Raw genomic sequence first — 71,827 nt, forward strand, 5'->3', positions numbered from 1 at the left:
TTGCACAAGAATTCAGGCACAAAAAAAGGTTCTAGGCCGACTCCTTCACCAGAGTGCATTTGTGGCAAGAGAAATCACAAGGGGATGATTCACTGTGGGTCAAGTAGTAGAGCAAACTAGAGGGCAACTTATGAGCAAAACCCTTTTACCTCTTCTCTTGGATATGATCTTGCAACATATCTGTGAAGCTGAGATTGTGTTTATATGTGATGAGAGACCGAATTATTACTCAGAAAAAACAGCGGAAAACAAGCATGGTAAGATTAAATTGTCTCTTATGCGGATGAGAAAAATGCTTTTTATGTTTTTAAATACACTGAAACCGAAACTGAACCAACACTCATTTCATTCCACTGGGTACTCTAGCAAGAAGCTCACCTCAAAGTGACTTTGTGAGGACTGTGCAGGTTTTGAAAGTCTGTAAATCATGACCCAAACCATCATCTTTTCTTTAACAAGTAATTTTGCTACATAAAGTGAAAAACAATGAGTAAAAGCAAAACAACTATAGCAATACTGATTTCAGCCTCCAATTTTCCGAATAATCCCGTGTGCTGGTTCATAAAGTGCATGTGGGATAAGGCAAACTAAGGATAAGGTATGTTGTGGTTATGCTGTATGTAGCACAGGTTTATAGAAATGTCAGACAGAAACACTTTACTTTAACAACTACATTGGGCAGCCTTAAGGCACAGTGTGGCACAGCTTATTTTTCCCAGCAACAGCTTTTTTTCCCCCAGTATTTTAATGTTGGAGGCTACATTTAAAAAAATATCTTTTCATTATCAGTGGATGCTCAGCATTGTAGGAAGATGGGGTTAAAAAAGGTTTTTTAAAGAAGAACCAAGATTCAAGATGCATCATCGTGCTGTGTCATAAACTGTAGCCCAACATCACTGATCTGATATGTGGCACATTGGTAGCCTGTCCTGACGTGACACCGCATGATATTTCCAACGCTAAAAGCTCCAAAGTAGAACATTTTTCAGATCAACCAGATTCAAGAGGATGATACAATACATTAACAAAGACAGATATGTGACATCAGTATGTGTTGATAAACTGTGTTTCCACAGCAATCTGTTTGATGAATACACTCATCCAACAAAAGAGCTAAATTCAGTTCATGGTCTGAAGGAGTCATAAAACACTCAGTCTCCAGATTATCTTTCTCTGCTATTTAGATTACCAGCACACCCCACATTACACCCCATGAATAAAAGCATGCTTGTGGTTCACAATAGAGCTCTGGCTGCACTCTGAGAAGGGGGAAGGGCAATGCATTCCTCCACTGACCTCCTGTTTGCAACAGATATTAAACAATAACTGCTGCACTCTGTGTGCTTTCACCAATAATAGCTGGTGATCAGAAAGACAAGATGGAGCTCAACAGTCCTCAGTGCAATGGCTGGATTGGAAGTAGATGTGCTGCTTTGTGTGTGATTTTGTCTAAAGCGGTGAATAACTGATGAAGACGGGCTTTTCATCTCATCTGGGAAGAACAATGTGATCATTCAATCAGAGGGCTTGCTATTGGCGACTGATGCTGACTGGGTGCCTACAATATTTAATCTCTGTGACCACACGTGTTTCATTTAAGTCATCTCTAGGAAAACTGCAACATCTGCAAGCTTGAAATTCATCTCTTCGAGGAAGTGTCGCTTTTGATCGAATTCAGGGCTAAAACCATCGCACAGATGGTAAACATTTTCACCCAAGAATAAATCTAGAGTAGGACCAAAGTCTTGGCTTAAAAATAGAGCTGAAACTCCCTTGCTCTTGTGGATATTGTTCAGTGCAGAATGTAGGTTCAAAGAGTGTTAAAGGAGGGGCTCAGGAAACCCATGAGCTGCTTTCACTAAGGAAAGTGTGACAATACATGGAGGGACTTGGCAACAACTTCCGAACATCTGCATCAGCAGGAAGAGGGGCAGCCTTTATCAGTTTGTGGAACCTCACATGGCCCCAAAACAAACGTTGGAAGATCAGTCTGCTGCTTTTTTTTTTTTTTTATCTTCTGATGCGTCAGTCAAAGCAATTTGGGTCATGTGCAACGTATTTTCAGCTTGTAATATGCAGCACCTTCAGTGGAAATGAATAATTGGGAGCAAAACAAGTGCTGGCATACATACAGTATTAAGCACACTTATTTTCCTGCAGTCATTGTTTTCTGAGTGCTTCTCCCAGCAATGATGAGTCCTCTCAGCCTCTGGAATTAATAGCCGTCTGAGCGACCAATGAAACATTGCGCCACGGAGACTACTTGCTGGCAGTTTCTCGTCTGCGCAGACAGGGGGTGGGGTGCGAGGCTGAAACTGGGAGGAGAGAAGCGAGGGATTTGGGAATATTCTTTGTCCTTACTCAACAGTTCAACTAACACAACTGGAGACAGACGCCGTCTCCTCGTAGGGAATGAAAACTGGATTACTTGATATTTGAGCCGGAGAGCTTTCTTTAAAAAAAAAAGAGAGAGAAGAAAAACTCTTGAATTAGACGACCGTTTTCAGGAGACAGAGGACCTACGGTCACAATTGAAGGTAAAATGCTCCACAAACAAAGCGTGGCGACGCAGGGACGCGGCATCACCTTTTTTTTTTTTTAGCTCTGGCGAACATAAAGCGCTTTAAAGTTTCCCCCCGCGTGCACCGGAAGGTTGTATTAAGGTAGCTTTAATTGCTACGAACCCCTATGTGGAAACGTCGATTGTTTAAAGGTATTGTGCAAACGCCAGTTTAAGTTTACGCACACAGGCTGGCTGGAGGCAGCGCCAATTTAAAGCACGGTCATTTTTTCGCAATATCTGGCGCGCTCTCGTGTTGCGGGTTTGTTCGTGTTAAAATGGGTCGTCATTGGGGGCACGTGTAGAGCAATTTTTCCCTGGCACGCATGATATTTAGCTTATTTTTCATGCAATGGGGGGAATCCGCAGGGATGGCTTTTCCGACTCCCCGTTCTCTTTCCTCCAGTCTTGATATTAATAATATTTTAAGCGCAAAGGTTTTTTTCTTTTTTTTTTTTTTAAGCACAATTTTGTCACAAGTATATTGACTATCCCCTGGCTGGACTCATTATCAATGTTACGTTAGCTAGTGAATCAGCGCTGTGACGTCGTGTCCCGTTTGCCACGAGGAGGCATTTTATTCCCGTATACTTATAAAATAGGATCGGATTAGCATCGGATTTTTCATTTCAGTTCATGTAGCTAAACTAATTGGACCATAGCATGATTTAATATAGCCCCCATATTATTTAATACTTGGTGTAGTCTCAGAACACCAGAGAAATACTTTGGGCTTCTCATGGTGTTCTGGTGAATGATGGGCGGGTAGAATCATCTTTTCCAGCAGTCACTCCACAGTTTCTGTCATTATTTGGTTATTTTTTGGGGGTTTTTCCTCTCCTCGGGATAAGGCCCTCTCAGCCTAAGGCTTTGGACTGCACAAGGGTTAACTATAACCAGTCTCCCAGATGTGAGAGCCACAAAAGCCTCTCTGTTCTGCATGCTTCTGGTGGCAGTGAAACCCCTGCTTGGAAGCAGACTGCCAAGTGTCAAGTGCCACATTTAGACCCATACTGAAGACCAATTCACACGATTTAGTTTGAAAAAACAAGTAAGCTGCAACAGATCTACATGCAGAATTGGAAAAATCTTACATCTGACCTTTTTCATCCTGTTATCTTGACTTAAGGTCTCAGTCCATGCATAGCCAAATTGGTATTAAATCTCTAAGATCTATTCCTTACTGTGCTGAAGAGACTAATTCTTCTGAATGCAATGCACAGTAAGCCCTACTTTAGTCTTAATTTAACTTTGTAAAAAAAAAAGAATCTCACTACAGTAAAATCTGTGTGTTGTGCATATACATGATTGAATGTTCATCAGTTTGCACAATAATAATGGGATGGCAACAATTTGGTCTTGAACTTAACAGAAATCCCAACTCAAGTTTAAATAATAAAACAGCAGCAATTTGGAAAGTTAGCACAGCTGTTTTCAGCAACTATTCAGGTTGGCACCAGGATTCTGATAGATGAGTGCAGCCCACTTTAAAGGTAGCATACAGTTGGACTGAAGCTGCCATGGTGTAATGCTGACATCGCAATAGAAAAGGCGATGTTCAGGAGAACACTCGCAGCGCTCTCACCACAAGTTTTGAGCCCATAAAGAATAGTCGACATGCCTCATGTAGAGATTGGATTGAGATTCCTCTACAATGGGGCATTGTAAGACAGCACCTGTTAAAATGATAGTGGGTTAGTATGAACTTCAAGTTGCTTTACCAGGTGCGATGAGGATAATGGAGATGGTAAAGTATCTTAAACCAGTTGACAGAGATGTAAAGTAAAAAGTTAAGCTAACAGATTTTTGGGACCTTAAAACAATAACTGATTCAAGTGATCCTAATCCTTACCATGTAAATGTTTGTTTTAGATCCCGTCTCGGTGTATAATAGACTGTACCTACTGGAACTACTAGAATCTGATTTGCCTGTTTCAGTTTACATGATAGCAAAGCAGACATTTCCACTCTTTGTTGCCCTCTAGTGCTTAAAACTAATTGAAAAAGTTGTGACATATGCTAGTCGAATATATTTTGTCCATTACTTCTGTTGTTGGGGAGAAAAAAAACTGTTAAACTGCAGCTAATGTTGAACAACGGTCAGCAGAAAAGGTAGTATGTTGCCACTTAGAGATGTTACGCTGAAGACGTGATGAACCACAGGCCCATTCAGGTGCAACGCTCGAATTTGACAAGCACTAAATAACATTTTCTCTCGTTGATTTCCCCCTTGTAGCTTGACAGTTGATCACAGACTTACACGTGGGTACTTGGCATTCCTTGGATATTGATGTCAGCTCTGACCATTACTTAGGGCAACTAAACTAGATTACAAACAGCCACAATGAGTAGAGGTCAAAGACACACTCAGCTAAGACAGAGTAAAGCCTAATATCAGAGCTTTGTAGTCGCCCCTAAACTTATATTTTCCTTATTATGGTCATGATAAACAGTTTTGCAAATGCCTTTGCAAAATTCATGTCATTCTTGAGTGGCAGCTAAGGCAGCATATTGTCTTTATGGTACTGCTTTTTGCATGCAAGAACATGCAGGTAGTGCTGCAGAAAACCACAGATGAAGGATAAAGATGTTAGTCAGGTTACCAGTAAAAAAAAAAAACGTTTTTTTTTTTCTGCTTGAAATTCTGCAGTAGAAACTAACATACGCCATGTGCTTGACTGCATCCAGAGGTAGTTTTGGCTGAACTGGGTGTCATGTTTCACAATCTCATCCACACCTGGGAGCTGCCTTGCCTTAGGGTCTCTGCTGGAGCACTGAGGCATGTAATGTCTTTAAGACTTGTCAGTGGTGTTTGGGGTTTTGTGAGATTTTTAAGAGCAGTACACTGTCACACTTGTCTTTTTGGCTTATATTTTTTTTAGTTGATGATGGTTGATTGGTGATGTACCTGTGTGCATCTAATTAGTGATCATTTGACTCGGTTTTAGTTTATTTATTTTTTTTAATTTTGTTTTGGTATTCTGTTTCTAAAGTTGTTAAAAGAATACATTTTTCTATGAAAGACTGAAAGGGAACATGAAGCATTATAAAGCTGAGCTACAGGTATGCAGATTTAATAGAAGCTCCTTTTTAATGTACTGACAGAACTCTTGTTGTATACCTGCCTGGCCTGAAGCACAGAGGTGTGGTTCTATAACAGGAAATCATGACTGAAGTTGCTTATGAGGTTTCTCACGCATGGCGCAAAGCCGTGGGAGCTCTTCAATTGGTTTTATGGTGTTAAAATCATTCAATCTCAACAAGCAGCATCTGTATGTGACCCTGGTTAATCTGGTAAATGTTCAGGATGGACTAGATGGAGCAGGTGAGGGCAAAACAGCTTTAAGCTGCATAGGAGGGCTAGTCATTCATCTCTCAGGTCTTTTATAGTTAAAACGATGAATGTGGTAATTGAGTATAGTTTGGGTCATGACAGAATAGAAAAATGGATATTGTCTATAATGTTGACACTTTGCTACTTAGCATTCCATACCACTGGTTGTGAGTCTGGTTGTGAATGGACGGTATTGAGGCCCACGTCAGAGCAGGATGTTTGCTTTGTAATGGTGTAGCTCCATCTTGTGGCCACCTGATCTAAGAACGGTCAAGAGAAGGACATTTTGAAAGGTGATTATGCACCAAAACAAATGAATACATTTGATTTGAGCTATGGGTGATTTTACTCTGCTTTGCAGTAGATGCATTAATCCTGGGCAGGCTCTTCCAACCATATCAATCTAATATATTCATACAATGCATTTTACAATCACTCAAGGGTTCTAGGGGGGCAGGAGTTATCTGAATTTCTGCATTGTTTAGTTTTAGTATCATTAACTTTCTTTAAGAAAGTAAAAAAAAAAAACTAAATCCACTTTTCTGTTTATGTTTACAGGACTGATAACTTCTCTATACCAAAGGCAAAATGAGCTGGAGCTTTCTCACGCGGCTGCTGGATGAAATTTCCAATCACTCCACCTTTGTGGGCAAAATCTGGCTCACGCTCCTCATAGTCTTTCGGATCGTGCTGACTGCCGTCGGGGGTGAATCGATCTACTATGATGAACAGAGTAAATTTGTATGCAACACTGGTCAACCTGGTTGTGAGAATGTGTGCTACGATGCATTTGCTCCGCTTTCGCACATTCGCTTCTGGGTGTTTCAAGTGATCATGATCACGACGCCCACCATCATGTACCTCGGTTTTGCCATGCACAAGATCGCCCGCATGGACGATGATGACTACAGGCCCCGGGGTAGAAAGAAGATGCCCATAGTGAGCCGCGGTGCCAACAGGGACTATGAAGAAGCGGAGGATAATGGAGAGGAGGATCCCATGATCTTGGAGGAGATTGAGCCAGAAAAGGAGAAGGAAGTTGCAGAAAAGCCCAGTAAAAAACACGATGGACGCCGTCGCATCAAGAGAGATGGCCTAATGAAGGTCTATATTTTTCAGTTGCTATCCCGTGCCATCTTTGAGGCCTCGTTCCTGTTTGGGCAGTACGTCCTTTATGGTGTGGAAGTCTCACCATCGTACGTATGCACACGCTCGCCTTGCCCGCACACAGTAGATTGCTTCATCTCCCGCCCCACTGAGAAAACAATCTTCCTGCTCATCATGTATGCCGTCAGTGCTTTGTGTCTGCTCTTTACCGTGTTGGAGATCCTTCACCTTGGCTTCAGTAGTATACGCGACTGCCTTTGCACACCGAGACCTCGGCCTCCTGCTCCTCGTCACTCTGCTCCAGCCAGCCAGAGGTCCTCCATCTGCCGCCAGCCCTCGGCACCCCCAGGTTACCATACGGCTCTGAAGAAGGACCCATCAGGAAAAATTGGCTTCAGGGATAACCTGGGAGACTCTGGACGAGAATCTTTCGGGGACGAGGCGTCATCGCGGGAGCTGGAGAGGCTCCGCAGACACTTAAAGCTGGCCCAGCAGCATCTGGATTTGGCATACCAGAACGAAGAGAGCAGCCCATCACGCAGCAGCAGCCCGGAGTCGAATGGAACCGCAGTGGAGCAGAACAGACTCAACTTTGCTCAGGAGAAGCAGAGCAGCACCTGCGATAAAGGCAAGTACCTTCTCTTTTCATCCATATGTAACAATGCTTATAGCTTTATATTGTAGCTACGTTCAAAGCGAGAAACTTAACTGACAAAAATCTGTTCACAGGTCTCCGTGCATAGTTTCTCATCAGTTGGTCAATTCATGAGAGGAGCAGTGGGGACCGAGGGGAGCATGTGTGCATGCGTAACTGTGACATTTTGACTTTGCTTGAGGTGGATGAAGACAGCCCAAGCCTTCCAGTGTTATGACCAACTGGTCGAGCATCAAGTTGCACGGAAACGGTTGTCTCGACTCGGCAGTCCTTGTGACACCAGTCTGTCTGAAGATCCAAAGGGCTTACAAACTGCCTTCGTGGTTAAGGTGAACAAGTGCATCTCCCTCAGGGCAGCTACTTTTTTTTAATTTTTTTTTTTTTATATATAAATATTTTCATTATGAGACGTTTTTATGTTGTTGGAAGTTCCATGTGTGAATCTCAAGTTTGCCTTAGACTTAAACCGGAACTCTGTTTTTGTTTTTTGATAAGGTAAGGCTAAGCCAGTCATGTCAGGAAAGTAAATTTAAACTGTAAGAGATTTTCTACTTTGTAAGGATGTGAGTGGATGATTGTAGATGAAAACATAAGAATCCTGAACAAGGCACCTCTTATCAGACAAAGGTACTGGGGGACATTGTCTTTCTTGTGAAGACCTGAGGTGTTAACCATTACACAAGGCCCTCTTTTTTTTTATTTTTTTATTTTGCCTGTTTTTTGTCAATGTTGGCACTGCGCCAGTCAGCATTCCCAAATCTGGTACCTGGGGCCTGGACTATGAAGCACTATGTGTGGATTAGTGAGCTAACTTGGGAAATTATTATTATATGTTTTTTTTTTTTTTTTTTTCTAAAAGCATTCCACTAAAAAAACTTCCTTGGTGGCTGCCATTGTGTCACGTTCAGCCAGGATTGCATATCTATATTCTTCATAAAGACATCTTCTTCATATATGTTTGGATTTTTTTTCTTCCATGAAAGGAATATGCTGCTCCAGAGCCATATTTGTTATTGATCACGTGGTTCCAACACCGCTCTTTTTAGAGTGCTCGTATCCACAATTGGGGAAACCTAGGTTGGCTTACTGAGTGAACGACCAATAGTGTTGCACTGCTTAGCGTGAGCTCAATAGTCTGTGTGTTCACCAGTAGATGCTCTGGGTATTTTGAACCTGCTTTGCAGTACAGCCAATGGAAACTGGAACACACTTGAGGTGCCTTTTGTCCAAAGGAATAAACAAACCTGGGTAATGCTTGAAAAACATTTAACTTGTGATATTGTCATGTATTTTTATTTTTTTTTTTTAAATATATTGTTCTTTATTTTTGCATTTTAAGTATTGTTGTAGGCTCTTGTCCCCGTGGCAAACAATTTTATTTGAAAGATATGACTTTCACTACTGTCTCTGCTCCCCGAGAACTGATTCTTTCAGTGGACTGGTGCATTTTCAAAGGGTTTGGTACAATTTAAGTTAAGTTTTTTTTTTTTTTTTTTTCAATTCAATAATTGGAACTTGTTGCCTCTTTTATTAGGTACATGTTATTGACCATGAAATGTTTACTTTTTTAGCACAGACCTTTTCAACTCTCTGTAGATTGAATAATGGTAAAATACAATGTTCAACATCTGATTGTGCTGGTTTTTGGTGATTGCAGTTCCAGAATCTATATGACAAATGTAAATGAATCATTTCAATGTGAATTCACTGCCTTGAGTGCAGTCTTAAAATGCCATCTTTTTGTATTCAGTCATATCCACAGTGCCATTTGTACCAATTCAAATATTGTCATCTCAATTATTTTTGACCAATGCTTTTTGTACTTTTTTCTACATTTTGTATTGATAGTACTTTGGTTAGTCCTTTTTAAAATAAATTTTTTACTACCAATTCCAATTTTCTAAGTAGTCTGAGTCTGGTTTATCTTTTTTGACATTTTTATGTTGTAAAAAAAAAAAAAAATTCAAAGTGAAAATCTTAACTTGTATGAGGAGGGTCAGGTTTGTTATATTGTGTGCATTCTTTGGAAATCTTTGAAATTGAACAGGTTCTTGTTTAGTCCTGCCTAAGCTCGATCCAACTCATACTGCACTTTTTTTTTTTTTTTTTTACAAGTGAAACTATGAGGATGACTTTTATTATGTTTAGAAAGGCAGATATTGAGGGATTTTTATTAGTGGTTAACATTGTATGATACAGAATGTTAGTCTTATCTATGGAAGAAGATGTGTTAAAATTACACTCTTAGAAGCTGCTGTTGGGTATCTGTGGCAGACTTCTATTACACCTCGGTGTGTTTGCAGTTAATATTTACAGTTAACTTTACCACAACTTTACCAAGCGTGTTCTCTTTACAGAGAACCAAATGGAAAAGCATATTACTCCAAGCACTGCAACAATCAACAGAGCAAATGTGGTGTTAAGCCCAGTCTCAGCGTCACTGGTAGAGAGCTCCATACCCAGGAACCTAACAGAGTTGTCTGTGATTGGCGCACTGGTTCCTGCAGAAAAAGACAGAGGCCCCATAGAAGTTTTATTTATTTTGAACAGGTTTCTAACAGTAGAAATTAATCTAATCTGTATTTTTTCATATTTCTTAGTTATATTGAAAAAGGAATATTACATTTTGCTTATTACCGGTAGATATAAACCTTTAGCTCAACATAGCTTGCTTAGCTTAACACAAACACTGGCTATATCAAAATGAAAAAAAAAAAAAAAAGATTTACCAGGGTCACACAAATACAAGAAGGCACTGCCCTTACCAAGAAATACTTTATGGGTTATCACCCATAAAGGTGCAACTAGTTTTTATCCACACAAAAATAACATTACTGAATAAGCCTGATATTTACTCATTGCCAGAAGTTTTTTTGCCTAACAGTAAGCAGTAGAAAACGACTATGTGAACAACACTGAATAAGTTTACCTTCAGGTTCAGGCTTCAAGCACTCATGGGGTCCTAATGCAGGGTCAGGGAATCCATTGCAGTTGATGATGATGGAGTAGAATGACACAGAATTCCTGGCCACTCGAGGCAGATTCGGGTCAGAATGATTGACATAAAAAAGGCCAAATCTTTCTGAAAAGCCAATGGCCCACTCCAAGTTGTCCATCAGTGACCAAGCTGTGTAGCCACGCATGTCCACACCATCTAGCAAGTAAGCTGGAAAAACAAAATAACTCTTTTAGAAATGAAAATATACTGAATCAATAATTGTTTTTGTTTGTTTCTTGTCCCTTTCTCAAATGTCCTGGGGTCCGTTTCACAAAGCAGGTTCAACAAACTCTGAGTCTAATCCTGAACTCTGAGTTGATCTACTCTGAGATAGAAAACTCTGAGTTTCTGGTTCCAGAAACGCTGATTTGAGTGAGTTTAGTCAACTCAGAGTAGTTTCACCTTGAGTTTAGCGCGTGCACCACAACTATAAAAAGCCAGCATTAATGGAGCCCCGATTCGACGAGTCACCATGGCAACGGGGAAGAGGAGGGGCTACGTTTTTCACCAACCTCGAATTGGAAATCTTAATGCGCCCTTAAAGCGAGTTTCAACACGTTTTTAGAAAGAAGTGCAACACCGCTGCAGCTGCAAAATCGTAAGTTTAAATGTAGTCCTTTGCAATCACAATAATATTACAGGGGAAAACTGCTTGAATGGTAGCCTATTCATTTATTTAATTTAGGTGCAATCCCATGGGGGAGAAGCGCACTTGGCAGCAGTTTAAGATGAAATATAAAAACATTGTTCAGACAGGTAAGACACTTTGGCATGGAGGTACCTCATTTTGATCGTGTTTTATACTGTAAAGTAAATATTAAATGGCTATTTGACTGTGCAGTTGTTTTATCCCCAACATTATGCTGTTTTCACACACATAAATGTCTTCTCATCTATGTCATGTTCTGTTAAATAATTAAGCCTATTTAAACTAACACAGACTCCTACTCAGCCAACAGAAAGATGGCAGATGCCCGTAAAACGGGTGGTGGCACAGCAACGCCACCTCTAACAGAGGCAGAGGAGCTGGCCCTAAACCAGAATATTGGAAGGCCAGTGGCTGAGGGAATCCCTGGAGGGAGTCCCACCCAGGACACAAATGCCTTCATAAAATGTAATAGGCCGATAGATATCTTTTTAAGCCTGTTTTAAGCCTATATAAAAGACAAATATGTATTTGTCTTTTATGTCTTTTTTTCTTTTGTCCCAACAGATTCTGATGGTGTCTGATAACCATCTCCCAACAAATATTTAATTCTCTGCGCAATAATGCTGCACCTTCATCCACGGGATCATTGTCAAAAGGACATCCCATGTTCGTGAAAAAAGTCACCTCCTACTGTGCCTAATGGACTTCTAGAACTAGAAGAACTAGGCTACGCCAAAACTTGCTCTGCTGACTGACTGAATGAGGAAATCAAATGGCGTGTGTGGCTGAAAGAGGACAGAGTAAAACATGGTCCCGACCAGGTTAGGTTCATAGAGTCTGTTACTACGGTAACTGACAGAGAGCTTAAGTTACCTCTCTTTGTGAAACAGGCTAGAGTTACCCCTCTTTCTCTGGTTTGAGTTACCTCTCTTTGTGAAACAGAAAACTCAAAGTTTCCCTCATTACAGGGTTAATAAACTCAAAGTTTCCCTCATTTCAGGGTTAATTAACTCAGTTTTCACTAAACCTGCTTTGTGAAACGGACCTCAAATGCTTTATATTTAATCAAATTGCTTTAATACCTTTCAACACCTGGTTGATATAGTTTTTATAGAAGTAAATTCTGTGAGTGTCATTCAGATCAACAGGCCCCCGTTCTGAGACACCATTCTCAGTGATGATGATTGGGGGATTTCCATACTCTTCCTTAATGAAGTTCAGTATTTTGCGGAATCCAAAAGGTGTGACTTTCAGCCAGCCAGAACCAGAATCTAGCCAGGTGCGGTCAACAATTGTCCCTGCACCCCTGTTATGGTCAAATAATTAAGGTTTTAGGTTAAAATGATATACACCACCAAGAATGAAAATGTATTCAATAAATACCATGGAATTCAAAATATAATGGGATATTTTGTTGATTCTCTACTAAGATAAGGAAAATATCCCCTTCTTCTATGATTGTGCTTATTTACCTATCTGCATCATAGTGCTGAAGATTTCCGTAGTTCGAAGGGAATGCCAGGACAGTGGTGTAATGGTTGAACCCAAAATAATCATATGTTCCCTTTATTCTCCTAATCTCCTCCGGAGTAAACTCAGGGAGTCTGCAGAATTTAAACGTTGTTTAAGAAGACATAAAATACAAAGCAGGACTGGCTATAACCAGTTGGTTTTAAAGGGAATTACACACTGAAGACATACACAGACAATCAAAAGCCATTGTTAACTTTTAATATTACTTTTTAAGGTTTTTATGTTGGTTTTTGTAATACCTGGATTTTGGCAAACCAGCAGCAAAACTGCGTTCCCGAATGGTTGTCTTCATCACATCATTGTAGTCACCATTAAATATGGGATGGGCAAACCAGCCAATGTAGAACTGCACGGAGTGAGCAGTGGTTAGTGAAAACAGTGGAACAGGTTTTATGTTAAAGATGAGAGGATTTGGCATACCTGCACCACACGTCGTGCAGCATCAATGTCCTCCTGCTTATGCGGGTTTCTGGGTTCTGACCAGTCAGAATTGATAGTGATTGAGATTTTTCCTTTCTGCTCGGCCCGGTACTTATCGTTGTAGAGGTGCCAGGCCTCAGCATGTGCTTTAATAAGGTTGTGACCGACAATGTAGGGTAAAGTGCCTGGCCGTAAACTGATCCCTGGAAACAAACATAGTGTAAAAGTGAGCATTACACGGTATGCTTTTTAATGAAGTGCTTTCTAAACAAAATTGACAAAAATGATAAATTCCGGTTCTAAGTACTTAAAGGAACACTTTCAGCAGTTCCCTTGATGAAGTTCTTTTCCTCTTCAGTGAATGAAGGGAGTCTTGAGTTTGACTGACCTTGAAGTTCACATTTTTGATGAACTTGCCATTTCATTGCATCAGGGTAGTCGCCGTTCTTGAAAATAGGGTGTGCAAACCAAACCAGTTGGAACTGCAGTGCACGGTCTGCAGCCACAATGTCACGGGGAACACTGACATCTTTAGGTTCAGCCCAGTCAGCATTGAGAGCAATGGATACTAGACCACCTTGGGAGTTGCGATACTTGTCATCATAAGTATGGTAGGCCTTGGCGTGAGCTTTAATTAGGTTGTGTGCAACTTTGTAAGGCGCAGTTCCTGGATCCCTAACATTTGGCGGGATCTGTCCAAGTCCATATCCTAACCATGCAATTGTTTGTGGCTGATTGAAAGTAATCCAGAATTTTACTCTGTTGCCAAATGTGGCAAAACAGAAATCACAAAAGTCATTAAAGATGTCAATCATGTCTACATTGTCCCAGCCACCGAAGTCTTGTAAAGCTTGAGGAAGGTCCCAGTGATAAAGTGTCACCATGGGGGTGATATTATGTGCCAAGAGGCCATCAATAAGTTTGTTATAATAGTCAACACCTTTCTGGTTCAGGGAGGTACGCCTACCATCAGGAAAGATTCTGGACCAAGACAAAGAGAATCTATATGACTTTACCCTCAGCGCTCGCAACATGTAGAAGTCTTCCTCAAGTCTGTTGTAACTGTCACAAGCTACATTTCCAGTAGCATTTTCAGGAATATTGCCAGGTTTCTGAGTGAATGTATCCCAGACACTAGGTCCCTTTCCATCAGCATTCCAGCCACCTTCAATCTGGTAAGACGAGGATGAAACTCCCCAGCTGAAGTCTTGTGGAAAAGTACCATAGTGATACATTTGTCTCTGAAATTTCGACTGACGAGAGAATTTATCCCAGATAACCTTTGATTTAGATGGAACCTCTGAGGGTGGTAGAGTGATGGAATGGCGAGTAAATGCTATTTCTAAGCCTTTAAAACCAGTATCTTTGCTTGATCCAAAACCATTTTGCTTGATAACCTGAGAAAGGAAGTATGCAGATTGCTTTGGGGTTCTCGGTCTGCCTCCATCTTCAAAGTTAACGTGATGAAGACCAAATCTTTGACTGTAGCCTTGTTTTCCTTCAAATCCATCCATGAGTGACTGCACCGTGAATCGCCGCACATCCACTCCGTCCATAGTTCGAGCATGAACGAGCTGCCAAATAAAACACGACAGAAGCAACTTTTCGCAACGAAATTTGACATGGATTACCAATACAGAAGGATCTGATAACATTTGACCACAGCTTGCTGTGGCTGGCTGGGGTGGCCTATGGGGAGGAGTTGAGCCCATGGTAGTGGCACTTTGAAGTGGGTCACCCCTATACTATGGAGATGCTCAAAGTACTGTTTCGAACCAGGAGGTATGGGACGACTGCAGTCAAAGGCATTTCAAGTTCATGTTTAGTTCTTAGTTTTGCCCATGTTTTAGTTTTCTCATGTCTTAGTTTTCCTAGTCTTCAAGTCCAGGTCCAGTTTTTAGTTTTGGCCATGTTTTGGATTGTGTCACATCTTAGTTTTAAGTTTTAGGTCCAGATCCGGTATTTAGTTTAGCCATGTTTTCCCCACAGTTTCTGTGGCTCATCCATCACCTTCATTCACTTCATCTGTAGTTTTCTCCTCAGCTGCTGACCTGTCACCCAGTCAGTATTTAGTTTCCAGGTTTCCCCATGCAACTGGTCAGATCCTTTCACCGTCTTCATGCCAAGCCAAAGTTAAGTATTTTCAAGTAATGCAAAGTCATGTTCTTTGTTTTGTCTTAGTCATGTTTTGTTTTCCACAGTCTAGTTTTGGTATCCGGCTCAGCCGCGCTTTGTTTTGTTTGCTTTTTGAAGTCTGCATCCGTGTCCTTTCCACGCATCTCACCACCCTGACAGCACCATAACATCAAGCCATTCTAATTTATGTTGATCAGTTTATCTGCTGGCAAGATAATGACTTACAGCTTTTATTTTATACAGTTTTTTAAAATTATTTTAAAATGTATTAGTGTCAGCTCATAACTCTTTACCACACGTCAAAGGTCATGATGAAACAGATTATCATCATCTAATACTGGGAAAAGATAAGGTCCTCTCATATTCTAATGTCAGTGTAAAGGAGTAAAATAATAACTGCATTAAATTAGTGCAAATGGAAAACAATCCTAAGGGGTAAACACCAGTAAAAACCTGAACATCTGTGACACTCAACTACTCAAAACATTGGCAAACAAAAGTAATTATTTGATTAAAATGAGTTGAACTTATGAAGTTCAAGATGTAAAACATGCAGGCGAAAGCAGATAAATATATCTGTTTACCACCTGTCTACTTATCCAGTGCCTGGACTTGTCTACTAATTTCAATCATATTAAGCATCAGAGTAAAGAAGAAAAAAATCTATATTAAATCATATAATAAAGTTTTTTTTGTTTTTTATTCATTCTAATTTCTTTCTTTTTTGGCAGTGCTTGATTCACAGCATCAGCTCTTAAATTCTACAGATATCTTTGTTTACTAGCTGTGTAGTCATTAAGGAAATGCTTTGATGATGCTTTCATAACTCCTTACCATATGTCAAACGTCCTGATGAGGAAGATTATCCGAATGATCTAATGCCGGGTAACGATAAGGAAAATAAAACAAAAAAATATCTCCAGTTAAAATACAGCTCACAAATATGATCATACAGAGGATGCTGCATGTTTATATGTCCATATACTTATCCAATATACAGGCTTGTCTACTATTTTTATCATATTGAGCATTATCAATTAAAGAATTCACATGTATATATTACATAATGCAAAGAGTATGCCTGTTATTTTTTACATTAAAATTGAAAGTTACAAAGTAGTTTTGAAAAAATTAGATTAAGAATGTATTGCGTACTCTTTCATTTAAAAAAAAACTTTCCAGTTAACTGTGTACTTATTATGTTGCAATCAAAATCAAGACATGCTAATATTTTCCATAAAACAAAAAAAAAAATCAAATTTTAATCATTTGATGTGTTATAAGTTCTGTTGTGAATAAAAAATTGGCTTATGAGATTTGCAACATTGCATCTAGTTTTTACAGACATTTTACACAGTGTCTCAACTATTTTGTGTGGGTTGTTTGACCGCTCCTTCAAACAGATGCCATTCAAACTACCAGGCTGTAGCTAAACGAGATATCACTAATAAATCATCTTTTCATCCATGGAAAAAAACAGGCCCCACACTTAAATGGCCTCACACAGTTTTCTTCTGTTCAAACAATTGTAGACTTGGCACAGTATATTGAGACAGGGTGAATCAAACACTAACATTTTAACTGTCAAAATGTAATCCTTATTCAGTGCTGTTTATTGATATTTTCTCAACATTCAACCAATGAAAACACAATTGATTTTCAAATCTAGAGATGAGCCTCTCACTGCAGCTGCTCCTCTGTCCTGTCAGGATGCTGTGGAGAGGATGTTTATTATTCTCCATCTCAGAATCTAACTTCCTCCTCATCCGTTTCTCCACCACAGCACTGAGAGGGTCCAGCCTTCTGCTTACAACAGAACCAGCCTTTTTCACAAGTTTGTCCAGGCGCCTACAGTTTCTGTCTGTAGTGCAACTCCCCCAGCAGACAGCAGCATAGAACAGTGCACTCTCAATGATAGTGTGATAAAACATGCACATCATATCACCGCAGACATTGAAGGACCCGAGCCGTCTCAGGAAAAAGAGACGGCTCTGGCCCCTCCTGTACACTGCATCCATGTTGGCAGACCACTCCAGTTTATTATCCAGCACCACCCCCAGGTATTTGCAGGTCTGAACAGTCTCTATCTCCCTCCATCAATGCAGACTGATTGGTATGGGGTTTTAGATCTCCTGAAGTCCACCACCAGCTCTTTGGTTTTGGTGGTGTTCAGGAGAAAACAGTTATTTTTGCTCCAGTCAGTAAAGGCCTCCACAAGGCCCCTGTACTCCTTCTCCTGTCCACCGCGCACACATGCCACAACAGCCGTATCATCAGAATACTTCTGAATGTGGCAGGACTCTGAGTTGTACCTGAAGTCTGATGTGTACAGGGTGAAAAGAAAAGGAGGCAAAACAGTACCCTGCGGAGCCCCAGTACTGCATTCCAGTGTTCCAGAAACACATTTCCCCATCCTGACATACTGTGGTCTGGCAGACAAATAGTCTATAATCCATGATGTCAGGGAGGGGGCCACACCCATACCGAGCAGCTTGTCTTTCAGTATGGGAGGCCGTATGGTGTTGAAGGCACTGGAGAAGTCATAGAACATGACTCTCACATATGAACCAGGCACATCCAGATAAGCATATACCCAGTGCAACATGTACAGAATCGCGTCTTCCACTCCTATGTGTTTCTGGTAGGCAAACTGGAGGGGATCAAGAGCCTCAGCAACCTGCAATCTCATGCGACAAACAAGAAGTCTCTCCAAGGTCTTCATGACATGAGATGTCAAAGCCACCGGTCTGTAGTCATTCAGCTCCACCGGTTGCCCTAATTTGGGCACTGGTATGAGACAAGAAGTTTTCCACAGCACCGGGACTTTTTCCATCTGAATGCTCATATTAAAGAGCCTCTGAAGAGGGACTGCTAGTTGACCAGCACAGTCCCTCAGAAGCCTTGGACAGACTCCATCTGGGCCTGAAGCACTCCCTGGCTTGAGTCTCCTGAGCTCAGCTCCAACCTCCTCTATAGTTAGACACAGAGGTTGTAGCGGAGGGATGGCGACAGGAGTGATGTTGCTATCAACCATAGAGATGGGGGTGGGGGTGCAGCTGGACAGAGGAGGGCTATTGGTGGGAGTTGCTGCAGAGGTGGAGGAGCAGCTGGACCGAGGAGGCCAGGCGGTGGAAGCTGCCGCAGAGGTGGATGTGCAGCTGGGCTCTGGATGCCTGGCAGTGGAAGCTGCCGCAGAGGTGGATGTGAAGCTGGGTTCAGAAGGCCTGGCAGTGGAAGCTGCCGCAGAGGTGGATGTGCAGCTGGGCTCTGGATGCCTGGTGGTGGGAGCTGCCACAGAGGTGGAGGTGCAGCTGGGCTGATGAGGCCAGACGGTGTTGAGCTGCCGCACAGATGGAGGTGTGGCTTGGCTCAGGAGACCAGGCGGTGGAAGTTGCTGCAGAGGTGGAGGTACAACTGGACAGAAGAAGCTTGTTGGTGACAGCAGAGGTAGAGGTGCAGTCAGGCGGAGGAGGAGGCTTGGCGATGAAGGTTGCCATTGAGGTGGAAGTACAGCAGCGCAGTGGAAGCAGTATAGAGGAAGCAGTAGTGGTGGGGGTGGAGGGAGCAGCAGCAGAGGAGGGAAAAGCCACACTGTCAAACCTGTTGTAATATTGGTTGAAAGTATTGGCTCTGTCCACATCACCTTCTACAGACTGAGAGTTCTTCAGTCTGTATCCAGTGATGGTCCTCATGCCCCTCCACACCTCCTTGGTGTTATTGTTCTCCAGCTGTCTCTCCACCTTTTTCTTGTACTCCACCTTAGCTCGACATAATGTCTTTATAAGCTCCTGTTGTACACCCCTCCGCATTTCTCTATCCCCATTCTGGAACGCCCTCTTTTTCTGGAGGTCTTTGATGTCACTGGTGATCCATGGTTTGTTATTTGGATAGCACCTTACAGTCCTGACTGGAATCACAGTGTCCCTACAGAAGTTAATGTAGTCTGTGATGGTGCTGACCCTCCTGTCCATATCAATGTCCATTTCATCTTCCTCCAGCAGTACAGCCCAGTCTGTGACATCAAAGCAGTCTCTCAATGCATCACTCGCCTCTGGTGACCACTTCCTGAAAGATCTGGTAGTAACAGGAAGTCTTTGTATTGATACAAAGACTTCGCCTGGACTTCCTTATTATATTGATATTTGATCTAAATATTTGATCTAAATCAAATATCAATAATTATGACCCTAAACCAATATCGAAAGAACAACTTTTGCTTAGTTCTTTGTTTACAAAGTCGCTCATTGTGACTGGAGGATGTTACAGTTTGGCTTACTAACAAGCTACACGCCGTTTTAGAGTCAAAGCATGAAAATTGATCATCTTTCCCTGATATTTCACTTTGTAAAATTCAGCACTGCATCCTGGTGCGATATGAAAGCAACCCCTTTACTTTGAATAAAAGCTATTCAATAAAAGCGTTTAATTTCCCCTTTAAGGTGGTCATTGAGATTTTGTGTGCATTTAAGCAATATATTGACTCAAGTTTATTTATCTTGGAGGTTAGGCCCTGTGGATGGCTGCATTTGCCTCAAACATGATGCCCAACATCAGGCTATGTTTTATTCAGGCACTAGGACCAATGAACAGGCGATGCACCTTGATGGAAAACCACTTAAACATCCTATCACTTCCTGGTTTTGAACACACTTCGTATGTTCTTAGTACAGGGGTGACCCAAATAAAAGTGCCACTATAGCTGGTTCAACACATCAAAGTCCTCCCCCCAGCAAGCTGTGGTTAACTGTAATCACACTTTGCTGAATTAACTATGATGTTTGACTTAAGTTGCCAATTATTTCTCATGGATTTATAGCATCAGATGCTGTGGTCAGTTGCCCAGTTGCCCAGCTGTTCATAATGGTGGATGTTCTGGCAGGAATCAATTAGTCAATGGCCATTGTCAGTTACAGAATTCATATTTGGGAAAAGTAAAAACATTTAATTGATGAGACATTGAGAACAGGACTTTTTTTTAAATTTAATTTCAACATACAAATAATACACAAAAGCAATCTCACAGTGCTTTAACATTCATTACAGTGCTGGTTTCTAATTATCATTTTCATGTAAGGAATTTGGTTTGTAGTCATACTTGGGAAGAGATCCATTTTTACTCTCTGTAGGCATTTACATTTATTAGCTGTACAGTAAATAAACAAGACTTTCTGAGGACACATTTACAAGGTTTCATACTTCTGCAAGTCACAGTCTGTCGGCTACATTGTGTGGTACAATGTCTTTACTTTCGTTGTCCTGCGAGTGAAGCTAATACAATACTTAAATATATAATATCTAGCAGTTCATATCTGACATCTGTCATAAACTCTGAACCCTCATGGGGAGAAGATGCAGAAATTTTGTTGCAAGTGAAATGATGAATTGAACAGACACAAGAATACATTAATATGGTGTTGTTTTGTATCATTATAATAACAGGTAAATGTGACTGAATACAGGGCTTTACTAAAATGGACATTTCCTGATCTAACCAAAGAATTGTTTCAATTTGGACTCCGTAAAGAATATGTATTGTTATTATTGGAATATTTGAACTCATCAAAATACTAGAAACGCTGTTTATATTAATAACAGACAGGCCATAAAATTCCATGTGGTTCACTTGCATGATGCAGTGAGAATGGAATATGAAATAAAATGGATCATGAATCAGATTTTTTAATTCTGAGACATCTGTAACATACAGTTCTACTTAAAGGTATATTCTAGATGTTTCTTGTTTTCTTTGTAATGTGGTTGTGTGAAGTACTTTTGAGTAGTAGTAGTGTATTACCCTCAATAGACAGCACTTAGACCATCCCCAGTTTGTAGAATCAGGGAAATTATCTATCAGCTACACAGAAAAGAGTGCCACGGAAACATTTTCTTCAATCTAGAAAAACTCAAAATATTTCATGCCTGGTGTATCCTGCTACTGATGAGTTAAGTACATCATGATATGTCAGACTAGATCACTCACTGTTGGGAATTACTTTTGTAAAGACTTGAAAAATAAAAAGCATTTGTGCAGTTTTAGATGGAAACAATTGCACGTCTGTGGCCCCATTCTGTTAGCTGTTAGCATGGCTCCTCTGCCAGAATTCATCCGTGATAATCCAAACTTTGAGTGCTCTGAGTGCAGTGAGTGCACTGTTAACTGTAAGGTAAGACACAACTACTCATAAGTACTTGTCATAACCCTACCATAACACCAAAAATTTGTAAATAAATAATTTAAATCCCTTTAAAAGGAATGATAAACCAATCTGTTAAAGATGGAGCTTTAGGTTCAATTTAGACTTTTGGAGAATTCAGTTAAATGTTCCTGTATTTATCTTGAGGAAACCACAGTGTATTTACAGTTACAATTTACTCTCCATCTTTACCATGTCAACCTTATTTCTCTTGGAACTTTTATTCCTTATAAAGAACCAAACGGATAAGCATATTACTCCAAACACTGCAACAATCAGAAGAGCAAATGTGGTGTTAAGCCCAGTTTCAGCATCGCCGGTAGAGAGCTTCATACCCAGAAACTTCACAGCGTTGTCTGTGACCGGTGCACTTGTTGCTGCAGAAAGAAAACACAGAGACATGCACCATAGCGGTCTTATTAATTGTGGTAAAGCTTTTAACATCTAAGTTACTTATTTCACATTGTATTTTGAACAGTTTGTGAACAAAAAATATATTTGCTTCCTTGCAAAGCCTTTATAGCAACATTGAACTCTTCTTAGAACATAGATGGCTTCAGCAGAAGATTGATAAATTAGCTTAACACAAACTCTGGAGACAGGAGGAAAAGGCTCACTGGGCCTTGTCTACGAACATGTTCCTCTTTGACTCACCTATTAACACTCTTTAACTTCCAATATTCAGTTTATTATGAGGGAGGTTGCATGTCAATCGCACAATAACCACGAGACCACGAGTAGTTAAGTCGGCTTTCAGGTTCTTGACCTTATTAGTGCAATTAGTTTGTATTAACACACGACATAACTAATTAATTAATGAGCTTTAAATGCACTCGTAGTCAGATTTTTCAACCTTTCAGCAGTTCTTGAGTCAAAACAAGTATGTGAGCCACATTGAATAAGTTTACCTTCAGGTTCGGGGTTCAAGCACTCATGGGGTCCTAATGCAGGGTCAGGGAATCCATTGCAGTTGATGATGGTGGAGTAGAATGACACAGAATTCCTGGCCACTCGAGGCAGATTCGGGTCAGAATGATTGACATAAAAAAGGCCAAATCTTTCTGAAAAGCCAATGGCCCACTCCAAGTTGTCCATCAGTGACCAAGCTGTGTAGCCACGCATGTCCACACCATCTAGCAAGTAAGCTGGAAAAACAAAATAACTCTTTTAGAAATGAAAATATACTGAATCAATAATTGTTTTTGTTTGTTTCTTGGCCTTTTCTCAAAAGTCCTGGGGTCCGTTTCACAAAGCAGGTTCAACAAACTCTGAGTCTAATCCTGAACTCTGAGTTGATCTTCTCTGAGATAGAAAACTCTGAGTTTCCGGTTCCAGAAACGCTGATTTGAGTTAGTTTAGTCAACTCAGAGTAGTTTCACCTTGAGTTTAGCGCGTGCACCACAATTATAAAAAGCCAGCATCAATGGAGCCCCGATTCGACGAGTCATCATGGCAACGGGGAAGAGGAGGGCTACGTTTTTCACCAACCTCGAATTGGAAATCTTAATGCGCCCTTAAAGCGAGTTTCAACACGTTTTTAGAAAGAAGTGCAACACCGCTGCAGCTGCAAAAGCGTAAGTTTAAATGTATTCCTTTGCAATCACAATAATATTACAGGGGAAAACTGCTTGAATGGTAGACTATTCATTTATTTAATTTAGGTGCAATCCCGCGGGGGAGAAGCGCACTTGGCAGCAGCTTAAGATGAAATATAAAAGCATTTTTTCAAACAGGTAAGACCTCAGCATGGAGGTACCTCATTTTGATCATGTTTTACACTGTAAAGTAAATATTAAATGGCTATTTGACTGTGCAGTTGTTTTATCCCCAACATAATGCTGTTTTCACACACATAAATGTCTTCTCATCTATATCATGTTCTGTTAAATAATTAAGCCTATTTAAACTAACACAGACTCCTACTCAGCCAACAGAAAGAAGGCAGATGCCCGTAAAACGGGTGGTGGCCCAGCACCCCCACCTCTAACAGAGGCAGAGGAGCTGGCCCTAAGCCAGAATATTGGAGGGCCAGTGGCTGAGGGAATCCCTGGAGGGAGTCCCACCCAGGACACAAGTGCCTTCATAAAATGTAATAGGCCGATAGATATCTTTTTAAGCCTGTTTTAAGCCTATATAAAAGACAAATATGTATTTGTCTTTTATGTCTTTTTTTCTTTTGTCCCAACAGATTCTGATGGTGCCGCTCAAAAAGATAATTGTCTGGAAATGCTAAAACATCTATGTGCTCTGCGTCTGATAACCATCTCCCAACGAATATTTAATCCTGTGTGCAATAATGCTGCACCTTCATCCAAGGGATCGTTGTCAAAAGGACATCCCATGTTCGTGAAAAAAGTATCCTCCTACTGTGCCTAATGGACTTCCAGAACTAGAAGAACTAGGCTACGCCAAAACTCGCTCTACTGACTGACTGAATGAGGAAATCAAATGGCGTGTGTGGCTGAAAGAGGACAGAGACAGAGAGAAACTCGAGGTTCATTGAGTAAAACATGGTCCCGACCAGGTTAGGTTCATAGAGTCTGTTACTACAGCAACTGACAGAGAGCTTAAGTTACCTCTCTCTGTGAAACAGGCTAGAGTTACCCATCTTTCTCTGGTTTGAGTTACCTCCCTTTCTGAAACAGAAAGCTCAGTTTCCCTCATTTCAGGGTTAATAAACTCAGTTTTCACTAAACCTGCTTTGTGAAACGGACCTCTGGTCTTAAATGCTTTATATTTAATCAAATTGCTTTAATACCTTTCAACACCTGGTTGATATAGCTTTTATAGAAGTAAATTCTGTGAGTGTCATTCAGATCAACAGGCCCCCGTTCTGAGACACCATTCTCAGTGATGATGATTGGGGGATTTCCATACTCTTCCTTAATGAAGTTCAGTATTTTGCGGAATCCAAAAGGTGTGACTTTCAGCCAGCCAGAACCAGAATCTAGCCAGGTGCGGTCAACAATTGTCCCTGCACCCCTGTTATGGTCAAATAATTAAGGTTTTAGGTTAAAATGATATACACCACCAAGAATGAAAATGTATTCAATAAATACCATGGAATTCAAAATATAATGGGATATTTTGTTGATTCTCTAATAAGATAAGGAAAATATCCCCTTCTTCTATAATTGTGCTTATTTACCTATCTGCATCATAGTGCTGAAGATTTCCGTAGTTCGAAGGGAATGCCAGGACAGTGGTGTAATGGTTGAACCCAAAATAATCATATGTTCCCTTAATTCTCCTAATCTCCTCCGGAGTAAACTCAGGGAGTCTGCAGAATTTAAAGTGAAACGTTGTTTAAGAAGACATAAAATACAAAGCAGGACTGGCTATAACCAGTTGGTTTTAAAGGGAATTACACACTGAAGACATACAGACAATCAAAAGCCATTGTTAACTTTTAATATTACTTTTTAAGGTTTTTATGTTGGTTTTTGTAATACCTGGATTTTGGCAAACCAGCAGCAAAACTGCGCTCCCGAATGGTTGTCTTCATCACATCGTTGTAGTCACCATTAAATATGGGATGGGCAAACCAGCCAATGTAGAACTGCACGGAGTGAGCAGTGGTTAGTGAAAACAGTGGAACAGGTTTTATGTTAAAGATGAGAGGATTTGGCATACCTGCACCACACGTCGTGCAGCATCAATGTCCTCCTGTTTATGGGGGTTTCTGGGTTCTGACCAGTCAGAATTGATAGTGATTGAGATTTTTCCTTTCTGCTCGGCCCGGTACTTATCATTGTAGAGGTGCCAGGCCTCAGCATGTGCTTTAATAAGGTTGTGACCGACAATGTAGGGTAAAGTGCCTGGCCGTAAACTGATCCCTGGAAACAAACATAGTGTAAAAGTGAGCATTACACGGTATTCTTTTTAATGAAGTGCTTTCTAAACAAAATTGACAAAAATGATAAATTCCGGTTCTAAGTACTTAACATTACGGCAACTTCAGATCCTTATCACAACATAACACTTAAATACCTGGAGCAGCTGCTCCATAGCCATGGCCCACCATTGCTATATTATACGGCTCATTAATTGTTATCCAAAGTTTCACTTTGTGGCCAAGATGGCTAAAGATGAGATCAGCATAATCCCTGAATTTGTCCACAATTGTGTCATTCTCCCATCCTCCAATTTCCTGCAGAGCTTGTGGAAGGTCCCAGTGATAGAGAGTGATCTGACACAAAGGGAAAACATTTGCTGACATAACTTGCAAAATTTCAATTTTAAGTATTATTTGAGAAGCTATAAAGAATGACTCTTACTTGAGGCTGGATGTTTGCAGCAATCAGTGCATTCACCAGTCTGTGATAGTAGCTGAGTCCAGCCTCATTAATGTGACTGGTGGTGCCGTCAGGGAGCACCCTCGTCCAGGATATAGAGAAACGATAATGGTTCACTTTAAGTTGCTTCAGTATAGCAACATCCTCCTCTACTTTATTATAACTGTCGCAGGCTATGTCCCCATTATCAGCATTGAATATTTTGAGAGGAGTGTGAGCAAATTTGTCCCAGATGCTGAGACCTTTTCCATCTGCTCTCCATCCCCCTTCAATCTTAAAATAGATATAAACAAATGCAAATGAAAACAGCGTCTATCTGAAATGACCTGGCATAGACTTGATAGAGGGGTTTCAGCTAAACAGTTACCTGGTACGATGCTGTTGCAGTACTCCAAATGAAATCCTTTTGGAAATGTCCATAGAGCATCTTCTCATCGTCTGGTGTGGGGAAACCATTATCCTTCATGACCTGATAGTAGAAATGGGCTGAATACTTGAGTGTTCTTGGCCGATTTGGGTTAGTGAAGTCCACATGGTGCAGCCCAAACCTAACTTTGTATCCATTTAACCACTCAAAAGAATCCATTAGCGATGTCGCCATGTAGCCTTTTACCCTCACTCCATCAAGTTCATGAGCTATTTTTAAACACACAAACACAATTTATTGGTCAAGCCTAAAAACAATGACAAGAACGTGAAACTCTAATATCTCAATTTTGTGTATATCAGGGTACCTTTTAGAGCCTCATTAATATAGGTCTTGTAAAAAAATACCCTGGGAGTGTCTTCCCAAGTAGTTTTTGCCTCTGTAGCCACTCCATTCTCAGTGATGTAAATGTCTAGATCTCCGTACTCCTCCTTTATCCAGTTGAGGAGTCTTCTTATGCCCCACGATACAGCTCTCTGGTTTTTGATGGCTGTAACTGGTGAATCATGTTCCTCTGCTTCTGAAAAGTCCCAGTCATGTTGATAGGACTCGGGAAAAAGCAGGCCCGTAATATGACTAACTATCTTTGTGGTATGGTGATTGAGACAGAACACATCAGCAGTTCCCTTGATGAAGTTCTTTTCCTCTTCGGTGAATGAAGGGAGTCTTGAGTTTGACTGACCTTGAAGTTCACATTTTTGGCGAACTTGCCATTTCATTGCATCAGGGTAGTCACCGTTCTTGAAAATAGGGTGTGCAAACCAACCCAGTTGGAACTGCAGTGCACGGTCTGCAGCCACAATGTCACGGGGAACACTGACATCTTTAGGTTCAGCCCAGTCAGCATTGAGAGCAATGGATACTAGACCGCCTTGGGAGTTGCGGTAATTGTCATCATAAGTATGGTATGCCTTGGCGTGAGCTTTAATTAGGTTGTGTGCAACTTTATAGGGCGCAGTTCCTGGATCCCTAACATTTGGCGGGATCTGTCCAAGTCCATATCCTAACCATGCAATAGTTTGTGGCTGATTGAAAGTAATCCAGAATTTTACTCTGTTGCCAAATGTGGCAAAACAGAAATCACAAAAGTCATTAAAGATGTCAATCATGTCTACATTGTCCCAGCCACCGAAGTCTTGTAAAGCTTGAGGAAGGTCCCAGTGATAAAGTGTCACCATGGGGGTGATATTATGTGCCAAGAGGCCATCAATAAGTTTGTTATAATAGTCAACACCTTTCTGGTTCAGGGAGGTACGCCTACCATCAGGAAAGATTCTGGACCAAGACAAAGAGAATCTATATGACTTTACCCTCAGCGCTCGCAACATATAGAAATCTTCCTCGAGTCTGTTGTAACTGTCACAAGCTACATTTCCAGTAGCATTTTCAGGAATATTGCCAGGTTTCTGAGTGAATGTATCCCAGACACTAGGTCCCTTTCCATCAGCATTCCAGCCACCTTCAATCTGGTAAGACGAGGATGAAACTCCCCAGCTGAAGTCTTGTGGAAAAGTACCATAGTGATACATTTGTCTCTGAAATTTTGACTGACGGGAGAATTTTTCCCAGATAACCTTTGATTTAGATGGAACCTCTGAGGGTGACAGAGTGATGGAAGGGCGAGTAAATGCTATTTCTAAGCCTTTAAAACCAGTGTCTTTGCTTGATCCAAAACCATTTTGCTTGATAACCTGAGAGAAGAAGTATGCAGATTGCTTTGGGGTTCTCGGTCTACCTCCATCTTCAAAGTTAACGTGATGAAGACCAAATCTTTGACTGTAGCCTTGTTTTCCTTCAAATCCATCCATGAGTGACTGCACCGTGAATCTCCGCACATCCACTCTGTCCATGGTTATGGCTAGAAAATGGATTCACAAAAAAAAATGCATCAAATTTTGAATTCTTTACACGCTTCTTATCAAAGAAATGAACACTGACCTTTCAGGGCTTCATTGATGTAACCCCTCATGTACTCCACTCTGCTGGTGTCATTGAGGGTGTCCCCACTGTACTCTGTTGGCATCCCATTCCCAGTTATGTAGATAGGCACTTTCGTAGAATTTAAGTATTCATTTGAAATGTAGTTTAGAAGTGACCGAAGTCCCCAAGGCACAGAATAAATCCAGTCGGAGGCTGTAGAAGGCCAGGTGGGGTCCACATGGGCCTGGAAGTCTCCCACTTCCACAGGACCAGGGTTGCACCCACCTTTACTGCTGTTAACTAAACGGGAAGTATAATGGTTTAAACCAAAAAAGTCAGCAGTTCCTTGTATCCTCTTGCTCTCCTCAGGAGTAAAAGCTGGAAGTACTGCTGGTGCAGAGGGACACTCGTTTTTTTTCTGTTCAATCTGAGTTTTAAGTGCAGCAGGATAATCTCCATTCACAAATATAGGATGAGCAAACCATCCCAACATAAACTGCAGATAGCGATCTGCAGCTGCCACATCATCAGAGTTGGATTTGTTCATGGGCTCAGCCCAGTCAGAGTTTAATGCAATGCCCACTTTCCCCCCCTGTGTGTTCCTGTACTTGTCATTGTAGACATGCCAAGCCTCTGCATGGGACTTAAGTATATTGTGAGTGACCTGAAAAGGTATAAACAAATGATAAGTTAAATGCCCCCAGAGCAATGATTAAATGCTGTTTAATTATTAGCCGATGATAACACGACTTTCACCTGATAGGAAGCAACCGCATAATCCTTTACTCCAGGGGGATGCTCCCCAGTGCCATACCCAGCATGGCTCACAACCCAGGGGCTACTGAACGTGTTCCAGGTCTTGACCCTGTCTCCAAACCTGGAGAAGCAGAAGTCTGCATAGTCCTTGAAAGCTTCAACAATTGCAGGGTTGGTCCATCCACCATTGCCTTGGAGGGCCTGGGGCAGATCCCAGTGGTAGAGAGTAGCAACAGGTTGTATGTCAGATTCAATCAGTGCATTGATCAGTTTATCATAGTAGAGAGCCCCTTTCTCTGATTGGCTTCCTCTGTAGCCTGTGGGGAAAATACGGGCCCAGGAGATGGAAAACTGGTACGTTTTGACTTGTAGACCTCGCAGGAGGTAAAGATCATATACCACCTTATTATAACTATCACAGGCTAGGTCAGCTGTCTGATTTGCAAAGGCTAGGCCATCATGACCAAAGCGGTCCCAAATTGTCTCTCCTTTCCCACCCTCTAACCAGCCGCCTTCAACCTTGAAAGACTCTGTAGAGGTAGCCCACTGGAAGTCAGAAGGGAATGATTCAGCAAGGACAAGGTCTCGTTCTTCTGTGGTTTGGGCCTCAAACTTCTGCCAGATCTTCTGATAACTATTGCTGAAGCCTGCCATTCTTGTGATAACTGGAATATCAAGACTTTGGAAAAACAGAACAATGAATAGAATTTAATAGAAAACTGGCTATACAAATAAGTCGGTGACATAAACTCATACCTGACTGGAGCATCCTGCATGTCCAGCTTGCCTAACACGTCCTTCATGTCACATCCCATGATATTCAAGTCGTTGTTTCTTAGGACTATATGTTCAAGAAAAAATAACAGTTTGTTATTGACAGTAATGAAACAGGGAACATGCAAAAAACAGAATCCCTCTATTGTAAACTATTCAAACAATAACTGCTATATTTCTAATCAAAGTTATGCATGAGTTCAGTATTAAGATCTGGTCCCTTATATCTGCCCTGATTCTCTGGTGTTTGGGCTTTTATCCTCTTGCACTCCATCACGTCCATTTCCCCACACTGTTAAACTTACTTCAACCTTAATTCTACCATGGAAAAATGGTTTTCTTACCTTCTTCTTTTTGAGAAAATCACTCTAATTTCTTTACAAATTTCCTTCTTTAAAACTGTCTTCTGTCATTCCTCCTTTCTCCCGGCTTGACTTTTGCCAAAACAGCCTCCCACCCATTGCTTTTCCTGATATCTGATAAGCCTTATCAGAAGTATCTGCCACCTCGCAACTCTTCTTATCCAACACCAGCTTCAAGACTCTTATTCAGCACCTTTCCTTTTGTTATGACACTGCTTCACTGAGATAATAAGTCAGAGTCTAATTACCGAAAAACTGCTTTAAATTGATCTCTCGTACAATAATTAAATTTGTTCCATCCTTTTAATCGATCTCTCCTCGTTGAAATACTATCATTGCTTTGTTAAGATCTAACTTAAACTATGTACAAAACATCCACCTCGATCTTTTAGATTTTAAATTTACCTTGTCACAGTTCAGCTGTAATGATTATTTAAACAAGACATATTTACTGGGGGACAGTCTGTAAAAAAACAATAATCCAATAATTATTTCCAATAATTTATTTCGTAAAAACTTTACTGGCTCATATAAAAAAAAAAAAAATTACACTGGTAATATACAAACACTTCCAGACATTCTAACTTTTATGATTAAAGTGCTGTAAAAGTTGGCAATATTTTAGTTTACAACTTAATGGACACTCTTGGTCAGGAAGAATCTGTTTGGACTTTAAAACAAATTATGTGTTGTCATGGTGTTTTTATTGTTTTGATGGTACTTCTTATCTTTGGGTAGCTGTACTGATTTCAAATTATGATAGTACTGCATTGAAAATTCACAAGATCCTTTTTCAGTTCAAGCACAACAAACTAAATCATTTTGGTTAGCATGTTAATAGCACACAGTGTTGCATGATAATGCACAGGTCAAATTCATTATTTCAAAATGAATAGTTACTATTCCAACAGTTACTATTCCAACAGATTGCTTATGTGGAACAATGGAAATATTAACATATTTCTCTTAACACAAATTCATACTGATCAGGTAAGAAAGATCATTGAAAGCACAATAATGCTACTTCACATGCTTTTGCATACAGTAATGAGAGATGTTCCGTATATGTGAGGAAAGCTGCTATGAACACTTACTATGTTGTAAATCTCCAAAAAGCTGATGTTGACTGTAGGAACAATTATGAAAAGTCATCTTGTATATCAGGACAGGCAGGTTCCCACTGGAGATCTACAATGTGACATTATATGCATGGGCACACAGTGCAGTTAAGATGTGAAATGTGAAATTAAAATAAAAAAAACACCTTGTAATGTTTATTGTACCTGCATGTTTCTCAACTCCAGTGGAAATTTGGCTGAGGAGGCACAGTCGTATTCTATGTGCACCGACAAGAAATCCACCTGGTCAGAAGAGAGGATACAGCACAAGTGAACTAAAACAATGAAACAAACACACACACACACCTGAGTGTATATAAACATCTGAGTTTAAAAATCAATATCCAGCTGGTATAAGTTTACTAAAATGCTCCAAAGCATATGGACAGTTTATTGAAGGAAGTCCCAACTAGGCGTTGTCAGACTGAAATGCCCTCAGACCAACTCCTACAAACCATATGTATTGTTCATTCATACTATAGCGGCTTAATCCGATTCAGGGTCATGGCAAAGTAGAGACAAACAACCATGTAAACTCACTCCCAGAGTCTATTTAGAGACACCATTTAACCCAACATCCAAACTCCACAAAGACAGGCCCCAGTCGGGATTCAAACGAGGAATCTTCATGCTGTGAGGCAACAGGGCTAACCACCTACATTAGTAGCATTTCAAGACTCCATACTTTGCATTTTACCGCCAAAGCGGATATATATATAAATATAGAGATAGAGGGGGGGCTTCACTACATTGCTTTAACTAAGTAGCAAATAATCTTTTTATTATGATTCATTGTTTAGAGATAGATTTGTTAGTTCATGCTGCTGAAGCACTTTTCCTGCTCTCTGAAACTATCTAATGAATTTAGAAAATACAGCTTACAGTTGTAAAAGCTTTAATTTTTGAAAGTGTAGTCTCATCCCTTGCTTTCAGTCCAACTGAGAGACGTCCCCCTGCAAATATAGAAGTAATAATACAGACTTTAATACAAAGTGATCTGAGGAATATGTGCTTTTTCTACTATATCAAACCAAATTGTCTGGTGTGAAAAATGCCGACTGGGCACAAATGTACAATGAGATGCACATAAGATTACTTTGTTGATCTCTCATGCATTGATTATTAAGATAAGCATAATAACACACACACACACACAACACAAATGTGTAGCTATGGTAGGTCTCTGTATGAGTTAGACATAAAATAGTCATCTTTACAGATGCTGTCTGAAAACAAACAAGCAATATGTTGAATAACTTGGTTGAATAGAAGGTTTGTTCTTCTACTCAGCCATTTCAGGTATGTTTTAATCACTTTAAAAATACTAACAAATGAACAGTGATAATATTAAGACAGTTGTATCCCCAATCCTGTTTTCCTCCAGTTAATTTTACTCACCTCTGTCAGGAAAGTGTTGATGGTAGATCTGATGAATATTCTTGTTGAGTTGGAGGATATTTTGCAGAAGACTAGAAGCCTTTACCCCTTGCCCATCATGCCAAACATCATCCAAGTCACTCAGTGTCACCCATGAGCGTGCCAGTCCTGCAAACTCCTGGAAGGCAAACTCAGCATACTGCTGAAAGGCTTCTAACAGCCCCTGGCTCTCCCAGCCTCCAAACCTTGATCTCAGAGATTCTGGAACTGTCGATCCATGAAGGATGACTAGAGGCTGAAGGCCCACCTCCAGTAACTGCTTCAACAGAGACTGGTAACACCTAACCACAGTTTGCTGTGGTTGGCTGGAGAGGCCTGTAGGAATGAGTTGAGCCCATGACAGTGGCACTTTGAAGTGGGACACCCCTCTACTCTGTAGGTATTCAAAGTACTCTTTAGAACCAGGAGGTATAGGACCACTGCAGTCAAAAGCATCATCGCCCCCCCACCCAGAGCTTCTGACCACCTGCTCTGTCAAAGGACCTGCAAGAAGCATAAAGTCATCCCGTTCGTTCGCCAAAATACTTTGAAAATCAGAAAGACACGAAATGTAAAGAAACAAAATCCACAGCAGCGTCTTCATTGTGGCTTGTAAAATGATGTACTGACATTATCTGCAGACTGTAAAGCTCTTTTAAGCAATATTTTTCCACTTATAAGATTGAGACACAATTACGACTGATATCGTACCCAGTAATTGCAAGTTAAATGGTTTTACTGCAGCTGTTTGATATGATCAGAAGGACTCTGGACCCATTATTGATAACTGCATTTCCATCTGGTACTCATGTTCGAAGAACTTGGAATGTGTGGTTGCAAGATTGTTTTCAAAATGAGTGTACTGGCAGAGATCACAGACATTGATTTGAACCTACAATTTGGAGAAATAGGCATACATTTGATTTAATAGTAGCTGTATGACTCTAATGAAAGTAAACATAATCTTTAAAACTGCTTCCAGAATAGAATAGAATAGAATAGAATAGAAAAATACTTTATTTATCCCCCAATGGGGGAAATTCAAAAAAGGTTCTACACTTCTCTCCAACTATTTTTCCCCCCTTATTATCTTAAAACCAACTCCAGTAACTAACAGCTTTCACAGTATCCATTCCAAACAATATATATACTGACTCCTGCTACTTAAGTGCCTGCAAAAATCATGGCTAACAAAATCACTAACAGGTTAAATAACACCAGAATGAAAGATCGCCTCAATCTCTGCAAATTTTGTTTTAATTAGTGAAATTTCAATCAGAGACCCTCTTCAAGGCTTGGACAAGCAGCACAAAATGTCAAGATTGCATCATTTGATTAGAGAACTGGGGTTCTGTCTATGGGGAACCTAACATTAAAGATGTCAACAGTCACAAAGATCTGTGCAAATATATGCTATGGAGCAAAGGTTTTTGAGCTTATTCATGATGGTTACTTATACTTGCTTAACAGTATGGGTAGTTTAACCAATCATTGTTTATGAACATCTGAAAAGATGCCAATTTCCTGTGGAAAAATGTTCATTCTATGATAAGGTTGACTGGAGTTGAGCGAGGGCATTAGGTGTCAAGTTGATAACATTATCAATCTAGAGGCCTGTAATCAGTTAACGTTTGGGGTGGAAGGCCACATTCTAAAGTTAAGGCCATAGAACTTTAATCTGAGGAGGGAGGGTTGGGGTTAGGGACAGAAAGTCAGACAAAATTATAATTTTTCTGCTCATGTTATGAACCCTGAAAGTCTCCTGACTTTATAACTTGTGAGGGGTTGAAAAGAAGGTTTTTTTTTCCTTAGAAGGGTCCTTTTTCCCATGAAGCAATTTGTGGGGAAAAAGGTGAGGCAAATTTTTCACTGTTTGTTTTTGTAATACTTCTTTCTGCCACAAGAGAGTTGAAGTGATCCACTGCCCTTGAATGACAGCTGGCATACTTTAGTGTGCAATTAAAGGGTCTGGACCCAGAAAACCATTATACTAGGACTTAAATAGAATTTAAAGGATTTGTGTCAAGCAGGTATTCTGAGCAAATGTTTTATGCACTGTGAGTCAGCAACATTAATGTAATGTCTCACTTTTGGCTTGAAATGTGTCTTAGCAAAAGCAAGCCACCTCGGCTTTGATCATGGACTGTGTCATGCTGAGGCTCATAGGACTTTACTTTTTTCATTGAGGTCACTAATTGATAAGTTTTGTAATCGTCAATTTAATTGGATTTTGTACGGACTTTGATTGTAATGAATGTGTGATGTGGTTTTCAGCATTTAGGATAGCTGGCAATAGGCCACCCTGAGTCAGGTTCCTGTGGACCAAAGTCTGGTCTGACAAGAGGTCATTTATTTGTCTGTGGTAGCATATAACAGGACTAGACATGTTTCTTGAGAAAAAAATGTCCTAGTGTACACTTCCTGCCTCGTCTACAACAACACAAAGAGAAACATTACAGTTTGTATATCATCGTTTTATTTTTGTGTCCTTGGGAGCAATGAATTTGTGGAGAGTGAGAAAAAAAAATCCTCGTCTGACAGCCGTATGGGAGTGAAAAACAACTTTTTGGGGGTCATTTTTCTAAGATTGTGTGTGTGTGACAGAAGTGAAAAGAAAGAATTTTGGATACTGAAAACAAGTTTTTTGTGGTTAATATTTTCCGGCTTTTGGTGGCCCAGAAGGACACCAAAAACTTACCATATGGAACCACCGGGCGGCACTGTGGCTCCATTCTAAACTCAACACTACCCAGAACACTGCCCTCTGTGGTGAGGCATTTATTTTGAGAACAAAGCCTTTAAAAATATGAATTTTTTAATTTCCCCCATTGGGGATGAATAAAGTATTTTTCTATTTCTATTTATACAGTTAAACATTTGCACATTATGCTTGACCATTTGTATTTGTTTTATATAATACCAAACAGATGGGTTCGGTTACACAGTATAAGTAAAAAAAAAAAAAAAAAAATCAATACTGGACAAATCTGCAGGGCAAATCTGAATTAATATATTGACAACATATCATAATTGAAATCTATTTAATTAAATTAAATTAAATTAAATTAATTTTTATTTATATAGCGCCAAATACAACAAATGTCATCTCAAGGCACTTAGTTAATAAAGTCCAATTCAAGTCAATTGGAATTAAATTAATTGTAATCATAATTATTTATAAAATAATCCAATTCGTTCATATAGAGCCAATTCAAAAACAATTTCCTAGCTAAGGAAACCAACAGATTGCACCGAAACTTCTCTTCAGTCCAATCTCCCGTCCTGAGCGTGCCTGAGGCGACTGTGGAGAGAAACGACTCCCTTTTAACAGGAGGAAACCTCTGGCAGAACCAGACTCAGGAAGGGTGGCTATCTGCCTCGACCAGCTGGGGTTTGAGAAGACAGAAAAGAGGGGACAACAAACACTGTAACACCATTCAAAGGATACCTGTTGGAACAGGGAAACACAAGTTGATGACCACAAAAATATCATTTGAGAAATTAAATAGGGGAAAAAGAGAGTAAAGTGAGGAAAGGTGTGACAGATGAGGCCCCCCAGCAGTCTAAGACTATAGCAGCTTAACTATGGGATGTTTCAGGATCACCTGAGCCATCCCTAACTATAAGCTTTATCAAAAAGGAAATTTTTAAGCCTGGTCTTAAAAGTGGAAAGGGTGTCTGCTTCCCGGACATTTACTGGCAGCTTATTCCACAATAGAGGGGCCTGATAACTGAAGGCTCTGCCTCCCATTCTACTTTTAGAAACTCTGGGAACCTCAAGTAAACCTGCAGTTTGGGAACGAAGTGCTCTGTTAGGAAAATATCTTACAATGAGATCTTTAAGATATGATGGAGCTCGGTCATTAAGAGCTTTATTTGTAAGGAGAAGAATCTTAAATTCTATTCTGAATTTAACAGGGAGCCAATGAAGAGAAGCTAAAACTGGAGAAATATGATCTCTCCTGTTAGTTCTCATCAAAACTCTGGCAGCAGCATTTTGGATCAACTGAAGGCTTTTCAGAGAATATGTGGGACAGCCCATAAATAAAGAATTACAGTAGTCCAATCCTGAAGTAACAAATGCATGGACTAGTTTTACTGCACCACTCTGAGACAAGATGTTCCTGATTTTAACAATATTACACAGATGAAAGAAAGCAGTCCTAGAAACCTGTTTTATATGAGCGTCAAATGATAAATTCTGGACAAAAATAACTCCAAGGTTCCTCACTGTAGAACTAGAAGCCAAGGAAATACCATCTAGAGTAACTATATAGCTAGACAATTTCTCCCTGAAACGCTCAGGTCCAAAGATAACTATGTAACACAAATAAACTGCACACTTATAATCTATAAAATTGCACTGAATTGACCTACATGATGAAGGACAGCAGTTGTAACTATATTGTTATAACTATTATTCAAACTTTTATTTAACCAGGAACAAGTCTCATTGTGATCTAACATCTATTTTACAGAAGAGGAGCATCAACACAGTTACAACACATTACATGTTATATTAACCACAAAAGACAACTTCATTGGTCAAAATGTGACAACTATGATAACAATGTTGTAGTTCACATACAAATATTCATAAAGCAAGATGGATTACAACTTACTCCCTAACTATTTACTGTTTAGACTGAAACCTAAGTTTCAAATATGGCTTCTGTCCATTTTTTTGTACAGAACTCTGCTGCTCGAGTCCTCACTAAGACCAAAAAAGTGGACCACATCAGTCCAGGTTGAAGACACCTATTTTCAGCTGCATTTGAATAAAGCTCCAAATCTGAAGCTTGAGTTTCAAAACTTAATCACATTTTAACTACTGATTTTATCTATTGTTCTTATTTCTTTCTTTTTTGTTTAAAATTTAAATCATGCTTTTTATTTCTACTGTTTTAATGTATCTGTAAAGCACTTTGAGTCGCCCTGTAGTTGAATTGTGCTATACAAATAAACTTGCCTTGCCTACAGACAAAAACTGTAGGCGCCTGGACAAACTGGTGAAAAAGGCTAGTTCTGTTGTGGGCAGAAGGCTAGACCCTCTGTGCCGTGGTGGAGCAACGGATGAGGAGGAAATTCTATTCCGTTTTGTTCATAAGTTCATGTTTAGTTAAGTTTTGCCATTGTTTTTTCCTCAGTCCCCATGTTCTGGTCATTAGTTTTTATCCGCTTGACCTGTCCATTGTTATCAGCTGCACTCGTACCCTGTTCAGTATTTAGTTTCCAGGTTTCCCTTTTTAGTTTGTGATTTCCTTACTCCGATTTCACCAGTCACGTTTCACGTCAAGTATTTTGTTTATTTTGTCACAGTCATACTCATGGTTTGTTCCACAGTCTAGTTTCGTCATCCGGCTCAGCCGCGTTTTGACTTTTGTTATTTTTTAATTAAACCAAGTGTGCTCTTACCTTTTGAAGTCCGCATCCGTGTCCTGCCAACCCCAAACCTGACATGTTCCTTGTTTTCATTACTAACCAAATCTATGACTATGAGAATGATCATGAACATTCTTCTTGTATATCAGGATAGGCAAGTTCCCAGTGGATATCTAAAATGTAACATAATATGTACATTTATTTTATTTCTACAGCCCTTTACAGACAATCCTTACGATGTACCAAAGTGCTTTACAGCAGGTAATAAATAAAGAGAAGAATAAGTAAAAGCAAATAAAAACAATAAAAGAACAGTGAAAGTAATAAAATACAACAAAATCAAATAAAATAAAATAAGATAAAAGTGTCATCATACTACTGTGTATTAAAAGTAATCCTAAATAAGTAGGTTTTTAGCCTAGTTTTGAAGAGGCCCAGGTCAGAAATAAGACGCAGCTGGACGGGGAGCTTATTCCAGAGCCTGGGGGCAGCGACAGAAAAGGCTCGGTCACCCCAGGGTTTGTATTCTGACCTGGGCACTTCCAGCAAAAACTGATTTGTTGACCTCAGAGCTCTACCAGGATTGTGGACTGTTAAAAGCTCAGATAAATATGATGGGGCGAGGCCGTTAAGAGCTTTAAAAACAAACATGAAAAGTTTAAAATCAATTGTATAAAGGACAGGAAGCCAATGGAGGGAGTTAACAGGAGTGATGTGCACACGTCTGTTAGTGTTGGTTAAAAGACGGGCAGCAGCGTTCTGCACAAGTTGAAGGCGACTGAGAGAAGACTGGGAGACGCCAACATAAAGTGCATTGCAATAGTCTAACCTTGAACTTATTATGGCTTTCTCAAGGTCATGACGACTTAAAAACATTTTAACTTTGGCCAGGAGACGCAACTGGAGGTCACTCCCAGATTTCTGACGGTTGAACTAAGCTTTGAAGACAAGGTGCCAAAGCCAGCCGTCACAGTATCCCCAAACACAATGCATTCAGGTTTGTCATCATTTACATGAAGAAAATTCTGGGCCAACCACTGCTTAATATCGGCAATACAATTAAACAAAGAACATTGTGCACTGTTACCATTTGGCTTCAATGGTAGATACATTTGTAAATCGTCTGTAGAACAGTGGAAAGAAAGGATATGCATGTTAAATATGTATGTGACTGCAGTGTGGTGGGCGTGTGAAACAAAGTTGAATGTTACAGATAATAATCATAATAACTGCAATATTTACAGTACCTGTAAGCTCCTCAACTCCTGTGCCAAGCTTGTTGAGGCACAGCTGTATTCAATGTGCACTGACAAGAAGTCCAACTGTTCAGAACAAGAGATACAACACAAAATGCCATTACTTTTTTTTTTGTAAGGGGCATCCTGCTTTCAATAAGTAGAGCAAATAAAAAAAATCCTATCAAGCTACAATTTCAGTATTATTCTTTTTTTTTTTTTTTTTTAAACCAGCACTGTAGATGATTTCTTATTGACCAAGTTTGCTTCTACTACAAAAGTTACTGAATAACTTTAAACGTCAGAGAAAAGCTCAATCAGAAATGTATCACATATATTTTTAGATAGTTAAAAAACGTGTTTGTTGTGGCATCTTCCGGTGGCATCCTTAGGTCCCGCGGTATCTACCGACATGCCACAGATACTACAGCTGTTTGAGGCACTTGCCAAAGGATGAAGTGACTGTGGGGCTGTTAAATAGAGTTTTTAATAAAAAGTAATGACATGACACACACACACAAAGTTTAAATAGTACACAATAATGTGCACACAAGAGAAATGAAGGATACCACCTAAAGAATAGCACAAAAGATTTTACAGCTCAATCATGTTATTGTGGTGGCTTTTTTCCCGACTCCTTAACTCCAGAGGTAACTCCTACAGACATGGGATGCACTTATGGTTAAGAAAATATTCTGTCATAACAGATCTTTTGTGTGCTGCGATTGCGGGGCTCACAAGGGATATTGCTTTTGAACATGTGACTTTCCAAGTCATCAATGTCCTCAGCGTGAATGTCTGCCGTGGCAAATACGGGGCCTGGTGACTCCTGGAAAATCCACCACATTCCCATCATACGATGGATGCAGCGGTGGGATTTTGCGGTTCCCCGACACTGACAGTTCCACTGTCCTGCGACAGCATCAAAAGTCACCCGTGTTCTCCCAAACTGACACCAGTTCTCCGTCTCATTTGTAAATACGGAAAAGAAGTGCCACCTTTCAGAATACCCCTCATCTTTAAAATACACTGGGAAAACAGAGTCCACTCCAAGGTTGTTTGCAGCATTGTTCAGTTCCTCACATTTCACACCCCACTCATATGACATGAGCCCTTTGCTTAGCATGTCTTGCAGTGATGTGGATGTGAGGACTGCTGGTTTGGTATATGGCTTTCCTCTGTTTGCTCTTTCAAGGTGGATGCATTCTTTTCCAGGGTTTCCAGAAGTCCCTGCAATCCGCATGAATTGACGGCATTTCTCTTCCTCGCAGTACATTTTTGGTGGGTTGGTTGACTTTATGAAATGAATGGGAAAAATCGGACTGTGGTCATATTTTGGAGTGACATAAATTCCGTTTTTCACATCAATGCATAGTGCGGGTGTAGCGTCCAGGTTATGTATATCTCTGATGTGTCGTCGCAGGTTTTTTGCTGAACTTAGCACAGCTTTGCAGTGTTGACATGCAAAATGATCAGGCTTTGAATCCAAGTTCTCTTCGGAGTCATCTTTGAGACTGTCATGCTTTCTCTTAAAGGTGCTTGGCTTCTCTGCTGAAAGAACAACAAAATAACAATATTTATAAATGTGTTTTGTTAGTGTAGAATCACGTGAAAATAAGATTTGAGCCTTTTACTGCCTACAGACGGAGTGCGGAGTTAATGCTAATAATCTAAAATATTTAAACATCAATAAATGCCTTTGAATGTTTAATATTTAAATGCCATTGTCAGGGAACACTGCCCTACACAGACAGCTTCCCTATACATATTTCTTGGAGGTAAAAAATGCAATAATTTCCACAACACAAATAACTACTCTGCAGTCAGCTAGACACCTAGAGCTGATGTATTTCACACCTGTTACTGACAAAACAGTCAGAGATCATCTGCAGTCTGAGTTCATCTACATGCTGCCTTGATGAGTTGCCCACTAGATTCCTAAAGTCTGTGCTGAGCAGTTTGTTACCACAACTCGCTCATCTAGTCAACATCTCACTCCAGACTGGAACATTTCCAAAGGCCAAAAACCGCTGTCATTAAGCCTCTTCTAAAGAAGAGCAATCTTGATAACACAGTACTGAACAACTACCGGCCCATATCAAACCTGCCATTCTTAGGCAAAGTCCTAGAAAAAGTTGTATACCAACAGCTTAGTGACTTTCTCCTGTCTAACAATGCTTTTGATACTTTCCAATCAGGCTTTAGGCCCCACCACAGCACTGAGACAGCTCTGATCAAGGTGACAAATGACATCCGCCTGAACACAGATGCAAGTAAAGTCACTGTCTTAGTTCTGCTGGACCTGAGTGCTGCCTTTGACACAGTTGACCATGCGATCTTATTACAGAGGTTAGAAGACTGGGTGGGAATCTCTGGTTGTGCTTTAAACTGGTTCAAGTCCTATCTGGAGGACAGGAAATATTTTGTTGAAATTGATAACTGTGTCTCAGACCAAATGGCTATGACCTGTGGGGTTCCCCAGGGGTCAATCCTGGGACCCGTATTGTTCAATCTGTACATGCTTCCACTAGGCCAGCTAATACGCAGCTATAATGTGTCCTACCACAATTATGCAGATGACACTCAGATCTACGTGTCACTGACGGCAGGAGAACACGGGCCTGTAGATACATTGTGTCACTGCATCGAACAGATCAGTGTGTGGATGCAAAACAATTTTCTCCAGCCAAACTCAGACAAAACTGAAATCATTGTCTGTGGCCCACAGAAACAAAGAGAAAGTGTTATCAGTCACCTTGAGACTCTCTCTCTTAAACCTAATTATCAAGTTAGAAATCTCGGGGTAATATTGGACTCAGACCTGAACTTTAACAGCCACATTAAATCTGTAACATCAGCAGCTTTTTACATCTAAAAAACATTGCCAGAATCAAAGGAATAGTGTCGAAACCAGACTTAAAAAGACTAATCCATGCGTCTCCAGCAGGTTAGACTACTGTAACGGCCTGCTCACTGTGCTCTCTAAACAGGCTGTAAGACAGCTGCAGTACATCCAGAACGCTGCTGCTCGAATCCTGACTAGAACCAGGAAATACGACCATTTTAGTCCAGTGCTCAGGTCTCTGCACTGGCTTCCTGTCGCTCAGAGAATAGACTTTAAAACAGCTCTGCTTGTGTACAAGTCTCTTCATGGTCAAGAGCCAAAGTACATCTCTGACATGTTAGAGCTATATGAACCAACTCGGGCTCTGAGAACCTCAGGGAGGGGTCTCCTGCTGGTGCCCAGAGTCAGGACTAAACAAGGTGAGGCTGCGTTTCAGTTTTATGCCCCTAAAATCTGGAACAGCCTTCCAGAAGATGTGAGACAGGCCTCAACTCTGACAATGTTTAAATCCAGGCTGAAAACAGTTCTATTTAGCTGTGCATATGACAACTGAAAGTATTTTATCTGCACTCTTCACTTTTAAATTAATTAATTTATGATTATTTTTTTTTTTTTTTTTTTTTAACGATTTTATTGCCTTCTTGTGATTTTATGTAGCTGTAAAGCACTTTGAATTACCTTGTGTACGAATTGTGCTCTACAAATAAGATTGCCTTGCCTTGAGGTGGTTCTGAAAGTGTGGGGAATAGGGTATAGAAACAGTCTCTCATGACAAAAAAAAATATGTGACATTGCTACTGAATGCTTGAGGGTGAGCTGACCCTTAAAATTTTGAGGGGAAGAGTTGATTATATATTGATGATATTTTCACTGGCATCCTGATTTTCAAGTTATGAGTAAATGTCATGCAGATTTATTGCCACAGGTTCAATGGAATGTGTTTCTGTAATATGGAATGGTAAAAGGGTCGTGGAATATGTTGTCCATGCATGCTACTGATACTGAATGCGTCATTGGGCCTTTCATACATCAGAACACATCTTAAAGACTGTGCATGGGCATATTGATTCTTATGGGGGACTAATTGTGAGACTATGTATGTACATACATTACATAGCTTACATCTATTTACTATTTTATATTTAGAACAAAGACTTTGTATTCTGTATTACCTTGTCTTTTGTCTGCTTCAATGCCTGTAAGAGATAGACATATTGAAAATGTGACAAACATTAGGAGTAGATATGATGTCATATGATCTAAGTGGACTTGTTAAGACAAAAGTGCGTCCAGGGGGGGTTTGTAGATGCTGCAACAGAACACTTACCATGTTTGCTTTTCAAATGCTTTTTGAAATTGCCCGACCTAGCTAAAGTCCGAAATTCACAAAATGGGCAATGGTAATGGCTTCTGGATGGTTCTTTGCGGTCCTTGCAGAAGCATGCGACCACAAATTTCTCTGGAAAAAAAAGTTGAAGATGCAATACAATGCATTACTATATCAAATAAAAAAAAATAAAGAAAATTAAATGAGATCATACATCTCTCTATAGTTCAATTATACCCCATACCTTGATTGTTTTGCAAAAAGTAAATTGCGCCTCTGAGATGTTTCAGGGAAAGGTGGTCCTTGTTTGCAAGTTCTTTTTGCTGACAGAAGACACATTCCTGACCGGCGCAGGCCAGTAATGAATTCACATCAGAAAATGTCTGATGTGAACCTGTGAAGAACAATAACAATATAGGTTATGTAATCAGCACTACATCCCACAAGTCATTATTGTATCTATAAGTCAGCCTAATTATTTTCAGATTGTGTACTATATCTTACAGTATTTGATTTAATTTACTTGAAAGAGAGTGAGTTCTATTAGTATATAATAAGTTGTCATTCTCACCTTCCATTTCCCAGACTTGTTTTTCATGAAAACAAACCTATCAGACCTTGATTGTTGATCTTGTAGGCCTATATGTTGTCAAATTTGCAACACCTTTCCTACAAAAAACAGACAATATTGTCAACACACCAAGCCATCGAGTTGATACTTTAAAGGTGTAGTTAGTGATGTGGGAGAAAACGAGTAGAGAAGTTGCTGATATTTCAAGTGTAAACGAATACAGACCCACAACCTCCCTTTAGACTTCATATACACACACATGTCTCTCTCTTACTCTAATTACGCACGTTACACGACCTCCTACTCCCCATCCCCCATATGTCTGACCTGTGCACGAGTATGAGCCCCCCGCGTTTGAGGGGATGTACCCATGTTTTGGTGGCTGGTCTGAACCCTTACCCTTTACAAGCAGAGCCCAGGCTGTGTATTGAAACCAGATTTTTTTCAGCATGCTCTTAGAAGTGACAGCTTGCGGACAGTGAGGAGAAATACGGTGATTTTGACAAAAAGTGCATTGGATTGTGATTGCCAACTATACCTTTAATGGTCTTCAAGAAGAATACAATATAAATATTCACAATAGGCTTTATACTAATAATGGATACCACAAAAATCCCAATTTAATTTCAGAATTTAAATTAACCATGGATTTGGGGTGAATAGTTTAAACTATATAATCATCTCACTTTGTGACTCAGTGATGTGTGCAGAGGTGTAACGACAATGATCCATCCCCATCCCCACACTCATCAACTCCTCCACTGAGTGCAAACTGTGTGCTCACAATTGATAGGCTATAGCCTACTGTATGCGCTCAGACTGCAACAGCATTATCATTTAATTATGAAGCCTCAAATTAAGTCCTTTTTTTAAATTCCAGTGTAGGCCTATTCCAGTACCTAATAAGAAGTTTTAGTTGTTCATTCTTATCAGGCCATTAATGACAACTCGATTCAAATAACCATATCAACACTGTTTTTCCCAAAGCATAATTGCACACATATGACTGAATGACAGTCAGTCATATTGTACAGTAGCCTACTGTTAAAATTGGCTTTGTTCTTAGACATTATGAATGAAATAGTCTCTGTACTTTTCTACGATAACCTAAATTGATCTAGGAATGGGAAGACAAAACAATTAGTCTGGGAAAGCAGGTACAGATTCACACACACACATTGTTTGGCTGATCCAGAGAATATGACGAAGCATGTTGAACCTACTCATGTCCAATCATACTCAGTCGAGTGCGAGTCCAACCTATGAGGCTATAAATGCAAATGATACCCAGAAATCGAGGCTCAGTCTGACGGATTTCCCTTTAAGAAACATATTTTGTTTTTAAAAACAATTAATTTTTTTGCTGTTTGCCTGTTGAAAATGTTTTCCCTTGAAGTTACTGACAGAGCCATAACAAAATATTGCTTTATTAATTTAATCATTAAATAATATACAGTGTGTTAGGTCTTGGTTCAATAGGCTACGTGCAATCATTTCAATATGTTTTAATAAACATTGAACCAGTCCGGCCCTCGGCTTGTAACAAATTTATTTTTTTGGCCCTCGGTCTATTTGACTTTGACATCCCTGCTATACAGGCTATATCAGGCTTGAAATGCCAGAGACGGGTAACGCTCGGTCCACGAGCCTGGTTACAGGCTGCTCGGACAGAAACAGGGATCACCCCCGGGGTTGCCAGGTTTGGAAGCTAATTTAAATATTTTAGCTACAAATAAAGCAAAAACGTCCAAGCAATACGGGTTATGTTAAAATTATCGTAATTTGATTTTTTTTTTATTTCCTTCTCCTACTTCCTTTATTACCAACTATTGTTTTTCTTATGTTGGTTGCTTTGTTTAACTTAACTTTTCTGCCAGATTGCAACCGGTCTAATTCATTGGCAAGCGCCTTTGCAGTGAGTTTAACCACTCGTTTTTGAGTTTGTGTTTCAACACTGCCAGCCACATTACGGGACTTATTTACAGTTTGCACATTAGTCCCGGTAGCTTTAATTTTGTCCGACGTAGCGTCACGCTTCTCCATGATGATAGTCCATTGATGACCAGTTCGCAGCAAAAAAGAAAAAAGAACCGACGCAAAGTTTATTATCCCCCGCCCTTAGGCGACCAATGCGTTGGGTTTATGCCCGGTTATGTGTGCACACAACTTAAATGGCCATTTACCAGTGTAGAGCTACATACCTGCTTGCGTTGGGCGCCGTGCGGTGGTCCGGTGGTCCACAGCCAGCTCAGCATTAGCCCCGAGCTCTGGCGTCTCGAGATCCGCGACCAGCCGTTCTCTAAAGTCCAAACCGTTTCCAGCAGCTCCACTCGTCCTTACGCTCACCTCCGTTCCGTGCCAAACGTGCCGGAGTGTCCAACGATACAAGAATACATATCTATGGGCATGACGAGCGCCTCGCGCCACAGCGGTCAAAAACCGTTTGCCCTTCCGGGTCAAAACACCTGACGAGAGTCAGAGTACACAAGACTCCCATAGCACCTGAGACCCCCTGGTGGCAGCACAGCGACCCCACACACATACAGAGTAAATTACACCCTTGACTCAGGGCACCAACACAACGTTTAGCTCCTAAACTAACCAAACAGGAACCAAGAACCAAAGTTAGAGGAGTAAGTCATTGAATACTGGGTGATCACCACGATGACATGCCTTATTTTTCACCTCGTAGATTTACAAACTTCACCAAACACAATTGGGATAAACAGATGAACTGCTGCTACAGTCTAACGTAGCTAAACTGACACACTTCCTCCCCTTGTGGCGTGCTTCACTTGCCAACAGTTCAGCCACATTGTTGGCAGGAGATGGCCACATCATGAGAGTTGAAGTTGCACAGTGTAAAGACTTTGGAAACTTAGTTGATAGCTGGAATGTGACCTAAATATTCAATATTCTCAGTGTACATTTATGATTTCACATCTGAGCAATTTTGTTTAAGTTCTACCCTGTTTGTCCCATTAGTGCGGTGAACTTGAGCTGATCTGAGGTTTGTCAGTTTGGGTCCTCGTAAACTTTCCTTCATGGTGTGACAAAGCAGAGAACAATGCTCATTCCTGCTGTACTTGGCAGTTGTTTTAATCATTCATGTTTGGCAAGGTGATTAAAAACATATTTTCATGTTATAAGGTTTGTTTCTCTAAATGGATTTTTATTTCTGCTTTAAAATAAAATAACTTAGACAATAAGAGCAATATGACGACATACTTCTACACAAAAGTCCTGTATCCAGAACCAGATTTGGATCAATGTAAAAGTTAATCATCTCTTATTTCACATCTGCTAAAATGTTCAACTTTCTTGGTGTAGATTAGAAACATATTTGGGAAACTACTCTTGAATATATTGTTGAAATCAAATAACCCAATATTTCTATTGTGATTCATTGCTTGCAGAATTGTTTTTCTCATTTTAGACATAACAGATTTTACTGGCATCTAAACTGAAATAATGAATGTAGCATTTGATGCTTACACTTGTTGAAGCTTTGATGTGGGAAAGTGTAGCAGCATCTTTTGCTTTCAGCCCCAGTGACAGACGTCTCACTGGAAATACAAAGGAATGAAAGATACTTTTACATGCCATCATTTCAGAAATGTGCTTATTATTTAATATAAAGCCTGATTGCTTTGAAAAAAAAAGTATTACTACGGGTATATCTGTGTAGTTAGATATTCTGATATCACATGGATTGATTATTGAAATAGGCAATGATGACATATGTAGTCTGTGCAATACACATAGCGGTGAAGGATTTCAATATCAGTTTGCCATGAATTTAATTTTAAAGGAGATATTAAAAATCTCTCAACATGGCAATATATTCATTAACTTAATATTCAAACAATACTTTAGATGCCTGATAATAACAATCTAAATTCTAGCCAACAGTTTAAAAGTGCAAACAAATGATTTATGACAACATCAGTTCGATGAATCACTTGATTTAGCTCACCTTTTCCAGGAAAGTGTTGATGGTAGATCAGATGAATGTTCTTGTTGAGCTCGAGGATATTTTGCAGAAGACCGGGAGCATTTGCTGCCTGCCCATCATGCCAAACTTCATCCAAGTCACTCAGTGTAACCCATGAGCGTGCCAGTCCTGCAAACTCCTGGAAGGCAAACTCAGCATACTGCTGAAAGGCTTCTAACAGCCCCTGGCTCTCCCAGCCTCCAAACCTTGATCTCAGAGATTCTGGAACTGTCGATCCATGAAGGATGACTAGAGGCTGAAGGCCCACCTCCAGCAGCTGCTGCAGAAGGATCTGATAACATTTGACCACAGCTTGCTGTGGCTGGCTGGGGTGGCCTATGGGGAGGAGTTGAGCCCATGATAGTGGCACTTTGAAGTGGGTCACCCCTATACTCTGGAGATGCTCAAAGTACTGTTTCGAACCAGGAGGTATGGGACGACTGCAGTCAAAGGCATCACCCCCTCCCCTTTCAGAGCGTTTGACCAACTGCTCTGTCAGAGGACCTTCAAGAAGCATAAAGTCCTCGTGTCCATTCACCCCGCTCCTGCCACCACTGTACAGACACAAAACGTGCAGACACACAGTCCACAACAGTTTCTTCATTGTGGCATGTAAAAGCATGCACTGCTGTTATCCACAAGCTGCCAAGCTTTTTAAAGCGATGATGTTAAGCTCTCATAAAACTGTTACGCAGTTAAGATCAATATCACATCCGTTTATTGGAGGTTAAACTGTTTTACTGCAGCTGTGTTATGATGATCATAAACACTCTGGACTCATGAAAGTTACAACTGCGTCTCTATCTTGCACTTATTGGTAGGTTTGAAGAACTTGGAATGTGCAGTGTTAGTTTTACCATAAGGAAAAAAACACAGCTTTTACAATTGTGTTTACACGTGTCACCCTGCAGCAGTATTTTCCCCATTATTTTAAGATCAGTTGAAGTATGTCACAAATGAAAAATAAAAATTCTACTAAAATCATTTCAATTACAGAACTTTTAATCAAAAACTGTCTTGTAGGCATCAAGTACCAAATGAGTTCAGCAGCATAAAATGTCAAGAGAGCATCACTGCAGCTTTAAGGTCAGTCGACCTTAAAGCTGCAGTCTGCAGGATTTGTTGTTGTCATACGTAAAGTCCTAATTTTTGGCATTTTAAGAGTTTACATGATCTATCAGAACGCTTGAAGTTGAAAACGGTGACCTCCGTAGTCGCAAAATGCAAGAAATGCTTATTTTTTAACCGAAAAATAAAAAGTTATTCAACTTCCTGTCCCGCCCCTTCAAAACACATGAGAACTCGTGCACGTAGACGTGCACGCCAGATGCGCGTACACGACTCCTCATTCATCAACTCACCTGTCATTTGCGATCATGGAAGACACAGTAAGTAGACTAGCCCGTAATGAAGTTCAATAGTCTAGATAAATAAGCGTGGGGACGAGCCTACCTTGTATCGCGCGTGCACAATTGGTGATTGACAGGCAGCAGAGCCCAGCTCGTAACCTGATTGGTTACCTTTTACCGGTCCGGTCTGCAATTTTGTAAACAAACCTGCTGGCTTTGGAGGGACCTAGCGGGACATATAGGGGACCTAGAGAACTCGTTTTTTTTTGTATTGGGGTATTTAATGTACTACTTTCAGAATCCCCGGACAGTTCCAGGCATTATGCTTGAAAAAGAGTTGCAGACTGCAGCTTTAAAGCTGCCGTCGGCAGGTTTTCAAAATTCCGAGTCTAAAGTCGGAAAATTCGAACTGATACAACTTTCAGGTCCCTCCCCCAACCTCTACCAAGCTCCGAATCGCCCCCCCAAACCCCTCCCCCTCTGTGGACGAGGTTGTGCACATGAGTTCACACCGGTGTGCGCGCACACAAGCTGGGGGCAGACTCACGCTCAGCATGAGCCCCCCCTAACGTGATTGGTTAAAAACAGCTGGGAGCGCTGGATTTTTGCAAGCACGATTACAGGCTTTAGAGGGAGCTACAGAATTCGGGATTTTTCCTAAACAGCCTATTTAATATTCTACTTCCAGAATCCCATGACAGTTCAAGCTAATATGACTAAAAAAAAGTTGCCGACGGCAGCTTTAATGCAGAACAAGTGTGTCAGCGAGTTGAACTGGATAAAGGCTAAATATTTAGAGAAATGTACACCTGGGTTCATGGTTCCTTCTTGGCTGCTCGCTGTTCTTGTTCTTTGTTAGTTTTTGTTTTAGCTCAGTTTTTTTTGTCTTTAGTTATTGGTTTGTGATCAGATTTCTTTAGTTTGAATCATTATAGTCGTTTATCTTTTAGTTATTCTCTTGTTTTGTCTTTATTACTTTTACTTGGATCAGGTTGTCTTGTCTTATTTCAGTTTTGTTTCTTGCTCCACCTTCCCCTTCCTTTATGTGTGGAGTTTGCATGTTCTGCCCGTGTATGCCCCCCCCCCCCCCTCTCTTTTATGTAACTGATGGAACCACAATGGCGTGATAAATATATAGACTCACTTTGGCTTGTTATAAATTTTTTTGGCAAGTTTGATTGTCCCTTGCAGCAATTCATGTTTACTAGCTATGGTGAAATTAAAATCATATTTTGAATGAGAAAACGGTTTTCATAACTCTTTACAACACAAAGGTCATGATAAAACAGATTATCTAACACTGGGGAAAGATAAGGTCCTCTCACATTCTAATGTCAGTGTGAAGGGGAAGGAGTAAAATAATAACTGCAATAAATGAGTGAATTACAAAAGAATCCTTAGGGGTAAACACTAGTAAAAACCGGAACATCTGCGACTCTCAACTACTCAAAACATTGGCAAACACGAAACTAATTATTTTATTTAAATATGAGTTGAACTTGTGAAGTTCCAAATGACCATCTCAAGATGTAAAACATGCAGAAGAAAGCAGATAAATATCTCCTGTTAAAAGACATCTCACACAAATCCTATCATAGAAGTCATGCTGCATGTTCATATGTTCACAATATCTACTGTTTACTTATCCAATCCTTGGACTTATCTACTATTTTCATCACGTTAAGCATGATAGGGTAAAGAAGAAAAAACAATACGATCTATAGCATATCAGCAAGTTGTATTTCTCTTTTGTTCTGAAATCCATTTTTCAAACTTAATTTTATACACAACACCACTGGAATTTAAAGGTACAAAGTAGTTTTGAAAAAAGATCGGATCAATAATTAGATTTATAATATTTAAAATGGTCTTAGGCATTTTTAAGGATGAAAAATATGATTTAATCTGCGGGTCTGTCGCATTTCCACTGGAGGGGTCCAAAGTCAGCTGAAATGTTTCTCTTCCTTGACACTTCTCAGGACTTAAATTTCGTCATTACTTATGGATCAACAGTACCAGATTCTTTGAGATCAACGTATGAATGTTAGGAACGGCTAAAATGATCTGCTCAGCCAGTTGAGCTACTGAGCATCTCTCTGTAAATCTTATTTTGCTGAAAGATTTCCACCTTAAAGAAGAAAAGAAAGAATTAAACATATTGAAATTAAATAGTTGTTCCTTAAAATCATGACAAACTAATCCATGTCTGTGGTTTACTTAGCAGCACAATTACTTTTTACATTTTATTTAATTTATTCAAATTTTTCTCTTTTTTTGGCAGGGCTTAATTCACATCAGCTCCTAAATTCTACAGATATCTCTGTTTACGAGCTGTGCAGTCATTAAGGACATACTTTAATGAGATAACGGTTTTCATAACTCTTTATCAAATGTCAAAGGTCCTGATAAGGAAGATTATGTGAATGGTCTAATACCAGGGAAAGGTAATGTCCTCTCTCATACTAATGTCCGTCGGAAACAGTAAAATGATAACTTATTAAATTTGTTAATTTGAAATTCTTTGGGGGAACAAGTAAACGACAGCAGTTGTCAAGAACCACGGTGCATATTAAATTTACAAAATTCACTGGACTTAAACATCCTGTCATCTGTTACTGAAAGTTATCAACATTAGCAGATTCTTTGAGGTCAAAGCATGACAGTTAGAAATGGCTAAAAAGGTTTGAGTTGTATGCCCAGCTTGTTTGAGTGTCTACCAGCCTTTACAAGAAGTTGTTTCCTGGAGAGTTGGAAGATTTATTTCTCTTTATTTTCATACATACAGTTTTTGTAAAACATGACTGGAAAGGTAAAAGTTGTGGTTACACAGTGAAAGTAACATACATAAAATGAGAATATAACTAGCATTAATTTATTTGGAAAATCATAGGTCAGTTATTCATAAAAAGCTAAAGGTCCAAAAGTGCACTAAATAGATAAATATATAACTATTACTTCCTGTTTTTAGTTTAAGTTATTATTTATTTAAATCAGTTTTCACATCGGAGCAGAAGTCATTTTCAAGTCTTTTGAGACTTGAGACCAACGTATGTTCCTGTAACAACAGCTTACTAAAACACACTCCAAAGGGATCGAGGTAAAAAGCACAAACATCGAAGCATGTCACCGGAGAGGGTGACATGGAGCGGATAAGCAACGCAGACAACCCGGCTGTAATGATAAGATTTTCCAACAGAAAGTATAAAATGCAACTGTCAAAGCAAGGGAGGAAACTGAGAGGCTCAGACGTTTTTCTAAATGAGCACTTAACCAAAGAAAATGCAGACATTGCAAGAAAGGTGAGACTCCTGAGGAAACAAGATAAAATCCAAAACACTTGGACTCAACATTGCAAAATATTCATAAAGCTGAAGGGGTCTCCAGAAGAGGCCAAAGTCTTGGTCATCCGAGATATTGGGGAACTGGACAAATTCTGAGGGAGCCAATCAAAGCAAGGAAAAACTTACAATCATCACACAAGGACTGGACACTGGACACAAGAACTGGGCACTTTCCTTTATACTGAGCGTAATCTTTTCAGCAACATCAATATCAGCTGCCGGTATTACACTGAGAATCAATACAATGCAAAGTTAAGAGAAGAAAATAAGATATCAATTATTCTCTTCAACACCAGAAGTCTGTATGCCAATTTCCATAAAATGAAGGAGTATCTCAGTCAGTTCAACACTCCATTTAATATAACAGCCATATCAGAAACTTGGATCAATGATGAGAGAAGGGAGTAAATTCTGAATTAAACGGGTATGAATTTAATTATATCAACAGAACGAACAAAAGCGGAGGGGGAGTAGCATTATATGTTGATAATAGTTTGGAATATAAAATTAATTTAAAAAATGACAGTAGCTGTTGATGATTTGATGAAGTGTATTACAGTAGAAATATGATGTGAAAAACTGTAACTGAGCTGCATATTTAGATGTCCTGGATCAAGCATAGAAGATTTTAGAGATTGGATTGAAAGTATGTTCATAAACACAGAAGGTCATCTGTGGTGATTTTAACATCGACCTCTTAAATCAAAAGAAGCATAAAATGACAGAAGAGTTCATTAACTCAATGTTCAGTATGGGATTGTATCCAACTATTACCAGACCAAGCAGGATCACTTCTCACAGCGCCACTTTAATAGATAATATATTTACTAATATCCTGGAAAATAATACAGAGAGTGGACTACTATTAACAGACATCAGTGACCACATGCCTATTTTTAATGTATATTACTGTAATTATAGCAAGAAAAAGAATACCAAAAATGATAAATATATAAGAGTGAAAACAGAAGAAACCATGACTGCACTAAAAATGACTTAATGATACAGGACTGGAATGTTTATAAAGAAAAAGATGTTGATTGTCAGGATCTGGATTTTAAGTTATATTTTGTACTTAGTTATTGGTGTTTTTATTTAGTACTTTGTTTCCTTTCTGAGATCAGTCTTTGTTTCACCTTAGTTCTGTTTATTCAGTATTCAGTTCTGTTTATTTCTCCTTGTGTATTCTTTGTTAGTGTGCTCTCTCTCGCCCCCCTGTGTTCTGCCATCTCTCTCTTCTGCCCTCTGCTCTCATTCACTCACCTGCAACCCGTTTCCAATCAGCCACCTGTTCCTACTCCAGTAATCACCTCTTGTTCAACCACTCCTCGCCGGATCCTCGTCAATTCTTTGGTCTTTTCTTGTCCCCTGATATGAAATTCTAGTCTGCCTTCCTTGCCTTTGTGTTCTCGCCCCGGTCTCTGGTTTTTCCTCGTCCGTCCTTTTGCAAGTATTTTAGTCTGTTTTGTAGTGATGGCAAAACAAGGCTTTTTGAAGCATTGAATCATTTTGAACCATTGTGTCATAAAGTGGTTCACTACCTGAAGCTTCATTCAATTCCCTTGGGTGACATCTACTGGCGTAGCGATTGTTGCACCATATGAAGCCCTGCGAATGTGATGCATATAAAAACACTATAATAAAACTTATGTATGTATGTGTGTTGTATATATTTTGTAGGTTTGTACATAGGTTTGTAGTACCTCATTAAAGATTGATTAATTTACCCATGAAATAATAATTTGCCCTCTCCGGGTCGGGAATGAGATCCTTCCCCAAGTGGAGGAGTTTAAGTAACTCTGGGTCTTGTTCACGAGTGAGGGATGAATGGGGCGGGAGGTTGACGGGCGGATCGGTGCGCCATCAGCAGTGCTGCGGGCTATGCACCGGCATGGTGAAGGAGCTGAGCCAGAAGGCAAAGCTCTCGATTTTAGAACCGCTGCTCCTCCGCATCGAGAGGAGTCAGATGAGGTGGCTCGGGCATGTGGTTAGGATGCCTCCTGGACGCCTCCCTGGTGAGGTGTTCCGGGCCCGTCCCACTGGGAGGAGGCCCGGGGAAGACCCCGGACACGTTGGATCTCTGGCAGGGGAACGCCTCGGGGTCCCCCCAGAAGAGCTGGAGGACGTGGCCGGGGACAGGGACGTCTGGGTCTCTCTGCTCAAGCTGATGGAATAATAATTTAAAAACAATGTGAACATTTTTGGTTTCTCATTCATATTTTCTTTGGGAGTGTGCTTGGTGTAATAAAGAGGGTGCTTGTGTTACTTCAGGTTTTTTTATTAAAGAAAAGTAGTTTTTGGACCGTAGAAGGGCTCAAACGGTTTCTTTTTTTTTTTTTGTCAATTTCTCCAGCTTTGGAAAATACTCTGTCACAGGGAACAGAGGAGGCTGGTGTGACAAGGAACTGTTTGGCTCAAAATATTCCCACACTTTAGAACGCTTCCTCGATTATTCTCCATGAGAGAATAATCCAAAACTCCGAATATCAAAAAATGAGAGCTGTTCGTAACGTATAATACATGTAGAACAGGGACATGAACCGGGGCTTCAGCCATCTTGAATACACTGAATCGTGGCAAATGTTCAAAGCTCCGCTATCAACTCGAAGCAGTCAGCTGACTCGGTCTGAACGAAGCAGTGAAGTGGTTCAAACGTCATCAGTGACGTCACATGAAGCAAGCTCCGGCCCACTGCTTCACCATAACTACCCTGTCGAGTTTGAAGCGTGCTTCAGAGCTTCGGTGTTGGAGGTAACATCAGTACTGTTTTGTTATTTTCTTAGTTTTATGTTCAGTTAGTTTTTTTTAGTTTTATATTAAAAAAATAAATTAACTAATGTTATGAGGATATGTAAGAAAGAATATTATAATAATTCAGTGGAGAAAAATAAAAACAATACTAAAGGTATATGGACTGTTCTAAATGGCATTGTGTGAAATGGATCCAAAACTACAAATTACCCGGAGTACTACACTGAAAATGACAAGACCATAAATAATATGGAGGATGTGGTGAATGGTTGTAACCAATTCTTTGTAAATGTGGGACCAGATTTAGCAGCTAAAATAAAGGAACCTGAGAAAACACAATGTGGGGACATAGAAAAATTGTACTTGGTTTCTGTCCCCATACCTTCTAAGTGCAGTTGATGATGAAGAAATTATTCATAATATATATCAATGACATATGTAGAGTTTCGCAGGTACTGAAGTTTGTTTTGTTTGCAGATGACACTAATATTTTTTGTTCCGGTGAGAATTTGCAGACTTTGGAGACAATGTAGCTGCAAGCTGTAGCAGCATTGCACAATAGGCAAGGCTTGGGCTGCTCAGGAAGGCGTCATGAGTCCATGCACCAAGTTTGGCATCGATACATCAATGCATCGCAGAGATACGGCCTAACGGCCTGTTTGCGTGTCAGTCTTGAGTTTGATTGGCTGCAGAGGGCAAAAGGAAACGAAATGAAAAAATGCACATGATAACTTTTGTGCGGCTTGGTCTTAAGATTCTATGTGCCAAGTCCCGTGGAAATTAGAGCAATGTGCTTTTTGAAGTTCACGATGTAGGGTGCTTAAACAGAAAGAATGGTTTATCAGAAATTCAATAATCATGAAATCATGAAGGACATTCTAGTGACAATGAGAGACATTCTATGTTTCATGGAGTGATAATATACTCCTCATTCATCCTCCAAGTATTCATCTAAATCTGGATCATCTAAAGGGAATAGAACATTTTGTGGAATCAACCCCTAATTTCTCTGGGGGATACACAAGCTGTTCATTATGAATCACCAAAACACCAGTCATCCACACGAGCATCAGAGGTAAGTTGTCATCCTGTTGCAGTTTGTTCTGACATGCCCCATTTACCTAATTTATCAATCCTTGATGCTGCAGTTCCCTGTATTCACGAGACTTGCAACCTTTCAGTTTTACTGCAGCATCACCAACAACAGTTCACATGTTCAGCCTTTGAATCTCCAAGTAAACCCTCCTCAGCCTTCTTGCTCAGTTTCCTTTTCCTCATTGGGTACATCCATGATGTTTCTTCACTGAAAATCTCAAAAAAGAATGCCCAGTATTTCACTGCCACAGTGCAATCTGGGCAGGTGTACCACTACTTTGTATGCTTCAAGTTGGATAAACGGGAGGACTTCAGTCGAGCGTCATTGGCTAAGACATGTTTGAGGTTTACGTCTGTGCGTAAAAGCATAAGTAAGTGTTTTGGCAAGGTTTTTTTTAATTATTTTTAGCGACATGAAGGTAAATCTAATTGTGTCTCTACATAGGCCAAACTGACCCCAATGGATTTGACATAATTTATTCTGATGGCAGCGGTCACACAGCGGTTGAAGCTGCATTTCCATGGAGGCAGCGTAAAAGCAAAGTCTCCACACTTGCGGAGGTGTTGGCTTGCGGGAAAAACCAAAAAGTAAGTGCAGCAGTCACGCAAAAGCAACACTTACTGGCTCAGACTAAGAGGTGTAGGCCAAAGTTGTGCTTATTTGGTTTGGTTTGTTTTTTTTTTTGTTTTTTTTTTTTTTACAGGTGGATGTTGTAGAGGTGAAAATTATTCTGCACGTCGGCACATCTAAAAACGTCAACATAAAAGGTGTGGAGCGGGAGCTGCGGGAGCTCGAGGTTTCCAACGGGCCAAACCCAACTAACGGTGTGGGAAGGACTTATTGAGTTAGTACATTTGGGTAAAAGTTGCCAGGTAACGAACCTGGCGACTCGCTGCTTTAGCAGCCGTGTGACACTGACCACCACTCCGTCCTCAAACGTAAAAGAAATCAAGAACGTAAAGGAGGCGGAGAATCTGCAGCAGCTGGTGACACCCGACGACGTGAACTTCGAAGGGGAAGTCGTCGCTGTTCAAATCCGTGCTAAGCACCGATGCCGTCGGTGCCATTCAACACAGGACGACTTCCCCTCAAGAAATGTGACTTACCGATGTACTTGTTGCAAAATGATGCAAAAGGTGTCGGCGTACCCTGTCATCTTTAGCGGAACGCTTGAAATGCGTACCAAGCAGGGTGAAGACTGCACCTTCTTGCTCACAAATGCATGCGTTAGTGGACTTGTTGCGGCACGCTTTGGGTCTGTGACAGGCCTGCAAATGGAGGATATAGAAGAGGCTCTCTTGTGTGCAGAAGAGGTACACGTCCGAGCCAATCGCAATGGCATGGCAGTTTCACTGTCCCTGGCGAAAACAGATGGGGCGCATCCGGAAATTAGCTATCTGAGGGCACATCACTTATGCTGCCAGAAATAGAACTGGAAATGTTAGAGTGTGGGTTTTCAAGTATTGAATGACGGTGAGTAAGTTTTGTTTAAGTATTTTCCTTTAACAAGCAGTTGTATTTCACGCAATTTAAAAAAAAAAATTATAAAATAAGTGTTTGTGGTTGTGAGTTTTTTTTTGTTTTTTTTAAAATACTATTTTGTGTTGACTGTTTGACGGCGTGAACACTGCAAGTTTGTATAAATACATTTTTTCCACTGAAAACTCATCTTGTATGTGATTCTTGTTAATGGGTTTTCAATATAATCTTGTCCACATAACCTGATTCTAAGGTTTTGATGGTAAAGTAGTTTGAAGGCAAAGGGTATTGAAGTAAGCTACACTATGGTAGGCTGTGAGTCTTTACAAGACTTTCAGCAAGGTTCTGTTAATGTTACAATGTGCCTAGTAAGTGTTCAACAAATGTGTTGCTCTATGCTCATGATTTGGCAAAATGCAGGCCAACAGTCTTTGTAGGATGCAAGAGTCACCGTCTCAGCATACTTGGCATATTGTTGGAATATCTTTTTTAATTTGGTTTTTGCCTGACTTTTCAGCATGTTTAATTTGCTTGTTATGTTCAGTACCTCTGAGGAATTACTTGTCTTTTTAAATGGAGTGTGCTGAAATTGCTATCAAGATTTGAAGCTTTGAAATGTGCTAATGTGTCATATCAGACAGACTTGACTTTTCATTTAAAGTAATAGTCCAGTCTTAAAGAAATTTCCTGTGATCGTCTTAATATTTGTGCTTGGCTGTTTGACTTTTTCAAATCTGAAACCCTGTGCAGGTTGTCCCTCAACTCCCCATTTCAGGATAATTGATTCCGTGGCTCTTTGAAGCAGTAATATCCAATACTAGTGATGGGTCCATCAACACACATGTGTCGTTCAAAGAGCAAAACCCTGTGGGTTCATGCAGAGCTATAGAGTTGCGACACGCTTTGTCTCCGCTAGGGCTGTCACGTGGTTCATGTAAGCCTCAATAGTTGTAAACATCACAGCGCTGTGTCAGTTTGAACGGGACGGAGCACAAAAACGGTAACTTTGACATTTACGACGCAATTTTCGATAAATATTGATCACTTCACTGACAATGTATTTTATCAACGTTTATCTTTTTTGGAGCGGCAGAGACACATTTATCACCGTTTTAAATCGTAGAGGGTGCCCCTGCATGCTAGCAGAGGACAGGTAGGCTATACCTTGTCCTCTATACTTAAACATGCCAGTGAAGTTTACCTTCAGATCTACATCCTTCAACAGAGCATGATATTACTATCTGTTCCCAGGACTTACTCCTGTTGTCCCAAACGCTCCATCTGTAGAAGATGTCATTCAGTCTTTCTGTTCTCTGGTGTCAGATGAGATGAAAATGAGTCAATGGCTGAGCTGAATAAATTATTTAAAAAAAAAAAAAAAAAAAGCTTTAAATGACTTGGAGGGAAATATATGGCTGTAGATGCTTTGACTGATGAGACGGGATGAATTCTTTTCTGTAAAAGACCCAATTCTATATTTGTCATGTGAACTGAATATATGCACCTGTAACCCTGTTTATTGTGCTTCAAGTCACAACTACTGTAAAATATGGATTGTCGGTGAAAGCATGACTTGGGGCTGATGTTTTTAGAGTTTCTAGGGGGCGCTGTGGAGGCATTAGGACACGCCCATTAAACATTGGACTGCACACCTGTTGGGGGGTGGATTAGGATCGATCCCAGTGAGTTTGGTGCATCTCGACTCAAAATTGTAGAATTTAGAGCGTATGGTAACGGCGCAATGTCTGACTTCGCCACGCCGCCACAGCCACGCCTTCAACTGAAAACTGTTGGCGCTTTAAAGCAAGTTAGACCAACTTGTTATTTGTATTTTGACACAAGATCATGTTGATTAGGTGAAGGGGGCCAGAGATAGAGCTCCAAGGAAAAAAAGTGACTTCCTGTGCTGAGGGGGCGGGGCTTATATGACGTCAGCATATGACCACATAGGCTCGTCGGGCATACAACATGGATGACTCATACAAAGTTTGGTGCAAATTGAACTTTTAACGTGAAAGTTCTAGCATTTTGCTTACACTGGCGAGTGCGCCAAGTTCGCCGCTTGGCCAAGCCCCATAAACATGCTCAAAAACTTAAGATTTTGAGAACTTTTGCTCCCCCATCCCTTAACTGCATACCGACCAAAGATGAAGTCAGTAGCTCAAAATCCCTAGGAGGAGTTCGTTAAAATACGAGGTGTGTAAATCTGAAAAATTTGCCCTTTGACCCAAAATGCCCGCCTCCTTGTACATTTTGGAGTATACCTCCAAGAGACTTTTATTCTTTAGCGACGCCCACTTTCGACTCCATTAAAATCCTGCGATTTCACGTGGGGGACAATTTTGGGTAAAGTTTGGTGAGTTTTCGTATACGTTTAGGCCTCCCCATTTGCGTTTCCGCGTTTAAAAGAAAAAGAATCGGAAGAAAAATAATAGTGAAATCCTTCAGATACAATAGGCCTTCGCAGCGCTTAGCTGCTCGGGCCTAATAATAGGAAAAGCTACTAACACAATGGGTTCCTGCAGCTTCGCTGTAATGTAGAATTGTTAATACACAATACTAAAATAGAAAGGGTACAGTAAATTAAATTCCTTGGTGTGATTTCGGATAATAAAATCTGCTGGAAACCTCATGTAGGATACATACGAGCAAAACTGGCAAAGTGCTCGGCAATTCTGTGGAAAACAAAAGATATCCTTGATTATAAATCGTTGCACACTCTATATTACTCATTATTTTTACCATATCAGACTTACTGTGTCGAAGTCTGGGGAAACACCTACAAAACCACTCTGCAGCCGATATTCTCAATACAGAAAAGAGCAATAAGGACAATAAACAAAACAGGACACAGAGACCACACAAACCCACTTTTTATAAAGTCACATATATTGAAATTTGGGGATCTGGTCAACTTCAGAACGGCACAAATAATGTACAAAGCGAGAAATAATCAATTGCCAAAAAACATACAAGGAATGTTTAGTGATAGGGAGGAGGGATATAATCTAAGGGGAGACCTAAATTTAAAAATTAAACAAAAAAAAAAAAACAAAGGTCCGAACAAATATGAAAATGTGCGTATCGAGCTGTGGAGTGACTTTGTGGAACAGTCTGGAGACAGAAATCAAACCAAGTGCAAATATAATTCTGTTTAAAAAAAAAAAAAAAAAGGTACAAATAAATATTTTTAAACAAGTACATGGAAGAGGAAATATATTAACGGAGGATGATGAGGGATAAATATATTGTAATTTGATTAGTATATGATATATATGTTATACAGGGATATGTTTGTAGTATATATTTATTTTTGTTATATATTTAGGAAGTGTATATATGGCATATATTTATATAGGTGTAGTTAGGATGTTTGCAAACTGAGTAGTTAAAAAGGGGTGGGAAACTAAAAAAATAAAAAAAAGTATTGTACTTCTTCCCATTCCTTTTTTTCAAACAGTGGTGTTTTGTTTCGTATGAGCACTTTATGTGATTTATTTATTTTTATTTCTCTTTTTCTTTCTTTTGTATGTACAAATACTTACGTACATTTTCTTTTTTATGTTCGAATAATAAAAATCTAGCAAAAAAAAAAAAAAAATCTATCAATCTGGTAGTTGGTGTGTTAGGGGCTCCATGTAGGACAGAGAAAATAGTTGGTGATGGAAACTGTTTCTTTAGGGCAGTTAGTCAGGCCATTAGGGGCACACAAAATAATCATAGGAAGATTAGGCTTGCTGTTGTCAAGCAGATGGAAAGCAATCCTGTGGCATATCAATGTATTTTGAGAAATCCAGATTTCTCAATGGCAGAATACCTTGTGGTGTCAAGGATGCGTTATGTTGACAGTTGGGCAACAGAGATGGAGATTCAAGCTGCAGCAGATTGTTTAGGTGTGAGTATTTTCACATATCACAATGACCGCTGGCTTGAATATGGTTGTCACAACCATCAATTTTCTAAACAGGCAGTGTATGTAAATAATTGCAATGGTAACCATTATGAAGATTTAGTGTGTTCAACAGTCTGAAACACAGGCGTGTTATGGTTATTGTAAAGTGCAGACATGTAATAGATACAATTTCCGACACCAAACACCATATGTGTATAACGAGCCACTTGCAGAACAGGCAAGAAGGAGCTCGCAAAGAGTGTTTACATATACAGGAAAGCTTTGGCGGAAGGAAAGCCAGAAGGAAAGAAATTCAATTCAATTCAATTCATTTTTATTTATATAGCGCCAAATACAACAAATGTCATCTCAAGGCACTAAGTCCAATTCAAGCCAATTGGAATTCAATTAATTAATAATAATCATAATTCATAAAATAATCCAATTCGTTCATATAGAGCCAATTCAAAAACAATTTCCTAGCTAAGAAAACCAACAGATTGCACTGAAAACTTTTTGTTTTTCGGTCCAATCTCCCGGCCTGAGCGTGCCTGAGGCGACTGTGGAGAGAAACGACTCCCTTTTAACAGGAAGAAACCTCTGGCAGAACCAGACTCAGGAAGGGTGGCCATCCGCCTCGACCAGCTGGGGTTTGAGAAGACAGAAAGGGGGGGCGGGGGGGGCTCCGCCACGGCGGCACTGTGACACCATTCAAAGGATATCTGTTGGAACAGGGAAACACGAGTTAATGACCACAATAATATCACATATACATAAAGAGAGTAAAGTGAGGAAAGGTGTGACAGATGAGGCCCCCCAGCAGTCTAGGCCTATAGCAGCTTAACTATGGGATATTTCAGGATCACCTGAGCCATCCCTAACTATAAGCTTTATCAAAAAGGAAAGTTTTAAGCCTGGTCTTAAAAGTGGAAAGGGTGTCTGCTTACGGGACATTTACTGGCAGCTTATTCCACAATAGAGGGGCCTGATAACTGAAGGCTCTGCCTCCCATTCTACTTTTAGAAACTCTGGGAACCTCAAGTAAACCTGCAGTTTGGGAACGAAGTGCTCTGTTAGGAAAATATCTTACAATGAGATCTTTAAGATATGATGGAGCTCGGTCATTAAGAGCTTTATATGTAAGGAGAAGAATCTTAAATTCTATTCTGAATTTAACAGGGAGCCAATGAAGAGAAGCTAAAACTGGAGAAATATGATCTCCTGTTAGTTCTCGTCAAAACTCTGGCTGCAGCATTTTGGATCAACTGAAGGCTTTTCAGAGAATATGTGGGACAGCCCAATAATAAAGAATTACAGTAGTCCAATCTTGAAGTAACAAATGCATGAATTAGTTTTTCTGCATCACTCTGAGACAAGATGTTCCTGATTTTAACAATAAATTTACTGCACTGAGATCCAACAGGACAAGCACAGACACAAGTCCGCTATCAGAGGCTAAGAGGAGATCATTGGTAACTTTCAGCAGTGCAGTTTGTGCTATGATGCACTCTGAATCCTGACTGAAACTCTTCAAACAGATTATTTCTGTGTAAGTGATCACAAAGCTGAGCTGCAACTATTTTTTCAAGAACTTTAGACATAAAAGGGAGATTGGATATAGGTCTATAATGAGCCAACACTTCTGAATCAAGAGTAGGTTTTTTAAGTAAAGGTTTAATTACAGCAACCTTAAAAGTCTGAGGTACATATCCTGTCAACAAAGACAGATTGATCAAATCCAATATGGAAGTGTCAATTAATGGGAAAACCTCCTTGAACAGTCTGGTTGGGATTGGGTCTAAAACACAAGTTGATGGTTTAGAAGAGACTATTGCTGTTGTTAGTTCAGAGAGATCAACTGGGAAGAAGCCGTCTAAATACAAATCAGGTTCTAAAGATACTTCTAAAGCTGCTGTACTTGATGATACATCACTGATAATAGTGGGAAGGACTCCATCAATCTTTTCTCTGATAGAAACAATTTTATTAATAAAGAAGCTCATGAAATCATCACTGCTGAGAGTTAAAGGAATAACTGGCTCAGCAGAGCTCGGACTCTTAGTCAGACTGGCTACAGTGCTGAAAAGAAACCTGGGATTATTCTTATTCTCTTCTATCAATGATGAATAAATAAACGAAGGGCTTTCTTATACATTGTTAAACTATCTTTCCAGACTAACTGAGACTCTTCTAAATTAGAGGAACGCCACTGTCTCTCCAGCTTTCTTGCAGTCTGCTTTAAAGCACGCAGCTGTGAATTATACCAAGGAGCCAACCTCTTCTGACTGATTACCTTCCTTTTCAGAGGGGCAACATTGTCCAGTGCTGTACGCATTGAAACTATAGTGCTGTCAACAAGAGAGTCAAGTGCTGCTGGAGTAAAGTTTAGGTAGTCGTCCTCTGTCATATCTGCACATGGCAGTGAAGAAAAGGATGATGGAATTAATTCTTTAAATCTGGTTACAGCATCCTCTGATAGACACCTTCTATACGTAAATTTCTTCTCAGAAACTGTATAGTCAAGTAATGTAAACTCAAAGGTTATCAGAAAATGGTCAGATAAGACAGGGTTATGAGGGAACACTGTTAACTGTTCACTCTCAATGCCATAAGTCAGCACAAGATCAAGGGTGTGATTAAGGCAGTGAGTCGGTCTGTGAACACTGAGAAAATCCAATAGAGTCCAATATAGAATTAAAGTTCATATTCAGGCTGTCATTTTCAACATCTACATGAATATTAAAGTCACCCACTACAATGACTTTATCTGTACTCAGCACTAACTGGGATAAAAACTCTGAGAATTCAGACAGAAACTCAGAATAAGGGCCAGGTGGACGATACACAACAACACACACAAGAGGTTTCTGGGATTTCCACTTTGCGTGGGAAAAACCGAGAATCAGAGATTCAAAAGAGCTCAAACTAATCTTGGGTCTGGGACTGATGAGTAACCCTGATCTGAAAATAGCTGCCACTCCTCCTAAATTATGCTCAAAATGGTTTGTATAAGGAAAAGCATAAGGCTATGAGTAAATTGAAATATAGGTTACAAACAGAGAATGTGAAGGAAATGAGTAGGAATATGTACAGGACAAATTTCATGTATCAAGCCAAGAAGAAGGAGATGAGTACTGTATATGGAAGTAAAGGACATAAGTTACATAGAAACAGCGTGAGGAAGATGAGTAGGAGTAAGTATGCAAATGTTGAATATAAACAGCGTGTTGTAGCAGGTATCAAGCTGAAGAGGCAGCAGTTGAAAGAAAAGCGCCTGCAATTTGATTTTGTTATGCAGCACTTTTTAGATAAAGTCAGAGATGGACCAGATTTTGTATGTTGTGTTTTCCACAGGTTGCTGTTTAGGCATCAGGTTTTAACATGTAAAAGGGCAGATTATAATAAAACTGGAGCTGTAGCCGCAAAGTGTATTACTGACCATTATCTGCACAAATGTGATGCCAGTTGAGAGATGCCGTGTCACTTGGTTGACACACCTAGAGGGAAGCGTTCGATCCGTTACACCTGTCATAATAAGATACTTAGAGGACAGGAACCGGCAGAATCTACAGGGAACAATTTGGCTGTGTTTCCCATTCCAGCAGAACTGGCCTGTTTGAATAGTTTAGAACAGCATTTGATCGCGCTACATATACCGTTTATGAAGATGTTAGCTTTGCCTAAAGGTGGACAAAATGGAGTACATGGCCCAGTGAAATGTGTTCCAGCAAACATTGTTCAAACGAATAATTTGTTACCCCGTTCCAATATGGAGGGGTCTTTGTTGCCTGTGAAGCTGAAGTGTAAGTTAACCTACAAGGGTCATTATGAGTATGAATTCGTGGACATGTGTTTGGCAAGCATTGCGGTGTTTAAAAAACATAAATGTACAAGATATACAGTTTAATGAAGCTTAATGAGTTTTGTAGGGAGAACGATGATGTAATTTCAGGAACAGACAATGATTGTAATGTAGAATCCAGTTTTGATGGTGGCGAAGATGAACTTCTACATGACAGACAGCAACACTGTATGTTTCAGGACAGTTATGTGATGCCTGTAGATATTGATCAAGAATTGTTGGACCAGTGTTTTGATGCCGCTTTGAACGTGGCTCCTGCAGAGGGAAATAGCCCTGTCTGATCATGCCAATAAAGCCAAATGTTTTCCAGTGTTGTTTCCGCAAGGACAGCATACATATCATGATAGCCGACCACACCGTTTGACATTAACGCGTTATTTTAATAACCGTGTTCTGCATGCTCATGGCAGGTTTGCCCGGAATGTAGAATACATTTTTTTTGCTCAGTACATGTCAGAGGTCGAACACGTTGTTTCCAATGTGTCCATAGTGTTAAGAAAAGGAAGGGGAGGTGGCACACTAACAAAGGTTAACAATCTATTGAAGAGTGACGATGGGTTGAAACAGTTGTTGGCGTGTGATGATGGCTATTGGTTTTTGAAACCTATTAGAGGAACCCCAGTGTACTGACAGGCAGCTTAGAGTGACTTGTTAGCTTGTGTTCGTCAGTTAGGCGTACTCACTTGGTTTTGTTCCTTTTCTTCAGCTGATCTGCGTTGGCAAATCAACACTTTTGAGTCTGCGTATAAACGTCTTGGCAGGAAGACAGAGGTTGTTTTAAAAAAGGGATGTTAAGGAGTTGTGGATTAATCAGTATAGTAATACCCTCTTGAAAAGCTAATATAGACATCCAGTACGTTGTGGATGCATATGCATGTGTTATGTACATCATCTCCTATATTTCTAAGGCAGAAAGGGAGATGGGGCTGATGTTGAGCAATGCCCAAAGAGAGGCATCCAAAGAGGGCAATCTTAGTGCAAAGGAGGCCTTAAAAAATCTAGGTACTGGTGTACTTGCATAACAGATGTTAGTGCACAAGAAGCAGTTTATAGACTAACAAATATGCACGTAAAGGAATGTTCAAGGAAGGTCGTCTTTGTGCCCACAGAGTTTTCCCTTGAGTATTTAAAGACAGAGGGCTACATCAGAGGATGTCACCTCTAAAAATATGTGGATGACTAGTTAAGTTGACCGCTATAAGAATAGGCCAATGGATGTGGCATTTGAAGACATGTGTTTCGCAAGATTTGCATCAGAATATCGCATATTGAGTAAAAATGAAAAATGTCGGAATCCAATCCAGTTACAGAATCGGTGTGGTTTTATATTCAAAAGAACACGCACACAACCAGCTGTAATTCGGTATGCGCGGTTTTCAAAAACCGAGAACTTGGAAAACTTTTTTCGGAGTAAATTGCAACTGTTCCTGCCGTATAGATGTGATGGACAGCTGAAACCTGCAAACTTTGAAACCTTTGACCTTTACAGTAATGGGCATGTTAGGTTTAGTGATGGTTCTAGACGTTCGGTGCAGGTGGTCATTGATGAAAATGGCAGAATGTTTGAGAAAGAAGCAGAAGATTTAGAGAAGATTAGGAATAATATTGATTGTGATGGACTCGTGGAAAATGCATGGTGTGAGCTGTGTCCAGAGCAGGAGCTAGAACGTCTAGAGTGTCTGGAAGAAAGAGGAGAGCAGCAACAGATAATGGTAGATGGTGGAAGATATTCCAGATTTGCAGCCCGGAAGTGCAGAGTCAAGAAATGTAGAGAGGAGAAGTAATGTCATGAGTAGAAGTGATAGTTTGGCTTTAATTAAGTCTCTGAATGACACACAGATGTCTGTTTTTTTTTTAATCAGGTTAGGCAATGGTGTTTAGATAGGATACATGGCAAAACTCCTGCACCATTGCATTTATTTATTACAGGCGGTGCAGGTACTGGCAAGAGTCATTTGATAAAGGCAATTCAGTACGAATCAGTGAGGCTGTTGTCACTGACGTGCCGTCATCCAGACAACATATGTGTGTTGTTGATGGCTCCTACAGGGATTGCAGCATTCAATTTGCACGCGGCAACAATCCATTCAACATTTAGTATAGGAAAGGATGTACGCTTACCGTACACTCCTTTGGGGGAGGAGAAACTGAACTCATTGCATGCCAAATATTGTGATCTGCAGCTGTTGATAATGGATGAGATATCCATGGTGGATCACAATCTGTTCTCATATTCATGGTAGATTAAGAACGATAAAACAAACTGGTGATTTTTCACCGTTTTGAAATGTTAGTGTAGTTGCAGGAGGAGACTTTTTCCAATTGCCGCCTGTAAGAGGCAAGCCGTTATTTGTGGAGGACGTTAGTAACACCTTGTGGTTGAGCTTGTTTAAAGTTGAGCTAACTGAAATAGTTAGACAGAAAGACAAAGTCTTTGCTGAGTTGTTAAATAGAGTTAGGTGTCGTAGCAAAAGGACTCCGATGTTAAAAAGTGATATGGATGTGTTGAGAAGCTGTGAAACTGCTGAGGGAAGCTCTGCCTTGCACATATTTGCCACTAATAGACAAGTAAATGAGCATAACATGCAACAGCTATTTAAGGCTTGTCCTGAATACGTTGTAGTAAATGTGCAGGATTTTATTAATGATGCAAAAACAGGACAACTGAGGTTGTTAGATGGCCATCATGCCAAAGCACATACACCTGTTTGGCAGAGACACTATTCTTAGGTTATGATGCGCGTGTTATGCCATGTAAAAATGTTGATGTGGCAGATGGCCTTGTTAATGGTGTCTGTGGTGTAGTTACCGAAGTGCTTATGTCAGACAAGAGCAAGTTTCCACTCAAAGTGTATGTTAAATTTGATGACGATTTGGTTGGACAACAGAGGAGAAAACAGTGCCCTAACTTGGCATTACATTTGCAAGGCTCTACAAGTATTGAACCTGAAGAAGACAGAGCCACAAAAAACAGTGGATTGCGGCGGCAATTCCCACTGAAACTAGCGTGGGCCTGTAGTACAAGGCCTAACTATTGATAGCGCTGTAGTTAATTTAGCAAAGATATTTTCCTCTGGCCAAGCATATGTGGCATTAAGTCACGTTAGGACTCTATCAGGGTTAATCATTCAGGAGTTTGAAGAGAAACGCATATATTGTAGGGAAGATGTTGAGGATGCCATTAACAGCATGGCTCCTTTTGTGACAGGCGCTATACCTCGGCACACATTGAGCCAAAACAGTTTCACTGTTTTCAATGAATGTGCAAAGTTTGACTAAATTTGTAGTGGATAGCTGTTTTGTGCCTTTTAATTCATTCTTGTATTTTATTCTTTTAAATTTTTTTTTTTTTTTTACAGCACTTTGGTCAACTGAGGTTGTAGTAAAGTGCTTTATAAATAAAATTGGATTGGATTTGGCATTGTGTGCACAGCACCTGCAGCCTAACTGTATTGCTGTCACAGAAACGTGGCTGCCTGCAGTCTTCACATCAGAGACGACAAAGATTGCTGGGTTCACTTTTTACAACTGTCCACGAAGTGTATCCTACAGTAGCAGCCATCCTGCCTTGCTCGCACTTCAAGACCAACAACATGGTGGAGTTGGCATGTATGACAATGTGAAATGTGACATTTTAGATGTCCCACATGTCAATTTGGAATGTGTAGTGTGTAGGTTTGCTACTTACTACATAGTCATGGCAGTTGTTTATCGACCACCATCTTATCCCATCTCTTTGTTTAAGGAAAATCTAGGGCAGTTGGTTGTTTGGCTCAATTCACTAAGTAACACAGTTACTGTCATGGGAGATTTCAATGATGACATTTTGAAATCAACAATCTTCCAGTTTCTTACAAGTAGGAGGTATGTCCAGTTAGTGACAGAACCCACAACAGAGAGAGGGACGCTAAATGATCACGTATATGTAAAAACCACTCAGTATAATGTAGAGGCTTCGGTGGTGCCCACATATTTTAGTGATCATGAGGCAATAGTGTTTCGTTGCTGGTAATGGGTGAATTCAGAAAAGTACTTTACCCAATTCTACATGTGTGAGGCCAGAGTGATGTTGTAAATTTGGACATGGCATGATTTTATGTTGTAAAGGTTTGGCACTTTTATTCATTATGTATGTGTGTACATGAAATAATTATGTATCATTATTATATGTGTATATATTGTCAATATTTATATGATAATGTATTTGTAATCAATTGTAACATGTATTTGCTGTTTAAAAGTATGAACAAATTTATTGTATATCACTAAGAAATTGTATGTACTGATACCATCATTTAATCTTCTAGTGATCATGAGGCGTTACTTAATATTTTCGAATAACTACAGAGAGTGATGGTGTCAGTGTTTACAACTGTCAGCACAACACCTAAACAGGGACAGTCAACAGATAGCAATGAAATACAAGGTGGCTTACCATTGCACTCACTACATGAAAAACAAAAACACTCTCAAGGAGTTCAATAACTCCATCGCACATAAACTCACCACAACAGAGGTACCAAACAGAACAACCACCAAAAAAGCAGAAAATCCAAATGACCCAACATAATGGTTTTGTTTCCTGCATTATTACATTGTCAATATTTATATAATGTATTTTGTGTTTGTAATCAATTGTAACATGTACTTGCTGTTTAAAAGTATGAATGCATTTATTGTATATCACTAAGAAATTGTAAGTACTGATACCATCATTTAATATTCTAGTAATCATGAGGCATTACTTAAATGTTTTGAATAACTATAAAGAGTGATGGTGTCAGTGTTTACAACTGTCCAAAGATAATTGTATATAGCTTACAAAGGTTTTGTTTCCTGCATTATGACATCATTGAAGCAATAAGTGTATTCATAACCACTTTCTAGGCCAATTCTAAACAGATGTGACAATTTAATTATACACATTTCATCAACAACATATAGTCTATTTAATCATAGTAAAACATGACATTTTGACACTGATATGCTGTTCCTAATGCAGGTTTTGCTTTACCTTTTCATGTAGTGTTAAAAAGCAAAAAATACCGGTAATGGTACTCCTGGTTTACCAGGACGGGGTTCAATTCCATGCGGTGTTAATCTCCTTTTCACATCTACATGAAAGGTTGTATAAGTGGTGCACACATATTATAGTGATCATCATGCAACAATACTTTGTACTTTCAGGTAATAATCATTATGAAGGAAATGTTTGTCACTTGTATTTATTATGTTAATGTCTACATGAAATAAATGCACACGTGTAAGTTAGAATCTTGAAGCATTAAATCGATCAAGTTTGATCATATGCAAGGCGTGGAATCAGGCAAAATTGGCACGAAAACGCACCTTCCATCCAAAATGGCCACCTTCCTGTGGACGTGTGACCATGGGGGGAAGAGGTTTTTTTGTACGTCTAGGCATGATGAATGAGTGTACCGAATTTTGTCGTCCCAAGCAAAATTAACCCCCGATGCAAGTGCCATTTTGAAAGTTCTAGGGGGCGTCACTGCCCTTTACATACATACGAGGTCATAAGGGTGGACGTATGTGCCAAGTTTCATGACCTTGCGATGATGATAAGTTTTTCAAACCACTAACGCCATCACACGATTTTCACCGCCTGGCCACGGCCATGCCCTTTGAGGTTTGAAAAGTTTCTGCATGATTTTTTCCCCCCGTGTCTTAAGAGTAAACTGGCCAAGTTTGAAGCTTGTAGCATTAAATCTGTAGGACGAGTTCGATCATATGCAAGGTGTGGAATCGGTCAAAAATGGCACGAAAACGCATATTCCATCCAAAATGGCCCCCTTCCTGTGGACGTGGGAGACTTTTGTGCATGATAAATGAGTGTACCGAATTGCGTTGTCCCATGCAAAACTAACCCCAATGCGGGGATCATTTTTAAGCATCGTAGGGGGCGCTACAGAGTCAATGAGGGACTTCCAAAAATATAAAGTTTAGATTCTTTCATGTCGTCGACTGGCAGGTGGTGCTTGGAAAATTTCAAGAGTTTCCGAGTACCTTTTGCAAAGAATAATATGGCGGA

General features: G+C 40.0%; 4 protein-coding genes across 4 annotated transcripts; 1 reads left to right on the forward strand and 3 right to left on the reverse strand.

Annotated features, from left to right (window-relative positions):
- Positions 1–2,359: 2,359 nt before the first annotated feature.
- On the forward strand, positions 2,360–9,552 carry LOC142396394 (gap junction gamma-1 protein-like). The gene is made up of 3 exons (XM_075479075.1): positions 2,360–2,537; positions 6,453–7,629; positions 7,731–9,552. The coding sequence occupies exons 2-3, from the start codon at positions 6,483–6,485 to the stop codon at positions 7,742–7,744; spliced, it is 1,161 nt and encodes a 386-aa protein (XP_075335190.1). The 5' UTR covers positions 2,360–2,537; positions 6,453–6,482; the 3' UTR covers positions 7,745–9,552.
- A 3,433-nt stretch (positions 9,553–12,985) lies between these two features.
- LOC142397013 (lactase/phlorizin hydrolase-like) lies at positions 12,986–14,812 on the reverse strand. Its single transcript, XM_075480440.1, has 5 exons — positions 14,783–14,812; positions 13,564–14,509; positions 13,257–13,459; positions 13,076–13,182; positions 12,986–12,992 (listed from the first exon to the last, which is right to left on the reverse strand). Exons 1-5 carry the CDS (start codon positions 14,810–14,812, stop codon positions 12,986–12,988), a joined length of 1,293 nt encoding a protein of 430 aa, XP_075336555.1.
- A 5,398-nt stretch (positions 14,813–20,210) lies between these two features.
- Positions 20,211–33,171, reverse strand: LOC142397015 (lactase/phlorizin hydrolase-like). Its single transcript, XM_075480441.1, has 15 exons — positions 32,637–33,171; positions 29,741–29,825; positions 28,985–29,663; positions 28,247–28,892; positions 26,616–28,166; positions 26,249–26,517; positions 25,864–26,154; positions 25,577–25,775; positions 25,220–25,422; positions 25,039–25,145; positions 24,735–24,866; positions 24,345–24,568; positions 22,495–22,731; positions 21,845–21,963; positions 20,211–20,264 (listed from the first exon to the last, which is right to left on the reverse strand). Exons 1-15 carry the CDS (start codon positions 33,169–33,171, stop codon positions 20,211–20,213), a joined length of 5,331 nt encoding a protein of 1,776 aa, XP_075336556.1.
- A 6,348-nt stretch (positions 33,172–39,519) lies between these two features.
- LOC142396090 (uncharacterized) lies at positions 39,520–46,418 on the reverse strand. The gene is made up of 6 exons (XM_075478627.1): positions 46,216–46,418; positions 44,015–44,112; positions 43,688–43,837; positions 43,444–43,575; positions 43,289–43,312; positions 39,520–40,822 (listed from the first exon to the last, which is right to left on the reverse strand). Exons 2-6 carry the CDS (start codon positions 44,019–44,021, stop codon positions 39,954–39,956), a joined length of 1,182 nt encoding a protein of 393 aa, XP_075334742.1. The 5' UTR covers positions 44,022–44,112; positions 46,216–46,418; the 3' UTR covers positions 39,520–39,953.
- Between the last annotated feature and the right edge of the window lie 25,409 nt (positions 46,419–71,827).

This window comes from Odontesthes bonariensis, chromosome 12 (assembly GCF_027942865.1).
Source record: "Odontesthes bonariensis isolate fOdoBon6 chromosome 12, fOdoBon6.hap1, whole genome shotgun sequence".
Classification (NCBI taxonomy): Eukaryota; Metazoa; Chordata; class Actinopteri; order Atheriniformes; family Atherinopsidae; genus Odontesthes; species Odontesthes bonariensis.

Bases quoted from the DNA above. Each gene is read 5' to 3' on its own strand.
- LOC142396394 (XM_075479075.1), top strand. From the start codon at position 6,483: ATGAGCTGGAGCTTTCTCACGCGGCTGCTGGATGAAATTTCCAATCAC.
- LOC142397013 (XM_075480440.1), bottom strand. From the start codon at position 14,812: ATGGACGGAGTGGATGTGCGGCGATTCACG. The intron at 14,510-14,782 runs GTGCAGTCACTC...TTCTCTCGTCAG, and splicing joins TGGATGTGCGGCGATTCACG to TCGAAATTTCAGAGACAAAT. The intron at 13,183-13,256 runs GTATGCCAAATC...CACTCCGTGCAG, and splicing joins CTGCACGACGTGTGGTGCAG to TTCTACATTGGCTGGTTTGC.
- LOC142397015 (XM_075480441.1), bottom strand. From the start codon at position 33,171: ATGCTTCTTGCAGGTCCTTTGACAGAGCAGGTGGTCAGAAGCTCTGGG. The intron at 28,167-28,246 runs GTCAGTGTTCAT...TCCATTTTCTAG, and splicing joins CATCAATGAAGCCCTGAAAG to CCATAACCATGGACAGAGTG. The intron at 26,155-26,248 runs GTAACTGTTTAG...ATCTATTTTAAG, and splicing joins CTGCAACAGCATCGTACCAG to ATTGAAGGGGGATGGAGAGC.
- LOC142396090 (XM_075478627.1), bottom strand. The intron at 43,313-43,443 runs GTAAGTGTTCTG...TATCTCTTACAG, and splicing joins GCATTTGAAAAGCAAACATG to GCATTGAAGCAGACAAAAGA. The intron at 40,823-43,288 runs GTAATACAGAAT...TTGTTCTTTCAG, and splicing joins TGAAGCAGACAAAAGACAAG to CAGAGAAGCCAAGCACCTTT.